Source organism: Cannabis sativa, chromosome 3, assembly GCF_029168945.1.
Source record: "Cannabis sativa cultivar Pink pepper isolate KNU-18-1 chromosome 3, ASM2916894v1, whole genome shotgun sequence".
In the NCBI taxonomy this organism is placed as follows: Eukaryota; Viridiplantae; Streptophyta; class Magnoliopsida; order Rosales; family Cannabaceae; genus Cannabis; species Cannabis sativa.
Window position 1 is genome coordinate 20,180,317 of NC_083603.1, and position 72,089 is coordinate 20,252,405.

At 36.5% G+C, this 72,089-nt stretch overlaps 4 protein-coding genes across 4 annotated transcripts; 2 read left to right on the plus strand and 2 right to left on the minus strand.

Annotated features, from left to right (window-relative positions):
• Nucleotides 1-25,084: 25,084 nt before the first annotated feature.
• Nucleotides 25,085-27,927, minus strand: LOC115708684 (uncharacterized). The gene is made up of 4 exons (XM_030636668.2): nucleotides 27,770-27,927; nucleotides 26,925-27,095; nucleotides 25,723-25,801; nucleotides 25,085-25,313 (listed from the first exon to the last, which is right to left on the minus strand). The coding sequence occupies exons 2-4, from the start codon at nucleotides 27,074-27,076 to the stop codon at nucleotides 25,245-25,247; spliced, it is 300 nt and encodes a 99-aa protein (XP_030492528.1). The 5' UTR covers nucleotides 27,077-27,095; nucleotides 27,770-27,927; the 3' UTR covers nucleotides 25,085-25,244.
• Nucleotides 27,928-31,953: 4,026 nt separating this feature from the next.
• On the plus strand, nucleotides 31,954-44,402 carry LOC115710945 (uncharacterized). The gene is made up of 2 exons (XM_030639293.2): nucleotides 31,954-33,052; nucleotides 44,359-44,402. Exons 1-2 carry the CDS (start codon nucleotides 31,954-31,956, stop codon nucleotides 44,400-44,402), a joined length of 1,143 nt encoding a protein of 380 aa, XP_030495153.2.
• Nucleotides 44,403-57,057: 12,655 nt separating this feature from the next.
• On the plus strand, nucleotides 57,058-59,290 carry LOC115709602 (transcription initiation factor TFIID subunit 8). The gene has a single exon (XM_061111739.1). The coding sequence runs from the start codon at nucleotides 57,896-57,898 to the stop codon at nucleotides 59,030-59,032; it is 1,137 nt and encodes a 378-aa protein (XP_060967722.1). The 5' UTR covers nucleotides 57,058-57,895; the 3' UTR covers nucleotides 59,033-59,290.
• Nucleotides 59,291-64,225: 4,935 nt separating this feature from the next.
• On the minus strand, nucleotides 64,226-66,469 carry LOC115711633 (membrane magnesium transporter). The gene is made up of 4 exons (XM_030640009.2): nucleotides 66,233-66,469; nucleotides 66,021-66,073; nucleotides 65,800-65,900; nucleotides 64,226-64,625 (listed from the first exon to the last, which is right to left on the minus strand). Exons 1-4 carry the CDS (start codon nucleotides 66,303-66,305, stop codon nucleotides 64,532-64,534), a joined length of 321 nt encoding a protein of 106 aa, XP_030495869.1. The 5' UTR covers nucleotides 66,306-66,469; the 3' UTR covers nucleotides 64,226-64,531.
• Nucleotides 66,470-72,089: the final 5,620 nt, after the last annotated feature.

The following is a 72,089-nucleotide window of genomic DNA, read 5'->3' on the forward strand; positions in this document are numbered from 1 at the left end:
ATAAAATCTTCATCCCAAGTACCATCACCCAATTTCAAATCTGCCACCCGAAGTTGCTTTGGTAAGGGCGGCTTATCTTAGATCTTAAAAGTGACCGACCGAGATAGCCATGGATCCTCCATAATTCGAATATTACTCCCATCTCTAACCCTCCATTGATAGCCCTTTAGAATTAGTTTCTTGCCCCACATTAAACTCCGCCATACAAAAGAAGCATGTGTGCCACAGTTTGCTTCCAAAACCGACTTATTAGGAAAATATGAGGCTTTAAGAACACAGCTACAAAGAGCAGTAGGGTATCGTATACAACGCCAAATTTGCTTTACCAACGATGCCTGATTGAACATTCCCAAATCCCGAAAGCCCATTCCTCCTTTATCTTTTGGCTTGCATAGTTGTTCCTATTTACACTAATGAATTTTCTTATCTTTTTTAGAAGACCCCCACTAAAACCTTGCTCCCATTCTATGAAAGTTAGAGATTGTTCCCTTAGTTAGCCTGAAACAGCTCATAGTGTACGTCGGCATCGCTTGAACAATCGCCTCCTTGCCCACCATAGAGAACATTGATGCTTTCCACTCCTTCATCTTCGCCCACACCTTATTCTTTATCATGTCACTCAGCTCCTTTTTATTTCGTCCCACAAAAGATGGAAGACCCAAGTACTTTCCATGTGAAGCAACCTGTCGTACCCCCATAAATTCAGCAAGCTGACTTCGATCTTCCGCATCAATATTCTTGCCAAAACAAACTTCAGACTTGCCATAATTCACAACCTGGCCCAAAGCAATCATGTAATTATCCAGTAAATCCCAGAATCGTTGACACCCTTCCATTGTGGCATCAAAGAAAACAAAGCTATCATCAGCAAAAAAACAGATGCGACACAAAAATATCATTTCTTCCAAACCTAATACCTTGCATCATACCCTGACGTTCCTTAGCTTGAATTAAACAAGAGAATGCCTCCGCACAGTAAAAGAATAGGAATGGAGATAAAGGATCTCATTATCTTAATCCACGTTCCGGCCGCACTCTCCCCCGCACTTCCCCATTAATAAGAAACGCAAAACTAACCGATGTAACACACCTCATAATTTTTTCCACCCATTCTCTTTGGCATCCCAGCCGAATCATCATCATCTCTTAAAATTTCCACTCCACCCCATCATACGCCTTTGCCATATCCAATTTTAGAGCCATCTTCCTTCCATTTTTGGAACCGGTTTTTCCTCATGCAATGTAGGCCTTCATACCCAATAATAGCATTATCATGTATCAATCTTCCTTTCACAAAAGCACTTTGTGTATCAGAGATCACCCCATCCAAAGAAATTCTTAACCGATTAGCTAGGCATTTTGAAATTATCTTGTAGATAACATTGCAAAGACTAATTGGTCGGAATTCCTCTACTCATTTGGGCTTATCAACTTTAGGAATCAAAGCAATAATAGTGTCATTTAAGCAACTAAAATCATCCCCTTCATTAAGACATCGAAGACACACCACAACTACCTCATCTTTGAGAGTGTTCCAGAATTTCTAATAAAATAGTGCCGATAATCCATCAATCCCAGGTGCTTAAGTCAGATTCATTTCTTTTACGACTTGCACAATGTCCTCCTCCTCAAATTCGACTAACAATAATTCATTCATCTCACTAGTTACTTTCGGTTGCACAGCTGCCAAAACATGATGGATACTAACATCACTAACCGATGTAGCTTGAAAGGGAGTAGAAAAGTATCCCTCAACCATTTGCACAACAAAATTTGTATCACTTTGCCATACCCCCACATTATCAAGCAAGCCTTTTATTTCATTTTTTTCCTCCTCCTCGAAGCCTTATGGTGAAAATATTATGTATTTGTATCCCCCCATTTTAACCACAAAGCTCTACTCCTTTGTCACCAATATTGCTCATCCTTTTCCAAGGCCCCATTCAATTGTTTTTCCACTCTTTGGACATCAGCCCATGTACCCAATTCTTGCTGAGATGACAATTCAGCCAGAGTTATTTTAAGCTTCCCAATCTTTTCATTCAACAACTTCTTCTTCTTCTTATTCCATTCTTTCAAAGTTCTCCCAATTTGAAGTGTTTTCCTCTTTAAACCCCTAAATGACCACCAAAAGTACCATCTTGCCATTCTTTGAGGACTATATCTTTACATCATCATCATCACACCATGCCTCCTCAAAATGGAATCTAGTTTTCCTTTTGGTTTGACCACAGCGATCACGTTCCACAGCTACTAGTAAGTCAACAAGGAGAGGCCTATGATCCGATTCCCACCAATCCAAAACTTGGATATCCGCTCCCTCAAAACATCTCAACCATTCCTCATTGCATAAACCCCTATCCAATCTTTCCATAATTTGATTAGATTCATGCTCATTACACCAAGTAAGCTCCATTTTCATCGAGCAAAAATCTATCAACCCACAATCATCAATGACTTCCTTAAAATCTTCCATTGCAGCAGCATCTCGTGTCCTTCCCCCTACCTTTTCTACAAGACTAACAATTTCGTTGAAATCACCAATACATAGCCACACTCCATGTACTCTAGCTTTTATATTTCGTAATAACTCCCAAGAAAATTTCCTCTGAGCTGCCTCTAGATGTCCATAGAAACAAGTCAACGTCCATGGCATAAAATCTTTTCTTGCAACTTCCACAAGGATATGACCAGGGGAGCTTGAATCAACCCGAATGTTGATATCATCTTTCCACAACAATAATAATCCACCACTAAGACCAATTCTGTCAACTGACCAAAAATTCACTCCAACCCGCAACACCGAACAAAGTCTTTCTGCTTGAACTCTAGTTAGTTTACTCTCTTCTAAAAAGATGATACTCGGGTCATGGTCCCAAATATGGGATTTCAGAGCACGTAATGTCCAAGGGTTCCCAATTCCTTGGACATTCTAACTTAAGAGTTTCATTGTGCTCGGCGGCCTTGCGTAGCAAGGCTCGCCGCTTCAAATTCAGTATCATGACATGATAAATCAATTACTTTAGAAATACTCACCTCTGCAGATGTGATATCAGTGTCTTGTGCCTCATTGTCATTCACTGTAGCTGCTCCAAAGACAAAAGGTCCTTCTTGGGAACAACCAACTGTCGAAAAACCAACATTCCTCCCCACCATCGGCTCCATTGAAGTATGACCCATCTCAGCATTTTGTCGATTAACATGTCGTGGCCGATTTTTGATAGAGATTTTCTTTCACTGACCATGAGAAACACCTTTCTCTCCTTTATTCTCCACTGAAGTGACAAAACTCAACACAGTCGACCCTTCTTCAAGATACAAATTTAAAGGACAGCTAGGAATTCTTTTACCTTTATTCTTCTTCCCACTCTCCCCATCATTATCAGTAACTACATTGTTGGAAATATTTTACCGGGTTCTAGATTTACTAACAAGTACGTTTCATTAACATCCTAATATGAATTCTAAAATAATGAAATAAACACATATAAAGCTTAGGAAATCTTACATTGGGTGCAGCGGAATATAATGACTCCTTCCGTTCAGATCTCTAGCCCTTGATTTCTTTCTGTAGTAGAGCATTATCAAGATCTGAACCTGGATCTCTTTCTCTCCTTCTTGAGCCCGATTCTCCTTCTTGTTGATTGGATTCTTCACAGTCTTACACACTATGATTGAGATACCACTTGATGTGTGTGGGCACTCACTCTATCACTCAAGGCTGAATAATATGAATAAGAAAAGAGAGGAAGAGGGTGGCTGCTAGGGTATAGGTAGAAGGCTTAGAATTTTTTCTCTGAAGGAAGGAGATGCATCCTCTTTTTCCTGAAGCCATCACTACCTATTTATAGGTAACCAACTAGGTTTAGGTTAGAATTATTTGGCATTAAAATAATAGAAAAATAAATAGTAAAATTCACACTAAGTGGCCGGCCATAGAATGTGGATTGGGCCCCACTTTGTAATTTTGTCATTTTGTCATTTTTCCATTCCATTTTCTCAAAAATGCCAATTTTCCAATTTAACCACTTAAACGCCAATTCCAACTATTTAATAACTAAAATTAATTATTAAATAATATTTTCATTTAATATATTTATTAATTATACATATAAAGTCTCTTAATTAATAAATAAAACCTAGAATCTCTTTTCTTCACAATTTTGCCCTTGCTTAGTAAAAATTCATAAACTAGACATAGTCTAATTTTAGAATTATCATTGATTAATTAAAATCAATTAACTGAGTCTTACAAGCAGTATGGTCTCAACTAGTATGGGGACCATGGGCCTATATAACCGAGCTTCCAATAAGCAGATAAAGAATTTACCAAGTAAATCCACAGACTTATTAATTCCGTGTTGCATCCACGCATAGAACTTAGAATTGCACTCTCAGTCATATAGAACACTCTATATGTTCCACGATATAGATACGCTATAAATTATCCATTGTTATAATCCCAATAATCAATGATCCTCTATCGATGATCTACATTGCATAGGGATAAAATTACCGTTACACCCTTTCAATGTATATTATCCTTAAAACACTTGCCACCTATAAATGATATTTTAGTGAAATAACATAGTTACTAAAATGAACGTTCTACCATTTATCTCTATTTAGCAAGCTCAAAGGAAATCATCGTTTCACTTCTAAATACCTATAGAAGCTATAGATTCAATATCTATGATTAGCGCTCCCACTCAATTGCACTATCATGTTCCCAAAATATACGTATCACCCTGACCCAAAAGTAGGCTTAACTAACAAATCAAAGAACATGTATAATACTCTTGAGATCGAACCTAAACATAATAGGATTAAGATCATTTGATCTAGGATCAACTAGGTGATATTGAATTGAATAGATATTACGGTAAATTTAACATATCTAATCAAAGTTCAATATCAGTCCCTTTCAATGTATACTCCATACATCCGATACTGGTAAACTTTGCCAATGCCCTGGAAAAGACATAACACTTATCCAAGGTGTAAGCATACCTATCGCTGATTACCATGCCAGTCTAAATCCAGTGAACTGTCAAATCATGGAATTAAACTTTCGAACATATAAACATGATTATATTCCACTGTGCTGACAACACTATAATCATAAACAAATACATATGTTCTGGACTTAATAGAATTTATACATTAAATATAATCATGAAATAAATCATGCTAACCATGCAAAATAAAATGTTATTTCTGATCCTTATTAATTAGTAAATCTGATTATATTGAAATGGGTTTTATTTAGGACACAACCCAACATACATACCCAGCTCCCCCTTTACGTTTTTTTAGATCCCCTTCTCCCTCATCCTCACCATCAATCTCCCTACCTCCTTTACGAGATGTAGATTGACATATCCCATATCCCACTTCACCTCCAGCTGTTCGGCTGTGTATGGCTTCACCAATATTAATCACATTTTCTTTAGCATTTGAAACTTAGGCCTCCAAATCAACACATGTCTTTATTGGGAAGTCTCGTGGGCCTAAAAAATTATCTAGCCCGGTGATGTTTTTACCATCATGTACAACTTCAACTTCCTTCCCACCAATTTCGGGGAAAACTGCCCCACTAACTGTCAACAACTCACTCCCTTGTTCGTGAGAAACCACCACCGCACCCCTGGAACTCCTAAACTTTGGCTGAGTGACGGTGGCAGCCTCCCTCTCCTTCAAACTATAGTCCGACCCTCTCTTCTTTTTAGCTTCATTCATCACCTTAATGGCATTTTGTTTATGAGCAACTATGCAATTAGGGGTTGGATGTTCATCTTTTAGACAATATCCATATTTCAACACCTTGTGTCCTTCCCCAATGTCCTCCATTAACGGTGCCTCCTTCCAGTCAACCTGTTCATGGCCCCAAAAACCACAATTAAAGCATAGCATTGGCAAACGTTCGAATTTCAATTGAACCCAACTTTTAGTCCCCCTGCTGGGACAAATCTTCCCACAAATACACATTTGTTAAGAGGAAATCCAATCTTAACTCGAACATAACCATTCATAAACTCCTGTTGTGGATCACTCCATTTAATCTCCAGAACATCACCCGCGAGTTGTGCCAATCGTCTAACATTATTCAAAGTAAAAGATTTGAGAACAAAGCCTTTCATTTTCACCTAACAAATTACCCTGTTCAGCCCCGCATCTTGCCATCGATCAGACAATGGCCATTCTTCCAACAACAAAATTCCCCCATTAAACAACCATGGATGTTTCTCCAGTATTAAACATGCATCCTCTTTCGTATCAAATGAAATTCAGACATAGATAGACATATCTACTTCCTCTATAATTTTAACCCTCCATTCCCCAATGTTTTTCCATGTCCTTGAGAAAATAGAGTGGAAAAACTTGCCATTCATTGGTTTTTTTGAAATCACCTTGCCAACAACCGTCTTCTCCACAAACACCTTCGCCTCCTCTTCATTCACCTCCCATTCATCCTTAGTTTCAACCGCCAGCTGGCTTGCCATATTCACAATTTCCTCTACTGCGTCGTCTGTAGTACCACTCACCATCAAAAGCAACACAATAAGCATATCAAACATTATCACAGGGTCCCAAAGACCATAAAAACTCAAAGTCCCAGAGAGACCATTCAATATTTTTAATAATGTATTATAAACAAAATTGAATGTAAGTGTAAGACTATTGAAAAATAAAATGTTCATTTGAATGTAAGAGCAGTGAAAATGATATGGAAAAATAAATTGGAAATAGTTATTTAGGTATGAAAAAATTGAGGAAAAGAAATTAATTTTTATATGTAGTAATAATATGGGAAAAAATAAGGATTTTTAGTTTTTAATGTGTGTAATTCGGCTAGGAGGTTACACAAATAACAGCTCTCTTCTCTTTCTGTAGGGATGGAGAGGTGGCGTGTGCTGGTTTGTTGATGGAGTTGATGGGATGAGACCATAGGGACACGTGGCAGGAACTGACTGGAGGCAAGTGGTGTTGGGTTTTGTGCCCTAAATAAAACCCATTACAATCTGATTAGTTATCAATATAAGAAATTTGAAGTGATTTATGTTTGCATGAATTTTACATGCTTATGGTTTAATATGTTTATTATATTTATGCACAAAATTCTGTTAAGTCCAGAACATATATTTATTCGCAATAACGATATTGTCAACACAGTGGAATGTGATTGTGATTATATGATTCAAAAGACTAAGTCCCTGTTTAATCAGTGTTTTGGATTTACACTGATGTGATAATCAGCGATGATGTGTACTTACACTTGGAGTAAGTGTTATGTTCTTTCCAGAACATTGGTAAAGTATACTAGTTTCGAATGTATGGAGTATACATTGGACTGGACCGATATTGAACTTAGTTAAGATATTATAAACTTACCGTTGTATCTTTCCAAGTCAATATCAGTAGTTGATCTTAGATTAAAAAAATCTAAATCTTGATATGCTTAGGCTCAACTCAGGAGTGCTATTCATGTTCTTTGATTTATTAGTTAAGCCTACTTTTGGGTCAGGGTGATACGTCTATTTTGGGAACATGATAGTATGATTGAGTGGGAGTGCTGAACATAAATATGGAATCTATAGCTTCTACTGGTGTATAGAAGTCAAGTGATGATTCCCTTCGAGCGTAGCTAAATAGAAGTAAATGGATGAGCTCTTGTTTCAGTGACTAATTCATAGATCACTAAAACATCATTTACAGGTAGCTAAGTGTTTTAAGGGGCCAAATACATTGAGGGGTGAAAACGGTAAATTATCCCATCTCGATGTAAATCATCTATCTAGAGGATCTTTGATCACATTAAGATGATAACAATGGTTAAATGAGATAGCATGTCTGTATCGTGAAACATATAAAATGCTCTATATAAGTCTGAGAGTGCAATTCTAAGTTCTAAGAGTGGATTCAACGAGGAATTAATAAGTAGGCATTTACTTAGTAAATTTGGTTCACTTATTGGAAGCTCAGCATATATATCCATGGTCCCCATTCTAGTTGAGACTATACTGCTTGTAAGACTTAATAATTGATTTGTAATTAATCAATTATAATTTTAAAGTTAGACTATGTCTAATTTGTGAATTTTCACTAAGCAGGGGCGAAATTGTAAAGAAAAGAGATTCTAGGTTTATTTATTAATTAAGAGACTCTATATGTCTAATTAATAATTATATTAAATGACAATATTATTTAATAATCTATTTTAGCTATTAAATAATTAGTTTTAGCATTTAAATGGTTAGAATTGGAAAATTGACGTTTTTGAGAAAATAGAAATAAAAATTGTGAAAACTACAAAATCCAAGTAAGGCCCATTAACACTTATGGCCGGCCACTTGGTTAGTGTTTTCCAATTAATATTTTCATTATTTTAATGCCAAATAAATACTAACCTAAACCTAGTAGTTGCCTATAAAGTGATGGCTCAGTCAAAAATAAGTTTTTCAAGCTTTTTTGTCAGAAAATCAAAGTTTGCCTTTTTCAGAAAAACTGAGCCTTCCACTTGTCTCTCTATAGCCGACCCTATCTCTCTCTATTTTCCTCTTCAAAATTTCGAACCCTTAGTGATAGAGTAGTGCCCACACACAGCAAGTGGTACCTCGATCATAGATTGGAAGACTGTGAAGGATCACACACAAAGAGAAGGACATTCGGGCTCAAATCTTGATAATACTCTGCGACAGAAAGGATACAAGGGTTAGAGATCTGAGTGGAAGGAGACATTATTCCGCTGCCACCAATGTAAGGTTTTCTTAACTTTATATCTGTTTAATTATCGTTTTAGAAAGTTCATATTTAGGGTGTTAAACAACATACTTGTGAGTAGATCTAAGATCCTGGTAAAATAAATATCCAACAAGTGGACACACGAGCTCACACTCCTTTGGTCAGGGTTGTGGCTCACACTCCCTTCAAGGTCGTTTGAATATCATGTTGATGGTCTGGATGGGGAGCACAATATGACTGAGAGTGGACTTGGCTTGCTCTAGTTCTGTAAAATTTTAAAAATTAGGGTAAATAGTGGCATAAGTAACCAAAATTTTAGGTTTGTAAGTGTTGACCGAGGTTTTCGGCAACCAATAAAATAATATAAGATTAGAGAACTGTAAGAAATTAAGAGAAGGATTTTTACGTGGTTGGGGCGTTAATGAGCCTTAGTCCACGAGTCGGTGTATTTATGAGTGTATTAAATACAGAGAATGTTCTTGGTGAGTATTTACTCTTTTTGCTCTTATGCAATCCCGAATTCTCGACCTCATTTAATGAGCTTTGAGGGGGTATTTATAGTGTTTTTGGTGGGATGATTCCTAGGATTATTGTACATGTGTCTCTGTTAATATCCATAAGGTTGGGTATTCCCAATGAATATACCATGGGTAATGCATGGTCAAATCCCTAGGTGCTGTAGGGCTTTCATGTGGAATGTCCTTATTGTCTTTTGACTGACGTGACTCTTCACAATGTAGCCGTCAATAGACTAAAATGATCATTACTTCGCAGGTGCAGATTGGGGGTTGTGCCGTCAGACTTTATTGCGTGTAACAATCCCAACACGTTTCCTCCCATGCAGCATTAAATGCAAAATGACTGCTCAGGGGAAGCCTGACGCCTCGCGGAGATGCTTTGATGTTACTTAGGCTTCCGGGAGCATAGGGGGCTCCGTATGCCTTCTCCGGGAGGCACGTCCCGGATGCTGCCTTCTTCCATAAAGACTTAGCAAATAATTCAAGTATTAGGATGTTTTGATCCACGTGTCCCTGTCCGGTTGGTCCACGTATATTGGGCAAAATCAGGGGCAACATTTACCCCCCAAGCCTTGTTTATTTGAAAAATAAAATCAAGGCTTGTTCATGTGCCTCCGGTTGACTCCTCGGTTTCCTGGCACGTGCTTTGGGCGCGTGAAGGTGCATTTAATGATCGCCATTAATGCAACGATTCACTTTTTGTAGGCGTTGATTCGTTTCATGCCCCTTGATTGATACGAGGCATTAATGGTGTCAGACGGATACTCAAATGTTTCCACCGCCTTAATTACGAATCCATCCACCCGTTGATTCTTGGGAATTCAAATCGTGCGCCTTTCCAGCCGTTCGATTGGTAGGTGATTGCGCCTGTTCCTCATGCACTTTGGCCTATAAAAGCCACCACCTTTCCTTCATTTGGTTACTTTCCTTTTTTCGCCAACTTTCTTCGAGTTTTCCAAAGAGAAAGAAATCCTCAAACCAGAAAACCTTCAAACACTTTATAGATTTCTTTGCTAACCTTTGCTCATCACTGTCAGTTTACATTTCTTTGTGTGATCAACAGCAAACCCCCAGTTCCAACACTTCATGTAAGTTTTTCGCATCCCTTACTTTACTGTTGTGTTCATGGCATGCTTTACTATTTACTTGTTTTTCTGGGTTTAGCGTTTGAAGTTTCTGGGAATGTTTCATCCTGAGTTTTTACGTAATACGTCTAGATTTCCCTTCTCTGATGTTAGGGTCACTCTTTTTACACATTATCGTTATTTTTTTATGAGGGCTCACTCATTTTCTGTGTGTGATGGCCTTCAAGGGCATAGAGAAGACTTTGTTTTTCTCGATTTTCTGCCCTTCCTCTTTCTTTTTCTTTTATGCGCACTGTCACTATCTGTGAGACTTTTGCACCCGAATTTTGTCCAGGGAATCTTTCTTAGGTTTTCTTGTTGACAAATGTCCGGAGGGGGCCTCTTTCCAGTGGTTAGGGGACCCCCATTCCCTTTTTTGATTTAGGGTTTGGTAGGGGGCCTAATTGATGGAATTTTAACCCTTTTTTAGAATCAAAAATGTCTGCATCCGGTTCAAAGTCTTCCAAGATGGGGGGGTAAGCGTCTGGCCACCCTGGAAGAGGTCATGATGGGTCACGTTGCCCAGGAGGGGTACAAACCGCGTGCTACGGGATGGGAAGCGGCCGAGCTTCACTCCACTCTCACTTGCCCTCACCAGTTGGAGAACATTGTGGAGGTGGCTGGAATTAAGCCCGCAACGTCCGGGACGTACCACCGGCCGCCCCGAGATGTGGAGACGCCTAACCATAATTACGGAGGCTTCGGGGCTTGGAGCCAGACGCATCTGATGTCCGGGGCCATGCTTCCCCTTCAAGATTATTTTATTAACTTTCTTGTATTTTTCGGCCTTGCGCCATACCAACTAATTCCCCAAGCCTACCGCCTACTTTCAGGCTTATTTATTTTTTACTCTGCCCGGGGATGGGGCTCTCCCAGTCCGGCGGAGATTTTGTATTTCTACGAACTTGTTTCTGTCCCCAAAAAGGGGGACAAACTAAAAGACGGTTTTTATGGCTTCCGGGCCCACCCTTCGAATGATGGCGTGGTCCCTTACAATCGGCAAACCCATGTCAAGGAATATCGCCATCGCTTTTTCTTCTCCTCCGGGTTCCGAGCTGTGGAGCACCCGGAGCTCCTTACGGAGTGGGTCAGGATCCCTCCGTACGAAAGGAACGCGCCTACTCAGATCTTCCTTCAGCGGGCCTAGGTCTTCGCGACTTATGATAGGGCTGACCTCGATGTCGGGGGCTTGGTTACGACGGAGAACTGCCGGAAGGCCAAGCTAATCCTGCCGCACCAGTCAGTGGAGGACTCTAACCTTTCCAAGGTCCTCTGCCCGAACGTGAGGGTCCCGACCGCAGAGAAAACCTTCCGAGATGAGATTATTGCCATCGCAGAGAAGAAGTACCAGGAGTATGTCTACCGGAAGGCCCAGGAGAAGGCTTATACCAAGGCCCAGGCGGCTTCCGGGAGGCCCCTTCGCGTTGGGAGCCCGGTCGAGAGGAAAAGCCAAACGGGTGTCGGGAGGTCCCTTCGCATTGGAAGCCCGGTTGAGAAGAGGGCTCCCAGGCCAAGGCCTACGGTCCAGGTGCTGAATACAGGGGCTCCTGACGCCAGTACTTTCGGCTCCGGTAAGTTACCTTAGCAATACATTACGTCCCTTCTGTTAGCGAATATGCTAGCCTTAGGCCTGTAGGGTTCGATGAACGTCTCCTTAGGTTTAGGATGCCCTCAACCCGGTGGGGAGTTCATGCCAAGGACTATTATTTTTCCAACTTAGGAGATTTCCTAGGTCGGTCCCGGATGGGTTCTGGACCTCCGGAGCCCGTTCCCTTAGACCCTTCGGCCTATCTTTCTTCTAGCTGGTTCCGGCCCTCGGACAGCTATCCCGGGGATGATGCAGCCAGCATTAAGATTCAGAATTTTGCTAGGGCTGAATTAGAGAGCCAGGGTAGGACTAGCTTGATTGCTTTTTTAAGTGTTTTATTGCTTTCACAGATTCTGACACTTGCCTCTTTTCTTTTGTTGTAGCAGCTAACTCCATGGATGCAATCTTGGCCGAGCTTGCCGGAGCTCACACTCCCGACGCTCCCTTTCCTCTAACTTCTTCCCAAGTGGCCACTTGCATGAAAGCTTCTTCCAGTCCCCCTCCAGACACTATTGACTTAGTGGATGAGGAGGAGGCGCTTCCTGAGGAAGCTAAAGAAGGTCAAGAAGAGCAATGGGCTCTTCCTGAGGAAGTTGAAGAAGGTGAAGAAGAGCAAGAGGTTGCTCAGATTTGCAAGCGTAAGGGCAAGATGGTAGCCGAGGAGGTGCCTAAACGGCAGCGGAGAGTGGACACTCCGGCTCCTGGCCCTGATCCTGGGATCCCTTCCGAGGCTGAGGAATATACAGTGCCTCCCAACATAGTGTTGACTCCGGTTCCCGGAGATGAGGCGAGGCAGGAGCTCCGGATAGCCAAGCATAACTACGCCATGGACGAGTACTCCCGGGGGCATGCCGATGTGGAGGCCTTGAGGAGGGTTTTGCGAGATGAAATGCAAAATACCCTTAATGATCAGAACTACCAGAACAAGTGGGATCTAAACTTGGACCCCCTGTCGGACTGGTTCAATCGTTTACTCGGGCCCACCTTGGCTCCTTTTGCTGCGGAGATGACCGGCGAGTTTGTGTCTCAGCTAACCCGGTGCGCGCCTAAGCGGTTCGCTGCTTGTGCATCCTTGAACTCCGTCTTTCAAGTTCAGGATCTCAGCCACTCCTTGACTGTGGTATGTATTTCGTAGTTTACTTTTTTCCTCATTATTTTTCTTAAGGACTTTCCTCACTCTTGCATCCTTTTCCAGCTTGCTGCAGAGGTCGGTCGCCTTTCCAAGAACCTAATCAACCATGGCTTCGTCTTGTCCGAATTTGGGGGCATAGACGAAGTCATAAAGACCCTGCAGGATCTGTCTGCTGAAAGGCGGACGTTCCAAGAGGATGCTGAGCGGCGGGAGGCCCTTACCAAGGCCAAGTTCGAGGAAGAGGTCAGGCGGAGGGAAGCCCATGCGAAGGCGATGATCCGGGAGGAGACCCTTCGGAGGGACAAGCTGGAGGCCAAGCACCGGGAGGAGCTGAGGGCGGAGGGCGAGGCTATTGCCAAGGCCAAACGCAAGCTCCGGGAGGCTAGGGAAGCCTTAGATGAAATGGCCGCCAAGGTGAAGTCCTTAGAGGAAGTGCACCAGGCGGACTTGGAGTCTAGGGCAAACTTGGTCGTGGAGCTGAAGGAGCTCAAGGACTTTAAAGACCAAGCCTTGAAGAAGGCTAAGCGAGATGAGCTCCTTTCTCCTGTCTCTTGAAGCCGATGCATTAAGCGCTTCGACAATGGCGTTTACATGGCTTGTCAACAAATGGCCAGAATATCAAGCTTGACTTCTACCCCAAACCCCCGGAGATGATTGCAAAATTCTGGGAGAAGAAGAAGAAGCTTGACGCCATGCTGGAGGCGCGCATTGGTCCTCGCCTTCCTCCTCGAATTGACTAGGTCGTTATGAATTCAACCCAGATTTTTCATATCTCTTTTTTTTATTTAAAGCCAATTCTCTTATATTTAACACAATCTTTATTTACAGCTGTTTTATATTCTTAGGGGAAACAATGGTTAAGGCCTGTCCCGGGGCCCTTTGTATATATTTATAATTATTTTTTGACCTGCCCTTAGGGCTATGATATTTTTTTATATATATATATATATATGATCTTATTTGATGCACATATCTTTCTTTTGGACCTGCCCTTTGGGTCAGGATATTTATATATATGCTTTTTTCTTTTTTGCACATACTTTTTTTTTTGAACCTGCCCTTAGGGTCAGGATGTTTTACTTGGCCTGTTTTTTGTCTGTCCGTGTGGTGTGCCTTAGTACCCCCCTGAGTGGCATAGAAACTTTGTTTTTAAGACACTCAGGTTTATTAAAATACATAGGCTGCATACACTTTTAGACGGTACAAACCCTTTAAACAAAGCCTAAGTTACACTTTTTGGGCTATTGGTAATATTTTCTGAGGTGATCGGCGTTCCAGGCCCTTGGCACAATGGTTCCGTCCATCCTTTTTAGCTAATAAGTGTCTGAACCGATTTCTTCCTCGATTTCATATGGTCCTTCCCAATTTGGCGCAAGTACCCCCACTCCGGGTTCTTGGGTAGCTGGGAAGACTCTTCTTAGGACCATATCCCCATAGCAAATTTTCTGTTTTTAACTTTAGAGTTAAAATATTTGGTCACCTTCTTTTGATAAGCTGCCATCTGTATTTGTGACTCGTCCCGGAGCTCTTCAACTTGATCCAGAGCTTCTTGAAGTAAAGCTTGATTTGTAACTGGATTGTAAGTCGTTCTCCTGTGGGACGGGAATAACGTTTCTACCGGGACCATCGCTTCACAACCGTACGCCATTGAGAAAGGCGAGTGGCCGGTCGTGGTTCTGGGGGTCGTCCGGTAGGCCCACAACACTCTTGGCAACTCTTCGGGCCAGTTGTTTTTGCAGGCCAGTAGCTTTTTCTTCAGGGTAACCTTTAGGATTTTATTGACTGCTTCTGCTTGTCCATTTGTTTGCGGCCTTGCCACCGCAGAGAAGCTTTTTACTACTCCGTGTTGGTTGCAGAAGTCAATAAATTCTTTGCAATCAAATTGCTTTCCATTGTCAGAGACTATTTTGTGAGGTAACCATATCGACACACTATGTTTTTGATAACAAAGTCTAATGCTTTTTTAGCAGTTATAGTCTTCATAGGCTCAGCCTCCGTCCATTTGGTGAAGTAGTCTACTGCTACTATTGCATACTTTACTCCTCCCTTTCCTGTTGGCAGGGACCCAATAAGATCTATTCCCCAAACCGCGAAGGGTCAGGGACTAGTCATCAGGGTAATCTCATTGGGAGGAGCTCTCAGTATGTTCGCGAACCTTTGGCACGAATCACATTTTTGGACGTAGTCTATGCAATCTTTTTTCATTGTTGGCCAAAAGTATCCCTGTCTCAATATTTTCTTTGAGAGACTGGGTCCTCCTGTATGATCTCCACAGAACCCTTCGTGGACCTCTAGCATAATTTGTCTAGCTTCAGGGTCCGATACACACCTTAAATAAGGCATGCTGAGTCCTCTTCGATAGAGAATTTGATCCATCATTACATAACGATGAGCCTGATACTGAATCTTTCGAGACAGTGCCCTTTCTTGGGGCAACTCACCTTTCGTTATGTATTCTATGATGGGGACCATCCAGCTAGGTTCTTGCCCAACCGTTATTATGGCCTCTTTTACTTTGATGCTTGGCTCTGCCAAACGTTCCACTGGTACTACCCCGAGCCCTTCGATTTCATTATCTGAAGCTAACTTAGCCAGACAGTCCGCGTGAGTGTTCTTTTCCCGGGGGATTCTTTCTACTTTGTAGTCCGTGAACTCGTGGAGCAGCTCCCGGACTATTGTTACATATGCGGCCATTCGCTTGCCGCGTGTTTGGTACTCTCTCGATATCTGATTTACAACCAGCTGGGAGTCGCTGTAGACTTCTACTCTTTTGGCCCCTATGGTCTTTGCTAGTCTCAGCCCTGCTACCAAGGCTTAATATTCGGCCTCGTTGTTTGAAGCTAAGAAGTCGAACTGTAGGGCTGCCTGGAGTCGAAGTCCGGTCGGGGATATCATCGCAACCCCCGCTCCGGATCCATTTTCATTGGAGGCTCCGTCCACAAACACTCTCCATGTGGGGATCGATGGTATCGGCGCATTCGCAGTTGCATCGGCTTCATTGCATTCGGTGATGAAGTCTGCCAAGGCTTGGCCTTTTATGGAGATGCGGGGAACCTAGCGTAAGTCGAACTGACTTAATTCCATTGCCCATTTGAGGAGCCTTCCGGATGCTTCTGGCTTTTGGAGGACTTGCCGGAGTGGGTGGTTGGTCAGTATCTTGATCGGGTGTGCTTGGAAATATGGCCTTAATTTTCTTGAGGCCATTAGGAGGCAGAAAACCAGTTTTTCGATGATGGGGTACCGTGTCTCCGCTCCTATCATGCGCTTGCTGACTGTTGGGTTTTATGCCCTAAATAAAACTCTTTACAATCTGATTAGTTATCAATATAAGAAATTAGAAATGATTGATGTTTGCATGAATTTGACATGCTAATGGTTTAATATGTTTAATATGTCTATTACATTCATACACACAAAATCAGTTAAATCCAGATCATATGTTTATTCACAATTACAGTATCGTCAACACAATGGAATGTGATTGTGATCATATGAATCAAAAGTGTTGGTCCCTGTTTCATCAGTGTTATTGGATTTACACTAATGTGATAATCAGCGATGATGTGTACTTACACTTGGAGTAAGTGTTATGTTCTTTCCAGGACATTAGTAAAGTATACTAGTTTCGAATGTATGGAGTATACATTGGACTGGACCGATATTGCAACTAAGTTAAGATATTACAAACTTACCGTTATACATATCTTTCCAAGTCAATATCAGTAGTTGATCTTAAGATTAAAAGAATCTAAATCCTGATATGCTTAGGCTCAACTCAGGAGTGCTATTCATGTTCTTTGATTTATTAGTTAAGCCTACTTTTAGGTCAGGGTGATACGTATATTTTGGGAACATGATAGTATGATTGAGTGGGAGTGCTGAACATAAATATGGAATCTATAGCTTCTACTGGTGTATAGAAGTCAAGTGATGATTCCCTTCGAGCTTAGCAAATAGAAGTAAATGGATGAGCTCTTGTTTAATTGACTAATTATTAGATCACTAAACACCATTTACAGGTAGCTAAGTGTTTTAAGGGGCAAAATACATTGAGGGGTGAGAACGGTAAAGAAATCCCATCTCGGTGTAAATCATCTATATAGAGGATCTTTAAATCACAATAAGATTATAACAATGGTTAAATGAGATAGTATATTGATATCGTGAAACATACAATATGCTCTATATAAGTCTGAGAGTGCAATTCTAAGTTCTAAGAGTGGATTCAACGAAGAATTAATAAGTAGGAATTTACTTGGTAAATTTGGTTCACTTATTGGAAGCTCAGCATATAGATCCATGGTCCCCATTCTAGTTCAGAACATTCTGCTTGTAAGACTCATTAATTGATTCGTGATTGATCAATTATAATTCTAAAGTTAGACTATGTCTAATTTTATGAATTTTCACTAAGCAGGGGTGAAATTGTAAAGAAAAGAGTTTTCTAGGTTTATTTATTTATTAATGGACTTTATATGTCTAATTAATAATTAAATTAAATGACAATATTATTTAATAATCTATTTTAGTTATTAAATAATTAGTTTTGGCATTTAAAAGGTTAGAATTGGAAAATTGGCGTTTTTGAGAAAATAGAGATAAAATTTGATAAAACTGCAAAATCAAGTGAGGCCCATTAAACACCATATGGCCGGCCACTTAGATGAAGTTTTTCAAATTAATATTTTATTATTTTAATGCCAAATAATTCTAAACCTAGACCTAGTAGTTGCCTATAAATAGAAAGTGATGGCTCAGTCAAAACACAAGTTTTTCAGATCATCTTTCTGACAGAAATTTCTCTCTTCAGAAAACTGAGCCTTCCCCACTTTCTATACTTAGGCTGAAACCTCTCTCTCTCTCTTTTCTCCTTCATCTTTTTCGTGACCCTAGTGAAAGAGTAAGTGCCCACACACAGCAAGCAGTAACTCAATCATAGATTGGAAGACTGTGAAGGATCAAACTTGAAGAAGAAGGACATTCGGGCTCAGATCTTGATTATACTCTGCTACATAAAGGATTCAAGGGTTAGAGATCTGAGTGGAAGGAGACATTAATTCCGCTGCATCAATGTAAGGTTTTCTTAACTTTATATGTGTTTAATTTATCGTTTTAGAAAGTTCATATTTAGGATGTTAATAAACATACTTGTGAGTAGATCTAAGATCCTGGTAAAATAATTTCCAACACTGACATAGTACACGGGATGCTGAGTTTTCTCTTCTTCCCGGACTAGGGCAGCGCTGACCGCGTGCTCAGAGACAGCCAAATATAGGAATAGGCCCTCTCCAAGAACGGGTTTTGATAGGATCGGAGGCTTGGCCATGTGTTCTTTCAACTTTTTGAATGCCTCCTCGCACTCGTCCGACCATTCGAACTTTTGGCACTTCTTCAATATGTTGAAGAAGGGGATGCACTTGTCTGTAGACCGGGAGATAAAACGGCTCAGGGCAGCAACCTTTCCGGTTAGGCTCTGCACGTCTTTATGTTTCTTGGGGGACGGCATGCTCAGGAGAGCTTGGATTTTTTCTGGGTTTGCCTCAATCCCCCTCTGGCTGACGATGAAGCCCAGGAACTTTCCTGATTTGACCCCAAAGGTGCATTTCTTTGGGTTGAGCTTCATGTCGTATCTCTGGACTACCTCAAAACACTCTTCTAAGTCGTCTGCATGGCTATTGCATGCTTTTGACTTGACGAGCATATCGTCCACGTACACTTCCATGTTTCGCCCTAAGAGGCCTTTGAACATCCGATTGACCATTCTTTGGTAGGTCGCTCCGGTGTTCTTCAGTCCGAAAGGCATGACCAGGTAGCATTATACCCCTTTATCGGTCCTGAAGCTAGTGCACTCTTGGTCCGCCGTGTGCATCTTTATTTGGTTGTATCCGGCATAGGCGTCCATGAAGGACAGTAGTTCGAATCCGGAAGTGGCATCTACCATTTGGTCGATCCTGGGCAGCGGGAAGCAGTCCTTCGGACAAGCTTTGTTTAGATCGGTGAAATCTATACAAACTCACCAAGTCCCGTTCTGCTTGGACACCAGGACCGGATTGGCTAGCCATTCCGGGTAGTACACGTCGCGGATCATGTTGTTTGTCAAAAGCTTGTCCACCTCTTTCTCTAGGGCCTCGGCCTTTACTGAATCGAGGGGGCGTCGCTTTTGTTGGACTGGCGGCATGTTCGGGTTGACGTTGAGGACGTGGGTGATGACATGGGGACTTATGCCGGTCATGTCCTCTTGGCGCCATGCAAAAATGTCGATGGCGCCCTTCAGTGTTTTTATTATTTTTTCTTTTTCCTCCGGATCTAGGCTCTTTCCCAATCGAAGTACTTTGGTGGAGTCGAGGTCGCACACTGATATCTCCTCGACATCCTCCATTGGTTCTACAATTTTTTCGGACCCCACTCGGGGATCCAACTCATCTTCTTCATCCATTTCTGGCTCAATGGTTTCCCGGACCATCAGTACGGGCAGGTGGGTTGCAACGTTGTAACATTGCCTTGCCTCCCCCTGATTTCCTCTCACCGTCCCTATTACAACTTCCTGGGTAGGGAACTTTAAGCACAGGTGCCAAATGGATGTGACTGCGCCAAAATCTACCAGGGCCGGTCGGCCGAGGATCGCGTTGTAAGCAGTCGAGCAGTCCACCACCACGAAAGTGCAGTATTTGAACGTGCTTTGGGGGGTGTCCGGGCACAAGGTGTTGGGAAGTCTCACTTTTCCCATTGGGATAAGCGTCGTTCCGTTAAATCTTGTGAGTTGGGAACCGCTGGGTGAGAGGTCTCGGTCCGTCAGGCCTATTGCAGTGAAGGCCTCCTTGAAGAGTAGATTCACGGAACTTCCATTGTCAATCAAGACTCTGGCCACCACTTTATTGGCGATGGGGGTCTCGATGACCAACGGATCGTGGTGAGGGAAGCGCACCGTCTTCGCGTCTTCTTCCGTGAACGTGATGGGTTGATCCATCAGCTGGGGCCTTTGAGCTGGGAGTTGAGTAACCTCCCAAACCTCATTGTCTTTTACGACCCCCGCGTACCGCTTCAATTCTTTGCGGGTGGTTCCTCCAATATGGGGTCCTCCTGAGATCATGGCCACTCTCCCATTGGGTTTGGGTGGCAGACCGGGGATGTGTTGGGCATCTCCGGCGGGAGCAACTGGAGCCAACATTCCTGCTGCACCCCCTGGTGCTCCCTGCGGTACAACCCCTGTCGCCTGACTCGGATTAAGGTGAGGCAGCCGATTCTTGATCCACTCATAGAGGTGCCCCAATCGGATTAGGTTTTCAATCTCATCCTTGAGATTTTTGCATTCATTGGTGTTGTGCCCAATGTCGTTGTGGTACTCGCATCTTTTGTTGGGATCCCTCCGGGAGCTGTCTTTGTACAAAGGAGGTGGTCTCCGGTAGTGCGTATTTTGCCTAGTAGCAAAGTACACACGCTCTTGGGAGTCTGTCAGCTCCGTGTACTGGGTGTACTGTGGAGCGTACCCCCTCTTTTGGCGTTTCTCCTCCGTCCGGGTGCTGCCTTTGGAGGATCGTTTACTCCTTGAGCCCTGGGAAGGGCCTGCTAGGCTAGCGGTTGGAGCGGAGTGCGAGGGAGCTTGTCCATTTATCCCTGAGGGATTTCCAAAATGAGATGATGCGGGGGCCAAAGCCTGGCCCTGACTGTATCCGGGAGTGGCAGAGAATTTTATGCCGCTCATTGGTGGAGCCGCGGTCGGGACAATACCCGACAGCGGGGCTCCGGGCATATACCCTGCTATCCCGGTGGGATAGTATCCTCCATAGGCCACTATTTGGGCCTCTTCAAGGTTGATGTACTTTTGGACTCTTTTCTGGAAGTCCTGAAGGCTGGCAGCTCCTTCCTGTTGTAGTTCATTCCAGAATGGAGTCCCTGTACGGATGCCTGCCTGGAGAAGGGTGAGTTGTTGTCCGTCATCAACTTTCTTGGTCTTCGAGGCTTCCTCTCGGAACCTCTTTATATAGCTTTTCAAGGTCTCTGTGGAAGCTGCTTGATGTTAGTCAAGGCGCTGACCTCCAGGTTGACCTTCCTTGCGGCGACAAACTGTCTCCAGAAGTTGGTCTGTAACTTGTTCCAACAGCCCACGGATCCTGGTTCCAATTTCTTGAACCATTTCTCCGCGGACCCACTTAGAGTAAGCGGGAAGCACAGACATTTTGCGTCATTGCTGACTCTCATGACCGTCATGACACGATTAAACCGTGACAGGTGGTCGCTTGGATCGGAGTTCCCGGTATAAGCTGCCATTTCGGGCATCTTAAAGTTCTTAGGGAGCTCTGCTTCCAGGATGTGCTTAGCACATGGCTCCCAGTCCTCACAGTCTGAGTCGGAGTCGTCCCCTTTCTGTCTATGGGAGACTCGGGCGATATCTTTTCGGAGTGTGGCGAGTTCCACCATGATTCCTTCATTTAAAGATCCCGTGGAGACCGCGGGCCCGTATTTCTTTTGGTCAAGGTGATCCCGGAGGTCACCTTGATTCCCATTGATTTGATTTCTCAAATCAATGGGAGGACATCTCTGTCCTCTTCTTCCTCTACCTCCGGGCTCCTGGTGCACGGAAACGCTTTTTTAGTCCTCTCGATCCTGAGGGCCAAGACTCCCTTTTTGGAGTTTGCCCCTCTGCGGACCTTTCGCGGATCCTGCGCCTTTTTCTTTCTCCCAGGGGTAGAGGTAGGATTTTTCTTTTGGTTCCCTTCAGCGGGATACCTTATAAGGCTAGGCTCCCTAGTCTTTTGCTGTTGGGTACTAGGCGAGGATTCCTCTGGTTCCTTGCCAAGTCCAGCAGTCATTGCCTTGGGATGCACGTGGATGCCAGCCGCCTCCATGGCTTTTTGCATGGCTAGCATTACCTATTGCATTTTTTGGTTTTGTGCTTTTTGGGCTTCGATCTCAGCTTCGTGATCGATAGCTTTTTGCCTTAGAAGCACCAACTCTGAGTAGCTACCTTCATCGTAGGCATACTCGTCGAAGTTTCTCTCGTAGTCATCATCAGGAATTCCTTCTTCTTCCTCGGAGCCCTCAGCCGCTCTTGAGGCTACGTCTTCCTCATTTGGATCTTGAGCGTCTTCTAGGGGGAGAGGTTGACGAGTGCTTCTAGTCTCCACCATTGTTGTGATGTAAAGTATATTTGCAGAAGCTTTCTTCAGCTCTCAATGAAAGCACCAAAATGTTGACCGAAGTTTTCGGCAACCAATAAAATAATATAAGATTAGAGAACTGTAAGAAATTAAGAGAAGGATTTTTACGTGGTTGGGGCGTTAATGAGCCTTAGTCCACGAGTCAGTGTATTTATGAGTGTATTAAATACAGAGAATGTTCTTGGTGAGTATTTACTCTTTTTGCTCTTATGCAATCTCAAATTCTCGACCTCATTTAATGAGCTTTGAGGGGGTATTTATAGTGTTTTTGGTGGGATGATTCCCAGGATTATTGTACATGTGTCTCTGTAAATATCCATAAAGTTGGGTATTCCCAATGAATATACCATGGGTAATGCATGGTCAAATCCCTAGGTGATGTAGGGCTTTAATGTGGAATGTCCTTATTGTCTTTTGACTGACGTGACTCTTCACAGTGTAGCCGTCAATAGACTTAAATGATCATTACTTCGCAAGTACAGATTGGGGGTTGTGCCGTCAGACTTTATTGCGTGTAACAGTCCCAACATGTTTCCTCCCATGCGGCATTTAATGCGAAATGACTGCTCAGGGGAAGCCTGACGCCTCGCGGAGATGCTTTGATGTTACTTAGGCTTCCGGGAGCATAGGGGGCTCCGTATGCCTTCTCCGGGAGGCACGTCCCGGATGCTGCCTTCTTTCATAAAGACTTAGCAAATAATTCAAGTATTAGGATGTTTTGATCCACGTGTCCCTGTCCGGTTGGTCCACGTATATTGGGCAAAATTAGGGGCAACAGTAAGCGACATAAATCTAATGATTTTTTTAGTGGCATAGTACCCAATGTTTATAAAACTAAACTGTAATTTTCTTCCAGTTTCATCATTACAGACTCTGTAATTGTCTTAAACAGGACACATATAAGACCTAAATTTTAGATTATTTGGTTTGGACGAAAAATATGTAGTATCAGTTACTTCTAAAAATTTTTTTAATAAATTTAAACCGGAGCCTGTACTGACGAAAATAGAGAAAAATTACAATTTTACAAACATTGGGTACTTATGCCACTAAAAAAAATCATTGGGTTTATGCCGCTTACAAACACAAAACTTTGGGTACTTATGCCACTATTTACCCTAAAAATTATGTTTCTCTCCCATTTCTCCAAGTTTTCTTCAATATTATCCTAAACTTTATGTGACACACACCTAAACTTACATAAAATTAATTAGTGAATTAAAAATAAAATAACACATAACATATTTAAATAAAAATAACTATAAAAACACACCTTAAACTATAAAATTACAATAAAACTAATAAATTTAAAATAATTAAAAACTTACTAAATTAATTAAAATTTAAGAAATAAACCATTTTTAGCTTACAAAATATAGTAAAATAACTCTAATTTCTAATAAAGGCATCTATGTTTACTGCATTTTAAAAGAATTATAACTGGTCTATAGGGGTATCCCACCCATTTCATAAAATATTATAAATAATTTATAATATCAAAAATAAAATTTAAATATTCAGTTGCATGTATTTTCTTTTTCTTTTTCTTTTTTTTTTTTTTCACGCGTGCACATAAATATTTGAACCTTTCGATTTCGACAATATTAATTATTCTAAATTGTTTGAAAATAAGTGGAATATCTGCAACTATAACTATAATATAGACAGTTATATGTGAAAATTAAATTATAATTTCTTTTAGGCTAGTTAGGAATTTTACTCCCCGAACTTTGACATGTACCAAATCATGCCCCCTAAACTTTTAAGGTCGATAAAAATGCCTCCTAAACTATTGAGATTGTTGGATTTAAGGACTTTTGTCTAATTTTAGTAAAAAAAGTCTAACATGGATGAAAGTTCAGGGGGTATGATTTAGTATATATCAAAGTTCGAGGGACATGATTTAGTAGATATCAAAATCTGAGGAGCATGATTTAGTACATAAACAATCACTGAAATAGTAAAATTGAATGAAATTAAATAAAAGTCCTTAAATCTAACAATCTCAATAGTTCAGAGGAAATTTTTAACGGCTAAAAAAGTTCAAAATGCATGATTTAGTACATGTTAAAGTTTGGGGGGTAAAAATCCTAATTAGTCTTTCTTTAAAGTGCTATTTTTTAATAAAAAAAAAAACATGTGGCAAAAGTTATATTACTTTAGAATTTTTCTATATATAGAAAATGTTTCAATAGTTATATCAAATATAAAACTGCCAATAATTATTACATTAAATTAACATTTGGTTAGAGATAATGAAATAGAACAAAATGAAAAAGAATTAATTTTCATTCCATTTTTTAGTTTGATTGCATTTTAATTTTAGTAGAATGTCTATTTTATTTTGAAATAGAAGAAAAATTCATTCCATTGCAAGATAAGAAAATTTTAATAATTTTTATTGTTTTTTCTTATACATTTTAAATTTTATTTCATTTAAACATTACCTAAAAACAACCTAAAAGAAAATGTACTTAGAAAAAAAAATACTTCATGTGACAATATCAAAACATGCCTTGGCAAAGATAAAATGCCAAAAAATAAAATAAAAACCAAGTCCAACTTACAATAATAATACAAATAAAACTGCCATGTAAAGAACTAAACATAAATGAGAATGTATTTATCGTAAGGAAAATTAATTAGTAAGAGTAAAGATTTAATATTATTGTTGCAAATATTCTTCACTTTTATTCCATGTAAAACATAATATTTGTAATAATAGACACTAAAAAAAATATACTTTTGTATATGTAATTCTTGCTAAAGCAAGTGAATTGCTATGTCATTTTCAAAATGCTTATTTATGATTAAGAAGCATATTATCAAGGGACAAAGTAAAGATTATGCTATTAAAGTTCAATGCTTTCGCAAGAAAGTTAACATATATAGTCATAACAAAAGCCATAAGAATCTCATTGGTCTAAAAGTTCATGACCAAAAGATGGAAGTTCATGCCTATATATATAGAGACAAAGAAAACTAGGGGAAATAAACAGGCCAGTTGGCATAATAAGAATCTCTGTGGTCCTTATCCATGTACTCGTTCCACTGCAACAACAACAATGTCAACATGTATCAACTCCCATACGAGAACAGAAAGAGGACAATTTGTTATATCAAAATCATAGGTCAGATGATTTGATATTGCAATAGTTATTGACATGAAACTATTAGGATGCATGAAACATAATGTAAATTCAGTATCAAAGGTAGAAGGGGTTAGAGAAGAAATGAACAATCCAAGAGTGTATAACATAAAACTCTTTTTTTTTTTTTGGAATGAACGTAACACAAAGAGGTTTCTGGCAGTTTGAAATTTTTAAGGGGCGCTTTTGCAATGTGATAAAAATTATTTTTCCGAAACACTATTAAATTCAGCACAAGAAAAAGGACTACAAAATTGGCAAACCAGTCTCCATTTTATGAAAGGATAGCAGCTGTTAATGTTGAGTCTTACCTTAAACTTGTAAGGCTGCCCTTTCTTCATTGCTTTCTTCCAGTGATATTGTTCAAACAACATGGCTTTGTCGTGCCAGCTGCAAGAATTTCAGATTGTCAGACAGTTGGCATACTAAATAATCCAAGCAAGGAAGCAAAGTCATACCTACAAACACACTGAAATTGAACACCAACTATCAAAGGTTTCAGACAAATGAAGAAAGAGAAAATGAAATGAAACATGCTTTGATCAAAACCAGAGACATTCTTATGCCCATCCAGTGAGAAACATAATGGGAGAATCATAGAATGTAGAGAAACATGAAGGGAGAAAGGACAGGAGAGTTTCAAACAATGACCGAGTTTACCATGTGAATCACACAAATGAAGGATACCAAAACAAAACACTAACACATGAGGGGTAGCCATAGCTCATACAGTTAGACAACGTGGATTGTGTAAAACACTCAATAAATGGTAAAATAGAAATAGTTTAACTTAAGGGCACTAGAGAGTGTGAATGATTTTTTAAAGAGAAATGCTTAAGTGTACCACTGCTGGTGTAATTAAGTATCGGTTCTACATTTTCATTTAAATAATTACTATGCAACATTACAACCACTCACTCGCAAGATGTCACCTTGTGATAGTAGGTGCCGGGTGGTTTTGGGAAAGTGTAAAGGACTTTCTAGAATGACTATATTTAAATAGTGTAAAAAAACAGGATGAAGCTTATAATTTGTATGAATTAGAATTAGGACTTAGGTGGGTCTCTCCAATATCATCATTTGTATCATGTTCTTTGTATAGTTATTACTGCTTTTGCAGAGAAAGTTTATTTACTGTACTCTTCTATTTTGTGAACTTGTGTGACAGTAATGCTCTCAAGGTCCTAACAGTTTGCTCTCACAAAGTCTGAAATTCAAGTCTCTCTTGAGTAGCTACATAACAATTGCTGTAGTTTTCAGCATGGTTAATCATATAGCGTTAGTGAAGGAACAAAAATATAACAATGAATGTCGTTCAGATACAGAAATCTTTTCATCCGGCTATACCATATAGCAGCAGCACAGTTTATCATAAAACCAAACTGAAAGATTGAACCAATAACAAAATTTAATTGGCTAGTTCAAGTACATGATCACCGCCATTCAGTTACACAAAAATTCACCTACAATATACATCTTAGACAAATTGGAATGGAAGACTGGGAATGCTTACTTGAACTGGTTAGAGAGTTGCCACATGTAAGGATTGAACCAGGTGAGAGCTGAAAAGGTAGCTGATCCAATCCATATGTTCCAGAAGCGGTCTGGATCAGCATGCGGGACACCGGGGTCACCTCTATACGCATTGCCAAAATACTTCTCCATTTCCCTCTTTGCTTACCTCCTGTTCAACAAATTGAAACGGATAAGCTAAAACATAATAAACGTATGCCAAATCCTTAACATATCTAATTATGAAGTCCCCATTTAATTCATATATTTTCATTTGCTATTTTCTCTACTTTTCATTTTAAAAATTAATACCAAACACTCTTTTATTTTTCATTCAAAGACATAATGTTCTACAGTTATGGAAAGCAGGATAAGTGAATCTCTCACTACATGTATAGAGATTAGAACAAGCCAAAAGAAAAAATACAGTAATACACAATCACTCTGATAAAAGCATTATCTTTAAAAACCATGGCTTATTGAGAGCTGTAATTTCTTCTTCATCAAATCTCAAATTAAGTGCAATTTAAACTAATATACTTACGACCAGTAATACACAAATACAAGCTATAAACAACTTTTCAAATGGGTGAAATCATTTGCTTAAACAGAAGAAAACAATCCAAACGAGTTTGATAGATAAGTAAGAGCAATGAATACCCAATTACCATAATCAAAATCAGTTTCCATATAATGTTAGACAAAGCATTTGCACACTGGAAACTTCTACCTTTGTTATGAAATACCCAAAATAAAACAATGAATCAAACACAAATTGGAATTGAAAAATGATAAGAAAAGAAACCCAGAAAGAAAAAAGAAAAAAGAAAAGGGAAAGGGTTTTACCTTGAGAGAGTTTGTGATTTGGGTGGGACTGTCTCTCGACGGAGTCTAGGCAGCTCTCTAGCCGGCCGGACTGGTAGGATAGGAGTTTGCAAAGACGCTCACAATAGGATAATATATTGCGATAATTACTATTTTATCCTTCTATTTTTCTTTGTATTTTGGTTTTATTTTTATTTTGAAATAATTTTTTGTATTTTGGTTTATTCTTGATTTTTGAAATGATAATTTTTTTTAGATAATTGTGACAAAACAAATAAAAAATTAAATGATATATAAATATATATATTTTTTAATTGGAACCAAGAGACAATATATTGGACAAGAAAATAGAAATATTGTTCTTGTATTTTTTTTTTACATAAAGAAATAATTATATAAAAGTTTCTTAATAAAATTTGTCAATAAAAAAAAATATTTTTAAAGCAACATTCAATCAAACAATCAAACCATAGTTCATATCTAAAATAATTAAAATTATTTTTAAAAATCAATAAAAATTCAAAAGTTATTTTCTCAATCTTTCCACTCACAAAAATAATGAACACTTAGGGTTTGTTTGGAAACAATTTAGTAGTTACTAAACAGTGTAAAGGTGGTACTTACATTGTATTCTAAAATACAATGTGTATTTGAATATTAAATAGTAATTACATGTGAATTTCAATTGTCATGTCTTTGTAACTACTATACAGTGTAATGGTAGTAATTACACTACATAGTAATTACATTGTATTTTAAAATACAAAGTGTATTTAAATATCAAGTGGTAATTACATGTAAATTTTTAATTGTCACGTCTTTGTAATTACTATGCAGTGTAAGGAAAGTAATTACACTACATAGTAATTACATTGTATTTGAAAACACAAGATGTATTTAGATGTTAAGTGGTAATTACATGTGAATTTCAATTGTCGTGTCTTTATAATTAATATGCAATGTAAGGGTAGTAATTACACTACATAGTAATTACATTATATTTTAAAATACAATATTTATTTAGATGTTAAGTGGTAATTACATGTGAATTTCAATTTTCATGTTTGGCAAGACAGTTGGTAATTACACAATAAATCCATACTCTCTAATATTTAAATATAATAATCATTATCATTTTGTAATAAATATTTCAAATAAATTTTATCTATTAATAATATTTAAAATAAATAAAAATCTCTTCATAAAATAAACTCAAATTTCATAACAATTTTGCAACAAATATTTAAAACTCAAATTTCAAATCTCTTCAACAAATATATAGAACGCAAGAGCAATTAGATAGTCTTAACTGATAAAAATTATTTAAATAATCTTTCTTAATTAAGATCATTTAATTGTTCTTGCATTCCATATATCTTGAGTTATTCCATTTTGTGTATAGTTTTCAAGTTTGAGTATTTGTCATTTTTATATTGATTAAAGTTTAATAATAAAATAAATTTAAGCATTTCATCAATCAAAATTTATGCTAAATCATGAATAAATCTATTAAATTTCTAATTTAAAAGAGAACTCGAAAACTAATGTTAGTTTTTTTTTTTTTTATGTATAAACAATACAAGAAAAAACACACTAAAAATATTATAAAATAGCACATGCAAATAAAATTATGTATATGAGAAAATAAAATAAAAATGAAGGACTACATTAAATCAAATAAGTATTATATTTGTTATACCCAAAATTCGGCTACCATCTCAGTGGAGGACACGTGTCAAGATAAAAGGAATACGGATCGACGATGTCACTTTTTATGAAATAAATCATTAATTGCGTAAATAGCAGAGTATATTCACAACTCGCTGACTGTAAAATTTTATGCGAGGAAAAGATATACAAACTGTTGCTTAGTATATTAACGAGAAACCATATGTCGTTAGCGAGGCATCAAGTATGTTACATCTAGGAAGACGAAAGCGACGCATATCGACTGCGGAAACACTTAGTGTATAACGTACAAACAAAGTATAATAGTCGGGTTGGCATGAGACCCGATAAGTGAGGTGCCTATCTCGCTATGGGAAGGTTCATTCCTGTAACTTTCCCCAGTTAACTTCAGACATCTTCTCAGTGAGGCTTACAATCCTGACGAGTCAGAAGCTAACATTCAAATGAGCCTCAAAGAACTCTTTGTTAATAAGAATTGCGATCGTCACAAATGAAGCGTTAAACTTTCAAGCAAAGAAGCGACAAGACGTACATTGTCAATCTCAAAAGGATAAGGAAAAAGGCTCCAGCTGGCTACTACGGTCACTGGAACCAAGATCTTGTCGAGACATCCTCGGACGTACACAATTAATGACGTATTAAAACACACGATCACTTTGACCCAGTAAAAGAGGGAAAATCACAGCTATATGATTTTCAAATAATAATCGTATTTACATTACGTGATATGTAATCAAACCCCATGATTTTAGGGGATAATTGTTGTAAATAGATTACAGTCAACTTTGTAATTAACTGCCTACTATGTAATTATAAATAGTGGCAAGTAAGATCCAAAAAGGGACGAAAAAATCATACAAGAAAGGCCCTGAGAAAACTATCAAAAATCTGAATAAGATTGACTCGTGGACTATGCAGAACTTTAACTGCAAAACTATGTAAGAAATCCTATGTGTTCATACTTTTTATTTTACAGCCTTTATTTTTTCTGTGTGAGATCGTCACTATTAGGCTCAAATTTGGTTAACGAAAATCTGCGTTAACAGTTTGGTGCTTTCATTGAGAGCCTTTCTGAAAAAGCTCAGAAAAAAACCCTCATTTCTTTTGAAGAAAAATCACCTCCTTCATGGCTGAAAATCCAAAAAATGTTAATACCCCACATGAGGAAAGCCATCATCGTCCTGGGAAAGAGCCCATGGGATCCAGAAGATCTACCAACCGGTAGTCCAGACGGACCACCTGTTCCAGGAGGACTCAGACTGAGGGTGGCCCCACCACTCGGGCCACACGTTCCCGAAGGACCCAACCTGACGTTGGTCCTAGTACGCGAACAACACGCTCGAGGAGAACTCAGCGTGGGAGTGACCAGAACCCTAGGACGAGGGATGCAAAGCCCAATCGTGGAGGTACCCAGCCTATGGGAGAAAGTACTTATGAAATGGAAAACTACCGCCTAAGACGCCGTCTGGAAGAGGCGCAGCGGCGGAACGCTAAATTAGAACGTGATGCAGCCACGGCCAGGGCGGCACAGGGGACAAATGCTCAAAATTAACCTGAACTTGGAGTGAGAAAACCGCAAGGCAGGCCTCGTGGCTCACAAACTAGGAGACAGAAAAATGCCCAGGAAGAACAACCCAGGGAAAATGAGATGCCCCCTGAAAATCAGAATGATCAGCTAGAAACCCTCTCACCGAAATGAGAATGGGAGGCAACTGAAAAACTGATGAACAAGAAATTCCTCATGACAATGAGGAGGATCTTGGGACTCAACTTGGAGAACATAGGTCACCTGCGAGAAATCACCAGCGTTCTTCCCGAACCCATAAAAGCGAGGGCTTGTACAGACCCTAATGGGGGAAATACGACAAACCAAACTCAGGGGGAAAGAACAGAGCGTGAAGAAGCAAGTTTGACCTCAAAACGGTCAAGGACCCACAGTCGATCAACTTGAAGAGGAGAGAGTACTCAACGAGCTAATGATCGAGAAAACATGGGAACCAGTAAATCCGTAAGTCACTCAAAGACGAGGTCCATGAGCAGGACGAAGTCTATGAGTAGGACGCAATCTGTGAGTAAGACGAGGACTGTCAGCAATTACTCCCAACCGAATTTGTAAGAGCACTTGAATCGAAAGAAACCTGACCTTCGCCAACAACTTGGTCCAAAGCAAGAGGATGTCATCTAATTGCGAATAGACGAGTTGGAGGATAAGTTCAGGAGATATCAAGTGGGGGAACTAGGGAGACAATCTGGATACGACTCAAACGAGGAGCTTGAGCCGTATCACCCAGATATTATGAATACCCCTTTTTCTTCGGGATTCAAAAACCCCGCATGTCTCGTCGTATGACGAAACCACTGATCTGATCTCGCATTTGAACAACTTCAATACAATAATGCGAGAGAGTAATGTGACGAATAATTTACGTTGTATCTTGTTCCCCACCTTGCTTATTGGAGCCGCAAGCAGCTGGTTTAACAAGTTTACTCACCATTCAATAACTTCCTGGGAGTAGATGTCCAGGGATTTTAAGAAACAGTTCCAGGTTGCTAGGGATAGACGACCCAAAGTGACCTCGCTAACCAATATAAAGCAACAACCCAGCGAGACACTTAAGGCGTACTTAAGTCGTTTTAGCACGGCTGCAGCTAGGGTTATGAATTTGGATGATAATACACAACTTACAGCCCTACAGGCAGGGATCTCTACGAATCCATCAATCACTGAGGGCGAGTTGTGGGACGACTTACAGGGTCGTCCAGTAAGAAACATCACTGAGTTCAACGAAAGGGCTCAGGTATTCGTTCGAAAACAAGAAGTCCGAAAAGAAATGAATTTTTTGAAAACAGGCTCGAGAGACAAACCCAGAAACGTTTCGACAAGTAGTGTTTCAATAAGAATCGATAACTTGGGGGCTTCTGGCTCAAAGAGAAAGGACAGTTCCAAGGAACCGTCAAAGGATAAAAAGAAACAAAAGAAGCACGATAAGTACGTGCCAGTGTATACTATTAATGTGGAGCTTAATGAAACTTGGGAGAATATTTACCTCGCACATGAGCAAAAGGTTGCCTTCGGCAAGCCTGAGCCCATGAGGAATGCGAGGAGCAAAAGAGATCCTAACAGGTATTGTAAATTCCACAAGGATATTGGGCACACGATCGACAAATGTCACCAATTGAAAGATGAGATAGAAAGTCTCATCGCTCGAGGCCATTTTAAACAGTACGTGAAAAGGCAGGGCCACGAATACAACCAGCCCAGTCTGCCCAATAACCCAAACAACCAGGGGTTACAACCTCTTCCCGTGGAAGGGGAGGACATCCTGGTTATTTCGGGAGGGCCACATATCGCAGGGGAAAGCAATAACGCCCAGAAAAGATATGTGAAAGAGATAAAGAACGAGCAGTCGGTATTTGCCCCAGAACCTTCCAAGAAGGTGAACTCAGAGGAACCTCCAATTATATTCACGGAGGAATACGAGAAAAACGTGAGATATCCTCACATTGATCCATTGGTGATTACCATTCAACTCACCAATAAAAGGATCAAGAGGGTGTTGATAGACAACAGGAGCTCAGTAAATATTCTTTATAAGGAAACACTGAGGAATATGGGTGAGCATTTAGCCCAATGGGCCGACCAAACCGGCCAACCCAATCCAAAAATGGGTCGAGCATGCTCTCTTTTAGTGGGCCGAAATTCTGTTGGGTTGAAAAACTTACAACCCGTTATTATTGGGTTGATCACAGGTTGGAAGTTTTCTAACCCATTCAACCCAACCCGGGCCGGCCCAATAAGATATATTAAAAAAAAATTAATATACATTATTTTTAAGTTTTAACAATCATACCCATTAGTATTTAGTCCCTCATTTTCTCCTTAGTCCAAACCCTAGAAGTGCAGCCACACACTATTTTTGAAATTGAAAAACCCTAAAAGAAGCAAATAGTCCACTCCCAGGTCTCCCAGCTGCGCCGCCCCGTGTTCTTCCCTCTATCTCTGATTACTCCGTTTATTAGGCTGTAGCTGTTGGGTTTTATGCCCTAAATAAAACTCATTTCATATAATCAGATTTACTTATTAATAAAGATCAGAAATAACATTTTATGTTGCATGGTTCACATGATTTATTTCATGATTATATGTGTATATAATGTATGAATTCTTTTTAAGTCCAGAACATATGAGTTGGTTAAAGATTATAGTGTTGTCAGCACAGTGGAATATAATCTTTATTATATGTTCAAAAGTTGATTCCCTGATTTGTCAGAACACTGGATTTAGACTGACATGGTATAATCAGCGATAGGTATTCTTACACCTTGGAAAAGTGTTATGTCCTTTCCAGGACATTGGCAAAGTTTACCAGTATCGGATGCATGGAGTATGCATTGGAATGGACCGATATTGAACTTTGAATTAGATTTTGAAACTTACCGTAAATATCTATTCAATTCAATATCACCTGTTGATCCTAGATCACATGATCGAAATCCTGATATGGTTAGGCTCAATTTCTAGAGTGTTACTCGTGTTCTTTGATTTGTTAGTTAAGCCTACTTTTGGGTCAGGGTGATACTTACATTTTGGGAACACGGTAGTGCAATTGAGTGGGGGAGCGCTAACATAAATATGGAATCTATAGCTTCTATTTGGCAAATAGAAGTAAAGGATGATTTCCTTCGAGCTTAACCAAACGAAGATAAATGGTGGAGATCTCATTTCACTTAGGTGAAATATCATTTATACAGGGTTAAGTGTTTTAAGGATAAAATACATTGTAGGGTGTTACGATAATTTAATCCTGTACAGTGTAAATCATCTATATAGAGGATCATTGATCACATTAGGGTTATAACAATGGATAACTAATGACGTGTCTATATCGTGGAACATATAGAGCGTTTCTATATGACTGAGAGTGCAATTCCAAGTTCTAAGTGTGGATTCAATGAGGAATTAATAAGTTAGGGAATTTACTTGGTAAATTCGGTTCGACTTATTGGAAGCTCGGTTATATAGACCCATGGTCCCCATACTAGTTGAGGCCATACTGCTTGTAAGACTCAGTTAATTGATTTTAATTAATCAATTATAATTCTAAAAGTTAGACTATGTCTACTTTATGAATTCTCACAGTTTAAGGATGAAATCGTAAATAAAAGGGTTTCTAGGTTTAATTATTAATTAAGAGACTTTGTATGTCTAATTAATAATTATTTTAAATGAAAATATTATTTAATAATCTATTTTAGTTATTAAATAATTAGTTTTGGCATTTAAATGATTAGAATTGGAAAAATGGCATTTTTGGAGAAATTGAAATAAAATTGAGGAAACTGCAAAATCCAAGTGAGGCCCATTTCCCTCTATGGCCGAGCACTCCTTTGTGTTTCCCAATAATTATTTTTATTTTTTAATTGCCATGTAATTGCTAATCAAAGCCTAGCTATAATAGGAAAGTGGTGGATCACACTAAATAAGGCAGTTAATTGATTACACAGTAATTAAGGAAACTGTTTTATTTAGAAAGTTGTGCTCTCCCTTTTCCCTATATAAAGGAACCTTGCTCTCTTCTCTTAGATGGAGGAAAAGCCACAAAATTAAGAGAGAAAAGAGAGAGAATTTTCGAAATCCTTGTGAGATGAGTAGTGCCCACACACATCAAGTGGTATCTCAATCATAGTATGGAAGACTATGGAATTTCTGCATCAAAGAAGGAGAAAAGAAGATCCAGGTTCAGATCTTGGTGATGCTCTGCTACAGAAAGGAATCAAGGGCTAGAGATCTGAACGGAAGGAGTCATATTATTCTGTTGCACCCACTGTAAGGTTTTCTAACTTTATATGTGTTTATTTTCATTGTTTTAGAATTCATATTAGGTTGTTAATCCAACATACTTGTTAGTAAATCTAGATCCTGGTAAAATAATTTCCAACAACTGGCACCAGAGCCATGGTAATGATTTACTTTCATGTAATATGAATTAAAACGATGATTGCATGTTTCTGTGTTGATTTGGATGGTTTCATGTTGGTTTATGTGCTTATGTGATGAATGTTTATGTTGTACGAAATTTTTCCATGAAATATAATTTTTCAATTTTTTAAAATATTTTATTTGGATTCCTTGTGAAAAATTAAGCAATTTTGTTTTTTACGGAACTCGATTCCGATAAAAATTGAGAAAGTTATGAATTTTGGAAAATCGGGATTTCGGGTATGCAAGGGTGCTCAATCGTGAGCACCAGGCACTCGGATCTGACTCCCATCCGCGCGCGTCCCTCGGTCGATCACCCTGCAGCTGACCGAGTTTTCTCGGTCAGGCACCCTGCAGGCGCCGAGCTTCCTCGGCGTGAGCACCCCATCCGCGCGCGTGTGAGGCTGCTGGCAGCCTCCTGGGCTGCTGCATGCAGCCAGTTTCCCAAATTGCGGATTTTTGGGATTTTTTCCCAAAAATCCAATTTTTTCATGGGTTTGTTTCCCAAAAAATTCATTTTTCCTTTTTTAAATATTTCTAAATTGAAATGTTTCCAATTTTAAATATTTTCAATTTGGAATTTTTTCCAATTTTAAATATTTCTATTTTGGATTGTTTCCAATTTTTAAATATTTCCTATTATGGTCAGATTTAAAAATTTGTTAAGTTCTTTAATATTTATTTATTATTTAATTATAAGATTAGATATTTTGATATTTAAGATATTTTAAATTAAAAGATAACTTTGTCTTTTTATTTAAAATATTATATTAAAATTATCTTATATGGTAAATTAAATAATTAATAAATTTGAAATTAACATAGATATTTTTATAGATATACTTACCATAATATTTTTTTCAAATTCAAAAATTTGTTATTTTGTTAAATATTTGATTATTTATAAATTATAAGTTTAAAAACGATATTTTTTTTCTATAAATATATATATAGATCATTTTTTTCCTTATTAGAAATTTATAAATCATATCTTAAATATTTAAATAACATAGATATTTTTGTAGAGATTTGAATATTGCTTAATTTGAGATATTTTGACATATAATTATGGTAATTATTATTTAACCAAATCTATTTTAAAATTGGTTTATTTTATTAAATTATAAGATCTGAAAGTGATATTGGAGATTCTTTCCTTTCAAATCATTGATCTTATTAGATATTTAATTTGATTCAAATAAACCTATATATTTTAAAATTAGTTTCCTTTATTTGGTTAGTTTAAGAATAATAATTTAATTATATTAATATCTTGATTCACATCTGTTACATGGAAAATGTTTGTTTGTTTATATTGTTTATTCAAAACTTTTTAACAAACCTATTATTTATCTGATCTAAATTTCTATGATTAACTTGTTGACAGATCATGATCCATTGATCTGATTTTAATCATAGTTCAATTGACGATAGATCTTATAAATAATTTGTAACAGGTAAATTTTGTACTTCTTTCATCTGTGTAAACCTAGTAACATGATAGGGCCCATCCAAATCTTTTGACCTGTGTGAGCCTATATGTTTGCTTTTGGGCTTAGATACATATAGGGAGCCCATTTAAGTTTTTACTAAGTAAATGGACTAGGTTGCTAAAATAAATTTTGACATAAGAAAATTTATTTAGGCCCAATTAGATTTGGGCTTATTCAATGAATAACAATTGTTTATTTTAAGGTTAAATTCCTCTCTTTTGGGCCTTGTGTGAGAGTTGGGGGCCATAGAAGTGGGTACGACATACTGAACCCAGCTCCCCCTCACATGAACTACCCCAATTGTGAAGGCCCATTTGCCTTATTTAAATAATTGTATTAGGTTAATTATATTAGTCTAACCTAATTAAAATTGAATTAGCAACATAATTAACTTTTAAAATATATGAAATTTATTTTTCATTGTAATATTTTAAAGTTAATTTTAGAAAAACACTTAGTCAATGATATATTCTAAACAGTTATTTCTAATACTAGTTATTATTTCTAATATTAAATAGGAAAATATCATAGATTGTGAAATTAATTGTTTCCTAATTAATTTTGGTACAATCTAAGTTTAGTATATTTTCCTAGTATTAAACTAGAATTAATAATTAAGTTTCCTCTTTACTTAATTATTTATTTCTTGAATTTAATACATTTAATTAAATTGAAAATTTCAATATCTAAGTTGATTTTCATCATGATACTTTAATATTGTTATTTTCATGTTATTTAATTAAAGTTGAAAATTATTTTAAGTTTGGAATCTTATTTCAGAATAACTTAAGTTTGAATAATTTTCAGAATATATTTTATTTTATTTTATTAATCATTTCCCAAAATTTCGAAATTGCATCACCTTGATGCAGAAATTTCAAATTTTATTTGAAAAATAGATTAAAGTTGAAAATTATATATTTAATTTTGGACCAACTTAAATCAGTGACTTTTTCATTTGATGGTTAATTAAAATAAATGAACTAAAATATATAATAATTAGAAATTGAATTAATTAGTCTATGAAAAGTCTAGATAGTTATTATCTGTTTTGCTTGAAGTATTTTTCTAGTGTATTTAATTAAATAGAAAATTAATATTTAAGTTGATTTTTTAATCATGATACTTAAATATTTGAAATTTTTCTTAGATATTTAATTAAATAGGAAAATTATATTTTTTGTTGAAAATTAATTTTTTAATTAATTTTGGGACAACATAAAATTAGAGTAATTTTCCAGGATTTATTTTTATTTTATTTTAAAGCATTTTTCGAAATGCAATATATATTTATTAAAAAATTAAATTTGAGTTGTAAATTAATTTTGAAACAACTGAAATTGAATAATTTTCTAAATATTTATGGAAATTATTACTAAGATGGAAATAATTCACGTTATTTATCTATCTAAGTATAATTTATAAATATTAAATTAAAATTTATATTTGGAATTTTTCATTCTAAATTGAAAATTTTAATTAAATAAATATATATTTAAAATAAATGGATTAAAATAAATATTAGAAGAAAATACAAACCTTCATTAAATAATGAGCTTTATTATAAGGATATTCGATCTCCATTGTTGGTTTTACATAGCTATTGTTTTAGTGAGTAATCCTCCCTAATGGAGGAACGTTCATTAGCAAGTTAGCACCGTTTAATCTCGAAAGATAAGTAATCTTGTAAGTTTTTTATATAGTTTATGATCACCCTAATGGTGGCGACTGTATAAGACTTGCAAGAATATGAAACAATGGTGAAAGCTCATAAGATAGAATAGCCTTGACTCTCGCCTAAACGGGACAACGCGGATTCACATCTTGATCGAATAAAAGGTTGCTAGAATGTTGATCATTTTAGATGAGCTGACAACTCTATTCAATGAATGGTAGCTTTGACTCTCGCCTAAACGGGACACTGATATCAGTTTGTTGAAAACCTTGGAAATTATTTAGGATTGTATGTTTTAGTATTTTCACTTGTCATTCCTACTTGCTATGTGCTTCATAATTTTTGAATTGTGTATGAATTTGTATTGAACCATGTTTTTTTCTGTTATTAAATTGTAGTTTAATTTCGAATCTTCATTGTTGGTCTAACTTGATTTGTTTTTCTAATGAGATAAATCCCTAATGGATTTTCACCATTAGACTAACATAATAGTGTTAGATCTCGAAAGATAAATATTGTATGTGCAACATCTAGCTGTTCATCAATTGATGACACCTTAGACTAATGTTTTACAATATGAAACAAGAAGATTGTATAAATAAGATTACTTTGACTCTCGCTAATCGGAGCATCGTTGGATTCTTATTTAAAACAAAATTATCCTAATTCCTCTTAGCTTATTCATTTCGAATTAGCTTAATGACATATCATTGGATGAATGGTCTATAAATCATATAAAGTCTTATTTTCTCTTAAGAAATTAGATGACGCATATGATTATATTCCCGAAATTCTATCCCAAAATGATATAAATCCTCAATCTTAGAAATCTCCTACTTGTATAGGCAAATCATAGAGTTAGATTAGTAGTGGTGGTCCAAGAGAGAATTAATAATTATACAGTTACACTTTCACAAGTGTTTCATAACCATTTTCTATCAATGGATTCAAACTGTATGAGTTTAGTATTCTGTGACCAGAATCCACTTGCACTATTCTAAGAACTCTTTGATGTTGATGTAACTTAAGTCATCAAAAGATACAACCACATATTTTATAAATCTATGGCATTTGTATCTTGTTCATAGTGGTTTTGACAAGATCTTCTCTGCAAAGAGTTAATATGCCTATATCCACTGAAAGAAATTTCATCTCATTCGCAGATGGATGTACATTCAGGGGTGGATATGAGTTTTCGTTGTATTCTTAAAACGATCACTCTAGATTTTACATTATGCAAAAGAAATTTGAAATGTTTGAAAAATTTCATGAATTTCTAGCAATGGTGAAGGTAAGTGGTTAAAGATCTTGCGAACTGATAGGGGTGGAGAAAAAGTTAGTAGATATGCAGTTCAAAGATCATTAATTTGATTTTTGAATTATATCCAAACTTACCTCCCCAGAAATTCGAGTTGGATATTGATGATTAGTTACTAGTCGTTGCCTAAATCCTTCTATGGTAATAAAATTTCAGAATGATGCAATGGTTGTATACTTAATGTAAATCATTACTAGATTCATGGATGACCTAATCTAAATCTTAAGAAAAGCTAGAACTGCTAACCCTGGTTTGCATGTTTGTTAGCTATTCTAAGTGATTAGGGGTGGAGCATCCCATAGTCATTAGATAAGAAAGTGTTTGTTTAAACAAATACTGCTTTTCTAAGAAAATGACTAAGTCTGAAAATAAAGTAGCAAATAAAGGAGATATTTTTTTTGATTCCATAAGTGTTCTATCATCTTATTTTACAAGATGATCCCACTGCCTTTGTTGTCTTAACACAACTGAAGAGGTCTATACCATTTAGTTTTCTTAGACATAGTTCACGGTACCTTGTCGTAGTGGGAGAGTTTCTAGGAACTCACTCTTCTCATGACTTGGAAGACACTAGTGATTAAAATCCATTGTGAGTTTAAACAAGTAATGGATTGTCAAGATAAGAAACTAAGAAGAAAGCCAATAGAACTATGGTTTGATCCATTCACATGGAGTAACCTAAATTTTTCTATTACAAGGACATGAAAGGAAATTTTCGTTAATAAGTATATTCAATGGACTTAACAAAACTTCCTGTTCCTAGTATTATAGGTTTGAGTTTATATGAACCTATGGCTTGTGGTATACCTGGTAATTACTTACTCTAATGCAAGCATGAGATGCCGATGCATTTTCTTTCCAATGGAAATCTATAGAAGCTTCACAACTTCTTAGAGATAGATTTTATTTATCTAAGGAAAAGTCTCAACTATTCCAGAGAAGATAAAGCCATGAAAGAATTTCTTAAATCAACAGTGAGAGGTCTCATATATGCTTTAGTATGCCTTAGACCAGACACCTGCTGTTGAGTGGGAGTAATGAGTAAGTATCAGATTAATCCAGGAGAGGAACATTGGAAGACAATCAAGTAAATTTTTCAGATTAAGAAGAGGAACTATATGTTAGTCAATAAGGGTGGTTTTGAAACTCTTAGACTACACCACATCAGATTTCAAGACTTGCCTTTGTGCTAGAAAGTCTGCTGATGAGATGGTGATTACTTTGGGGGTGGAGTAGTGATTTTGGAGAAGTGTAAAAACCTATCTGAAATTTCTTGGTCTACCAGAGAGAGACTGAATGTTAAAAGTTGCAGGAAAGATACTTATTCAGTCTAAGGAAAGTTCTATACATTTGTGGCAGTGTTCCAACTTGCCTTAACTACTAGGGTTACTTCCTGTATAACAAAAGAGTAGTTGCCCAAAAGTATAGAATCCAGTATCCCAAATGAGTAGACATATAGAGAGGAATTTCACATTATCAAGGATTTTGTGATTAAGGAAGAGTAATGGTGGAGAAGAGGTTGTGTTTAATTCAACCTGTCAGATCCCATTACGAGGAGTATACTACTATTACACTTGATTGGTATATCAAGGTGTTAATGATTATTTGAAATGCACTTTTTGTTTTATATTAGTGCAAGTGGGAGTTTGTTGGGTTTTATGCCCTAAATAAAACTCATTTCATATAATCAGATTTACTTATTAATAAAGATCAGAAATAACATTTTATGTTGCATGGTTCACATGATTTATTTCATGATTATATGTGTATATAATGTATGAATTCTTTTTAAGTCCAGAACATATGAGTTGGTTAAAGATTATAGTGTTGTCGGCACGGTGGAATATAATCTTTATTATATGTTCAAAAGTTGATTCCCCGATTTGTCGAACACCGGATTTAGATCGACATGGTATAATCGGCGATAGGTATTCTTACACCTTGGAAAAGTGTTATGTCCTTTCCGGGACATTGGCAAAGTTTACCGGATCGGATGCATGGAGTATGCATTGGAATGGACCGATATTGAACTTTGAATTAGATTTTGAAACTTACCGTAAATATCTATTCAATTCAATATCACCTGTTGATCCTAGATCACATGATCGAAATCCTGATATGGTTAGGCTCAATTTCAAGAGTGTTACTCGTGTTCTTTGATTTGTTAGTTAAGCCTACTTTTGGGTCAGGGTGATACTTACATTTTGGGAACACGGTAGTGCAATTGAGTGGGGGAGCGCTAACATAAATATGGAATCTATAGCTTCTATTTGGCAAATAGAAGTAAAGGATGATTTCCTTCGAGCTTAACCAAACGAAGATAAATGGTGGAGATCTCATTTCACTTAGGTGAAATATCATTTATACAGGGTTAAGTGTTTTAAGGATAAAATACATTGTAGGGTGTTACGGTAATTTAATCCTGTACAGTGTAAATCATCTATATAGAGGATCATTGATCACATTAGGGTTATAACAATGGATAACTAATGACGTGTCTATATCGTGGAACATATAGAGCGTTTCTATATGACTGAGAGTACAATTCCAAGTTCTAAGTGTGGATTCAAAGAGGAATTAATAAGTTAGGGAATTTACTTGGTAAATTCGGTTCGACTTATTGGAAGCTCGGTTATATAGACCCATGGTCCCCATACTAGTTGAGGCCATACTGCTTGTAAGACTCAGTTAATTGATTTTAATTAATCAATTATAATTCTAAAAGTTAGACTATGTCTACTTTATGAATTCTCACAGTTTAAGGATGAAATCGTAAATAAAAGGGTTTCTAGGTTTAATTATTAATTAAGAGACTTTGAATGTCTAATTAATAATTATTTTAAATGACAATATTATTTAATAATCTATTTTAGTTATTAAATAATTAGTTTTGGCATTTAAATGATTAGAATTGGAAAAATGGCATTTTTGGAGAAATTGAAATAAAATTGAGGAAACTGCAAAATCCAAGTGAGGCCCATTTCCCTCTATGGCCGAGCACTCCTTTGTGTTTCCCAATTATTATTTTTATTTTTTAATTGCCATGTAATTGCTAATCAAAGCCTAGCTATAATAGGAAAGTGGTGGATCACACTAAATAAGGCAGTTAATTGATTACACAGTAATTAAGGAAACTGTTTTATTTGGAAAGTTGTGCTCTCCCTTTTCCCTATATAAAGGAACCTTGCTCTCTTCTCTTAGATGGAGGAAAAGCCACGAAATTAAGAGAGAAAAGAGAGAGAATTTTCGAAATCCTTGTGAGATGAGTAGTGCCCACACACATCAAGTGGTATCTCAATCATAGTATGGAAGACTATGGAATTTCTGCATCAAAGAAGGAGAAAAGAAGATCCAGGTTCAGATCTTGGTGATGCTCTGCTACAGAAAGGAATCAAGGGCTAGAGATCTGAACGGAAGGAGTCATATTATTCCGCTGCACCCACTGTAAGGTTTTCTAACTTTATATGTGTTTATTTTCATTGTTTTAGAATTCATATTAGGTTGTTAATCCAACATACTTGTTAGTAAATCTAGATCCTGGTAAAATAATTTCCAACAGTAGCACAGGTCGTCGGTGCCTATTCTTGTAAAGTTCTCCATTTTTTTTTCTTTTTCCTTTGATAGAAGTAAAAACTTGGAGGAAAGAATATCAATATCTGAATTTCATTTTGGTTTTCCTCTTTTTCTTTTGGCTCGGTGGAAAAAAACTCAGTTCGTCGTCAGATTTCTTTGCTCAGGTCTTCGTCACCGCCGCCGTCAAGTGTCATAGCTCACTATTCAGGTCTAAATCTCAACATCTCAGTTTGTTTTCTTGTATAATCTGATTTGGTCTTTGTGTTGTTTATTTGTGATAAAAAAAATATTTACTAAAAGAAAACTATTGTGAGCTCGTTAATTTGTGGTGTTGTTAATTGTTACTTAATCCTAATGCTTATGATCAAAAAGAAGTGAATCTGTTAAATTTTTTTATATGAATAATAATAATAATAATAATTTTATTTGTTACTGCATGTGATCAATCATAATCTGATCTGGTCTTTGTAATGTTTGTTTGTGTTAAAAAAATACTAATTTTTATTATGGTCTATATATTTTTTTGGTGTATATAAACATGGGATATGTTTGTATGTTATATTGTTTATTTTTTTTCTTTTTCAGATTGGACTCAAAGAATGAAAGTTGGAACTACCAAGTACCAATGAAAGAAGATAAGCTCTATAGTTATTTTTATTTGATTTAGCAATTTTGTTTATTCTTTGATTTGATTAACATATTATTTGTATTTTTTGTGTGTGATTAGTTCTGACTTTGTTTATTAATTTTTTGGTGTCTAATTATGTTTAAGTTATTTTGTTGTTTTTTTTTCCTTTTATTAGTTATAGACTTATAGATGATATATAGTAGTTTTATATAGATTGTCCATAAATTTGAATAATTTTCTGTTTTGAATTGTAGGTAATGAACTTGAGGACAAGGAATTACCGAAAGAGAAGACTTGAAATTCTTGATTGATGACAATAGAAATACTAGATGTTATTTTACTCATCTTTGGAGTCATTATGACACTATCTAGTTGATCTAGTAGGTAATTTATTAAGGAAAATTTTATAGTTTTAAGCCATAATTTCGGATGACTGTAATAAGTTTTGAATGACTTTACCTTATGTTTGAACTTTCTATGAACTTGTGTTCATATGCAGATTTAAATTTTGTAATTTTTTATAATTGTGAAAATTAGTAAGGGTTGTAACCCAACCCAAACCAACCCAACCCATGATGACTTGGGTTGGGTTGGGTTATACATAAAACTTAAAATGAATGGGTTAGAATATCATAGGCCGATCTTATTGGGTTGGCCCACAAAAATAGCCTCAACCCGGCCAATGCAACCCATGCACAACCCTACTGAGGAAGATGGGGCTCGAAAAAGCTAAATTGAGGCCTTGTATGGTAAATCTTTGCAGCTTCACTAGAGATAGTATTGTCAGTCTTGGCATAATCGAGCTCGCACTAACCTTGGGCGAGGAACCCCTATCTGCCACTGTTATGCAAGACTTCTTAGTTGTCGACCTGTCATTGGCTTACAACATATTATTGGGTCGTCCAACACTGATCGGACTAGGGGCAATTAGTTCGATCAAACACCTATCCTTGAAGTTTTAAACACCAGAAGGTGTAGGAGTGGTGCGAGGCAACCAGATGCTGGCTCGCAATTGCTATCGCATAGAGTTACAGCATAGGAAAGTCGGTCATTGATTGATGGCGATCTTGGCAGAAGACAGTGAAAAGAAGGATGAAGATCTTGACCCCCGAGTTCAAGATGAAAGAAACTTATTGAAACCAATTGAAGAATTGGAAGAGGTTATTCTCGACCTAAGAAATCCCACAAAGTGTGTATACATTGGGAAGAACCTGGACGAGCAACTCAAATAGCAGCTAATAAGTTTCCTAAGGGCGAACCAGTATCAATTTGCCTGGAGCCATGGAGATATGATAGGGATCGACCCTAACATTATATGCCATCATTTAAATATAAATCCAAACTACCCAGCGAAGAGACATAAATGGAGACCATTGGATTTCGAGAGGCAAGGGGCACTAAAACAGGAAGTGGACAAGTTGTTAGTCAATGACTTTATACGCGAGGTGTTTTATCCCTTGTGGATAACCAATCCTGTTCTCGTCCCAAAGCCTAACGGAACTTGGAGAACTTGTATTGATTTTTCTGATCTGAATAAGGCGTGCCCAAAATATTGTTTTCCACTACCCCGGATCGACCAGTTAATGGATGCAACTGCTGGACACAAGCTTATGTCATTTATGGATGCATATTCTGGATATAACCAGGTAAAAATGCATGTCCCAGATCAGGAGCATACGAGCTTCGTAACCAACATGGGACTCTATTGCTATCAAGTCATGTCGTTTGGGCTGAAGAATGCTGGGGCAACATATCAGCGATTCGTGAACAAAATGTTCGCAAACCAGATCGGGCGGAACATGGAAGTCTATGTCGATGTTATGTTGGTAAAATCAATAAAAAGTGGGGATCATACCACAGACCTCGCAGAATGCTTCAAAATATTAAAGAAGTATAACATGAAGTTAAACCCAAAAAAATGTTCCTTTGGAGTCTCTTCAGGAAAGTTTTTGGGATTCATAGTTAACGCGAGGGGTATCAAAGCAAATCTCGAAAAAATCAAGGCATTAATAGATATGACATCACCGACAAAGCCTAAGGAAGTACAAGCCTTGATAGGAAGGATGGCTACACTTAACAGATTCATTTCGAAATCAATTGATAAGTGTGTACCGCTCTTCAATGTATTGCGAGGCAACAAGAAGTTCGAATGGACAAAAGAGTGTGAAGAGGCCTTCCAAAACATAAAATGGCATCTAGCGATGCCTCTAATTTTGGCAAAACCAATAACTGGAGAGACGCTATTTCTCTATTTGGCTATCTCGAAAGATGCAATTAGTGCAGCTATAGTGCGAAAAGAGGGTAAGCACCAGCAACCTATTTACTACGTAAAAGTAAAAGGTTACTAGGGGCAGAATCTAGATATCTCCCTCTAGAAAAACTCACTTTGTGCCTAGTCCACGCGTCTCGTAAGCTACGGCCGTACTTCCAGGCACATCCCATAAAAGTGTTAACCCATCAGCCCTTGAGAAAAGTTTTATCAAAACCAGATGCTTTTGGAAGATTGATAAAATGATCAATTGAACTGGGGCAGTTCGACATAACATACCACCCTCGAACATCCATCAAGGGTCAAGCCTTGGCCGACTTCTTGATAGAAGGTGTAACTCCAGAAGAAATTTTGCCTACTCAACGAGATGCGGAAACCTAGAAGTTATACGTGGATGGTGCATCCAACGAGCAGGGTTCGGGTGCAGGGGTAATATTAATATCACCAGAAGACTTTAAGTTTCACTATGTTGGGTTTTATGCCCTAAATAAAACTCTATTTCAATGTAATCCAGATTATTCAATATCAATAAAGTAACAGAAGTATTTTTCATTCATTTGTGTATGTTTTGGTTCACCTTATCAATTGTTTGTCTATTTGATTTATAAATTCATTCAAACCCTTTTCACATACTTGATTATGTTTATTGTGTTGTCAACACAGTGGAAAGTAAACATGATTATGTGAATAAAGGATTCCTAGATTTATCAGAACACTGGGTTTCACTGATATGACAATCTACAACAGAGTTTACTTGCATTTGGAGAAATGCTATGTTCTTTCCAGAACATTGGTTAAAGTAAAGCTCATGTTGGATGCATGTAAAGCTCAGGTTGGAATGGACCGATATTGAACTTTGAAATAGATTTATAAAACTTACCGTAATATTTATTCAATTCAATATCACTAAGTTGATCCTAGATCAAATGATCTAAATCCTGATATGGTTAGGTTCAATCTCAAGAGTATTATTCGTGTTCTTTGATTTTTTACTTAAGCCTACTTTTCGGTCAGGGTGATACGTACATTTTGGGAACACGGTAGTGCGATTGAGTGGGAGCGCTAACATAAACATGGAATCTATAGCTTCTATCTGGCAAATAGTAAGCAAATGATGATTTCCTTCGAGCTTAACCAAACGAAGATAAATGGTGGAGTACTCATTTCACTTAGCTGAAATATCATTTATACAGGGTTAAGTGTTTTAAGGATAAAACACATTGTAGGGTGTTACGGTAATTAAGTCCCTTTACAATGTAAATCATCCATATAGAGGATCATTGATGAAATTAGGATTATAACAATGAATAACTAATGATGTGTCTATATGGTGGAACATATAGAGCATTCTATATACTGAGAGTGCAATTCTAAGTTCTATGCGTGGATTCAACGAAGAATTAATAAGTCAGTGAATTTAAGTAGTAAATTCTTGATCTGCTTATTGGAAGCTCGGATATATAGACCCATGGTCCCCCACTAGTTGAGACAATATTACTTGTAAGACTCATTTAATTGATTTTAATTAATCAATTATAATTCTCAAGTTAGAATGTGTCTATTTGAGAATTTATCACTTATTAAGGGCAAAACAATAAATAGAGATTTTGAAGGGCATATTTATTAATTGGGAAACTTTAATTAGTTTTATTATTAATAAATAAATGACAATATATTATTTGATAATTAATTTTAATTATTAAATAATTAGATTTGACATTTATGTGGTTGAACAAAGGAATTGACAGTTTTTGACAAAATAGGAAACTAGCAATGTAGGAAAAGGAAAGTTGGAAAAGTGACAAGCCTTGTTTTCACAATGCCTAGGCCGACCACTTTGCATCCCTTTTCACATTGATTTTTCAATTTTTTAATGCCAAGTAATTCAACCATAGCCCTAGGTGGTCTTCTATAAATAGAAGGTAAAGGCTTCAGTTTTTTGTAACACTTTGACAGAATTTTCTCTCACACAAAAACTCTCTTCAAGCCACCACCCTCTCTCTCTCTACCTTCTCTGTTTTCAAAATTCTATGAGTGATAGAGTAGTGCCTACACACATCAAGTAATACCTCAATCATAGTGAGGAAGGCTGTGTAGAATTTAGATTCAACAAAGAAGGACATTCGGGCTCAGATCTTGATTATACTCTGCGACAGAAAGGAATCAAGGGTTAGAGATCTGAGTGGGAGGAGACATATATTCCGCTGCACCCAATGTAAGATTTCTCTTACTTTTATGTGTTTAATTTTCCATCGTTTTAGAAGTTCATATTTAGGTTGTTAAATCAACATACTTGTGAGTAAATCTAAGATCCTGGTAAAATAATTCCAACAACTGGTACCAAGGATAACAAAGTATTTGTTTCTACAAATGCTAATTTTCTTGAAGATAACTATATGAAAGACAACAAACCGAAAAGTGAAGTTGTATTAGAGGAAATGCTTACAGATACTATTCCTTCAAATGTTCCATCCTCTTCTACTCAAGAAGAGGACCATCCCACTCCCTCAGTTATAGCAACTGAGAAAACTACTACCAAAGCTCCTGTTCAGAAGGTCACCGCTCCTCGTCGTAGTGGGAGGGTTTCTACAAAACCATCTCGTTATGGCTTGGATGGTGAAATCAATATGGTTGTTGGTGACGGTATTGATGACGACCCATTAACCTATAAACAGGCAATGGCAAGTCCGCAACGGAAGCGATGGTCAGCCGGCATGGATTCAGAAATAGATTCCATGAAAAAGAACAAAGTCTGGGAATATGTAGATCCACCCGATGATTATCGTCCAATTGGATGCAAATGGGTCTACAAGAAGAAAAGAGGCACTGGAGGCGAAGTCGAAACTTTCAAAGCTAGACTGGTCGCCAAGGGTTATACCCAAAGAGAAGGTGTGGACTATGAGGAAACTTTTAGTCCGGTTGCCATGCTCAAATCCATCCGAATTCTTCTCTCCATCGCAGCCGCTTTCGATTATGAAATCTGGCAAATGGATGTCATGACAACCTTCCTTAATGGGTTTCTTGAAGAAACCAGAAGGTTATGTTCTTCCTGGGCAGGAAAATAAAGTTTGCAAATTAAATAGGTCCATTTATGGACTTAAGCAAGCTTCTCGCTCATGGAATAAAAGGTTTGATGAGATCATTAAAACCTACGGCTTTCATCAGAATGAAGATGAACCTTGTGTTTACCAACTCAAGGAAGACCAAGTAGTAGTATTCCTGGTCCTTTATGTTGATGACATTTTGATCATTGGCAACAATGTCAAGAAAATGACTCACATCAAGGAATGACTTGACACTTAATTCGACATGAAAGACTTGGGTGAGGTAGCCTATGTTCTCGGTATTCAGATTATCAGAAACCGGAAGAACAGATCACTTGCTCTCTCTCAAACAACTTACATTGACAAAGTTTTAGAGAGATACTCCATGACTAAAACCAATGGGGCGAATATGCCTTCTAGATATGGTATTCGTCTATCTAAGGAACAGTGTCCTACTGATCCACAAGAGATAGAAGACATGGCAAAAGTTCCTTATGCTTCTGCAGTTGGAAGTCTAATGTATGCAATGTTATGCACTAGACCTGACATCTGCTATGCAGTTGGAATCGTGAGCAGGTATCAGTCAAATCCAAGACAGGAACATTGGAATGTTGTTAAGTATATTTTGAAATACTTAAAGAGTACAAGGAATTATGTATTAGTCTACAAGGGTGGTGCTTTAAATCCCATAGGCTATACAGACTCAGATTTCCAGGCATGTCTTGAAGACAGGAAATCTACATCTGGGATGGTGTTTACTCTTGGGGGTGGAGCAGTGGTTTGGAGAAGTGCGAAACAAACCGCGATTTCAGATTCTACCATGGAGGCAGAATACATAGCTGCGGCCGAAGCAGCTAAAGAGGTTGTCTGGCTTAGAAAGTTCTTCACCAGTCTTGGTGTAGTAATTGGAATGGAAAAGCCTCTAGTCCTGCTTTGTGATAACAATGGAGCTATAGCCAACAGTAAGAAACCTCAGATCCACAAGAGAAGTAAGCATATAGAAAGAACATATCATATTATCAGAGAATATGTGGCAAGAGGGGATGTACTGGTGGAGAAAGTGGACACACAGGACAACTTAGCTGATCCATTCACCAAAGTCTTAGCAGTGACTGCATTCGAAAAGCACTGTCAGAATTTAGGGTTAATTGAAATGTACTGATTAGTTTTATATTAGTGCAAGTGGGAATTTGTTGGGTTTTATGCCCTAAATAAAACTCTATTTCAATGTAATCCAGATTATTCAATATCAATAAAGTAACAGAAGTATTTTTCATTCATTTGTGTATGTTTTGGTTCACCTTATCAATTGTTTGTCTATTTGATTTATAAATTCATTCAAACCCTTTTCACATACTTGATTATGTTTATTGTGTTGTCAACACAGTGGAAAGTAAACATGATTATGTGAATAAAGGATTCCTAGATTTATCAGAACACTGGGTTTCACTGATATGACAATCTACAACAAAGTTTACTTGCATTTGGAGAAATGCTATGTTCTTTCCAGAACATTGGTTAAAGTAAAGCTCAGGTTGGATGCATGGAGTATGCATTGGAATGGACCGATATTGAACTTTGAAATAGATTTATAAAACTTACCGTAATATCTATTCGATTCAATATCACTAAGTTGATCCTAGATCAAATGATCTAAATCCTGATATGGTTAGGTTCAATCTCAAGAGTATTATTCGTGTTCTTTGATTTTTTTAGTTAAACCTACTTTTGGGTCAGGGTAATACGTACATTTTGGGAACACGGTAGTGCAATTGAGTGGGAGCGCTAACATAAACATGGAATGTATAGCTTCTATCTGGCGAATAGTAAGCAAAGGATGATTTCCTTCGAGCTTAACCAAACGAAGATAAATGGTGGAGTACTCATTTCACTTAGCTGAAATATCATTTATACAGGGTTAAGTGTTTTAAGGATAAAATACATTGTAGGGTGTTACGGTAATTAAGTCCCTTTACAATGTAAATCATCCATATAGAGGATCATTGATGAAATTAGGATTATAACAATGGATAACTAATGATGTGTCTATATGGTGGAACATATAGAGCATTCTATATACTGAGAGTGCAATTCTAAGTTCTATGCGTGGATTCAACGAAGAATTAATAAGTCAGTGAATTTAAGTAGTAAATTCTTGATCTGCTTATTGGAAGCTCGGATATATAGACTCATGGTCCCCCACTAGTTGAGACAATATTACTTGTAAGACTCATTTAATTGATTTTAATTAATCAATTATAATTCTCAAGTTAGACTGTGTCTATTTGAGAATTTATCACTTATTAAGGGCAAAACAGTAAATAGAGATTTTGAAGGGCATATTTATTAATTGGGAAACTTTAATTAGTTTTATTATTAATAAATAAATGACAATATATTATTTGATAATTAATTTTAATTATTAAATAATTAGATTTGACATTTATGTGGTTGAACAAAGGAATTGGCAGTTTTTGACAAAATAGGAAACTAGCAATGTAGGAAAAGGAAAGTTGGAAAAGTGGCAAGCCTTGTTTCCACAATGCCTAGGCCGGCCACTTTGCTTCCCTTTTCACATTGATTTTTCAATTTTTTAATGCCAAGTAATTCAACCATAGCCCTAGGTGGTCTTCTATAAATAGAAGGTAAAGGCTTCAGTTTTTTGTAACACTTTGACAGAATTTTCTCTCACACAAAAACTCTCTTCAAGCCGCCACCCTCTCTCTCTCTCTACCTTATCTGTTTTCAAAATTCTATGAGTGATAGAGTAGTGCCCACACACATCAAGTAATACCTCAATCATAGTGAGGAAGGCTGTGTAGAATTCAGATTCAACAAAGAAGGACATTCGGGCTCAGATCTTGATTATACTCTGCGACAGAAAGGAATCAAAGGTTAGAGATCTGAGTGGGAGGAGACATATATTCCGCTGCACCCAATGTAAGATTTCTCTTACTTTTGTATGTTTAATTTTCTATCGTTTTAGAAGTTCATATTTAGGTTGTTAAATCAACATACTTGTGAGTAAATCTAAGATCCTGGTAAAATAATTCCAACACACTATGCTTTGAGATTTTAGTTTGACGCATCAAATAACGAGGCTGAGTATGAAGCCTTGATTGCTGGCTTAAGGATAGCCGAAGCATTGAAAGTCAAACACCTCATTTGCCATAGTGATTCGTAGCTGATTGTAAACAAGGTCCTCGGGGAATACCAGGCCAAAGGTTTAAAAATGGCAAAGTATTTAGAGAAGGTTCGGAAGAACTTGGAAAGATTCGATTACTTTAAGATCGAACAAATTCTAAGAGAACAGAACTCCAACATCGATGCCTTAGCAAAGTTGGCCTCGCAGAACGACTTGGATGAATTGAACTTGGTTCCAGTGGAGGTGCTAAGCAAGCCGAGCATATGTGAAACGGAAGACGTCGAGATGATAGACAATTCTCCTACATGAATGACTCCTCTTATCAATTACTTACTCGATGAACAACTTCCAAATGACAAAAATGAGGCGCGAAAACTATTATATTCGGTGCCTCGCTACATAATAATTGAAGGCAAACTTTATAGAAGAGGGTATTCGATGACTCTACTTCGATGTGTCCTCCCTACCGAAGCAAATGAAATCATCAGAGAAATCCATGAAGGCTTTTGTGGGGATCATGCAGGTTGGCAAAGTCTATCCAAAAAGATCATTAGACGAGGATATTACTGGCCAACGATCAATAAGGACACCCATGAGTTTGTCAAGAAATGTGATAAGTGTTGGAAATATTTTACCAGGATCTAGATTTACTACTATGTATGTTTCATTAACATCCTAATATGAATTCTAAAACAATGAAATAAACACATATAAAGTTTAGGAAACCTTACATTGGGTGCAGCGGAATATAATGACTCCTTCCGTTCAGATCTCTAGCCCTTGATTCCTTTCTGTAGCAGGACATAATCAAGATATGAACCTGGATCTCTTTCTCTCCTTCCTTTGATGCTGATTCTCCTTCTTGTTGTTTGGAATCTCCTACAGTCTTACACACTATGATTGAGATACCACTTGATGTGTGTGGGCACTCACTCATTCACTAATGGCTGAAAAATATTTGTGAAGATAGGCTATATTGTTTTCGAAATTGAAGAAGAAAGAAGAAGGAAGAGGTCTCATCAAAAGCTAGGTTGTTAGCTTTGGAGGCATTAGTTGGATAATGAGACCATAACCTTCCTTTTATACTATTCTTCAATAGGGTTAGGGTTGAATTAAATGGATTAAAAAAGAATAAAATATTGGGCAAAAATACCTCTTGGCCGTATACAATAAGTGAACCAATTTCTAGTTACAATTTTGCCACTTTATTTCAACTACTTATTCTTCTTTTCAATAATACCATATTTTTCCAATTCAAACTTATAAATGCCAAAACTATTTATTTAATAATTAAAATAATTATCAAATAAAATTGTCATTTATAATATTTATTAATTAGACTCCATAAAGTCTCTTAATTAACAAATAAACCCCAAAACACTATTTCTTCACAATCAAGCCATAATATAGTGAAAATTCATAAACTAGATATAGTCTAATTTTAGAATTATAATTGATTAATCAAAATCAATTAACCGAGTCTTACAAGCAGTATGGTCTCAACTAGTATGGGGATCATGGGCCTATATTTCCGAGCTTCCAATAAGTCGAACCGAATTTACCAAGTAAATTTCCTAACTTATTAATTCCTTATTGAATCCACACTTAGAACTTGGAATTGCACTCTCAGTCATATAGAACGCTCTATATGTTCCACGATATAGATACGTCATTAGTTATCCATTGTTATAATCCTAATTTGATCAATGACCCTCTAATAGATGATCTACATTGAATAGGAACTTAATTACCATTACACCTTCAATGTATTTTATCCTTAAAACACTTAGCTCCGTATAAATGATATTTCAGCGAAGTGAAATGAGATCTCCACCATTTATTTCTGTTTAGCCAAGCTCGAAGGATATCATCGTTTCACTTCTAAATTCTTATAGTAGTTATAGACTCCATATTGATGTTAGCGCTCCCACTCAATTATACTATCATGTTCCCAAAATGTACGTATCACCCTGACCCAAAAGTAGGCTTAACTAACAAATCAAAGAACATGTATAATACTCTTGAGATCAAACCTAAACATATCAGGATTAAGATCATTTGATCTAGGATCAACGGGTGATATTGAATTGAATAAATATTACGGTAAATTTTAATATATCTTATCAAAGTTCAATATCGGTCCCTTCCGATGTATACTCCATACATCCGATACTGGTAAACTTTGCCAATGCCCTGGAAAGAACATATCACTTATCCAAGGTGTAAGAATACCTATCGCTGATTATACCATGCCAATCTAAATCCAGTGTTCTGACAAATCAGGGAATAAACTTTCGAACATATAATCAAGATTATATTCCACTGTGCTGACAACACTATAATCATTAACAAATTCACATGTTCTGGACTTAAATAGAATTCATACATTATATACATATAATCATGAAATAAATCATGTGAACCATGCAACATTAAATGTTATTTCTGATCTTTATTAATAAGTAAATTTGATTATATTGAAATGAGTTTTATTTAGGGCACAACCCAACAATAAGTGTCAAAAGTTTTCACATATATCCCGCGTGCCGCCAACAGAACTAAGAATGATGACCTAGCCCTACCCATTCGCTATATGGGGAATTGACTTAATTGGGGCTTTACCCACTGGGCGAGGAGGAGCTAAGTATGCGGTAGTAGCAGTCGACTTCTTCACTAAATGGACGGAGGCCGAGCCCCTTGTTTCCATAACCTGCAAGAAAGTCATCGACTTTGTCATCAAGAACATTGTTTGTAGGTTTGGAATTCCCATGAAGATAGTATCCGATAATGGAACTCAATTTGATAGCGACTTGTTCACTGAATTCTACGAGAGAAACAAATAAACTGATTTACATATTTTTTACTAAAATTATCTATAATATAATATATAAATTATGTTTAATAGTTAAACTATTTTACATTTAAAGTTTGTATTTTATAGTGTTTAATTTAAAATTTAGAATTTATAATTGATAATTTTGATTGCGTTTGAATATTGAAGTTGAAATTTAAAATTTACATATGAGTATATTTTTTATTTTATTTTTTAAAAAATATTATTTATTCAATTTATATTTATTTTTTAATATTAATTTAAACTATAATTCTTTTAATCTTTAAATGTGTATACTATACATTTTTTTTATTCAAATCAATTATTTGAACATCAAAAACTAACAATAATAAAAAAAATAAAAAATAAAAATCGATTTAAACAGGTTAACCTAACCAAACTGACAAAAATTATTGGGCAGGTTACACTTTTTATATTTTTTCATTGGACGAGTTATAATTAGATATTTACAATCCGATATTTATATTGAGTTGGTAAAAATACACTGTAACCCCACCAAACCGACTTATATACACTCTTAGAAAGTAAAATTTTAGTAACACATTTTAAAAAATAAAGTAATAAAGATATAGCTATATAAATATTTTCACTTCAAAGGTATCACATTGCTACTTATTATGTACTTAACAATTTTAAAATATGATAACTAGCCTGAAAAGTTAATTATTGTCTAAAACAATTTTAAATAAATATTTTATCTTACCTTAAACTTTTAATGCAACATAACATTTTGTTTACCAAATTAAGATAATTATTCTTTTCAAAAAAAAAAAAAAAATTAAGATAATTATTGTAATTTTCTTAACACGAGACATAATTAAATACTCTCATGATTTTATGGAAGCTACTCCAATATTAAGCATCCATTTATAGAAATTTTATTGTAAATGGATTCACATCCATAAGTTTAATTATGATTAATTTCATAATTAGAAACATAGTCACAAAGTTGAATATAACATATGTAATTTGACGATTAAATTATTATGTTTTATAAAAATATAATTATGTTAGTATACTTTTCTTCAATAATGTAAATTTTTTGAGAGAAAGTGTTTTTTTTTTTTTGTAAGGTTGAGAGAAAATATTTTTAGTTACATATTCATTGCGAAATTCTACATTTTGTTTTAAAATGATTATTATATATACACATAAAAAGCAAAACTATTTTTTTTTTAAAATAAAAAAAGAAAAATTAGTTGATTTTTTTTATTTGTTTTACAATCATATACACATATTTAAATTATTATGCCAATATTTTCACTTTTTTTTTTTTTTTTGAAAGGGTGTAGTTTTAAACATTAATATCCATCCTTTTTAGGGTCATGCTAAAAAATTAGTACATGATTTTTTTTTTTATAAATAGAATTAATTAGTACATGATCAAACCAAAAGAAGTAAGATGTAATCTCTTCCCGGCTGGTGCATGCATGTAAAAAAAAAATGTAATCTCTTGCCTCTTTCACAAAAATAAATAAATAAAATAAAATAAAATAAAATAAAATAGATGTCATCTATGTTGTAATTATTCCTATTTTGTAAGAACATTGAGATCTTCCCTTAAAAAATTGAGATTCCTTTCCTTTCTTAAAAAGAAGGAATAATATTGAGATGAGGAGGCCCATTAAGGAAAAACAAGCCCAAACTAAGCGAGTAGAGTTGATGTAGTAATCGAGCGAGTGGGGGTACAATGGCGCCGGTTCTCATTGGTGGAAGCCGTTTAGTGAGCTGTATAAAACTAGATCCCAAAACGACCACACCTCTCTCCATTTCTCACCTCTCCACTCACTCAACTCAACTCGCTCTTCAAATTTTCGTTTTCTTCCTCTTCTTCTTCTTCGTTTTTAGGGTCTTACCAGGGTTTTATATGATCGAATTTTAAATATTTTTTTTAATTTAAAATTGCTTAATTTTTCTTTGTTCAATTCTCAATTTCGAATCACATGTTTCGGTTCAAAATTCAAAAACCCTAGTCAGCTCTCCGTTTTCTAGGGTTGTCGATTTTTTCTGCAGTTTAATTCCAATTGTACTCTATTCTTGTACGCTGAAGTTCGTTAATTCTGGTAAGACTCTCGAAATTCTGCTTTCTTTCTTTCGTTCTTCCCATTTTTGGATCTTTCGGCTTTCTTTCTTTCTTTCTTTCTCTGTCTCTGTGCTTCGTATATACCCAGAACAGGGATTTTATTTATTGCAACGGGAAGATTTTGAATTTTCCTGTTCTTTGGCTTGGGAAGACACCTGGGTCGGTGGACATTTTCGACTCTTTCAACTGCTCTAGATCTTACTGTATTTGTTGGTTTGGATATTCAAAGTGGGGGATTTTAGATTCTTGTACTTTCTGTTTGCGAATTAGTCAACTCGAGCTGAATTACTAGAAGGATACCTGGGTCAGTGGAGATTTTGGGTTTCATGAGCTGTGTTATGATACATTGCGAAGAGCTCGAGTAAATGGGTTTAATTATGTTGGCCCAAGAAAAAGATGAATGATATGAAGGATTTGAATATGAACCATGGAGATGTGGATGGTACGAGAGTGAATGAACAAGGAGGAGCTGCGCCAAGAAGACCTGGAGCTGACGATTTCGGCCGTGCGGTATCTAAGATTGTAGTTGCTCAGATATGTGAAAACGTGGGGTTTCAGAGCTCCAAGGAGTCTGCTTTGGATGCTCTTGCTGATATAGCTATCAGATACCTATGTGACTTGGGAAAGATGGCGTACTTTTATGCTAACTTAACTGGAAGAACAGAGTGCAATGTGTTTGATATTATTAGAGCTCTGGAAGTTTTGGAAGCATCACAAGGTTTTGTAGGGGCTTCGGATGTTAGCCATTGTTTAGCAAGTTCAGGAGTGGTAAAGGACATTGCTGATTATGTGAGCTCAGCTGAGGAGATTCCTTTTGCTCGGCCGGTGCCACGGTTTCCGGTGCTGAAGAATCGGAGATTAATTCCAAGTTTTGCACAAATGGGTGAGAACCCACCTGGCCATCACATACCATCTTGGTTGCCTGCTTTCCCTGATCCTCACACTTATATTCACACCCCCATGTGGGATGAGAAGAATGCGGATCCTCGTGCTCATAAGATTGAACATGCTAGGCAGAGGAGAAAGGCTGAAAGGTCTTTGTTGAGTTTGCAGCAGCGTTTAGTCTGTAATGGCTCCTTGGGCACTTCTGCTTCTCTCTCATTACCTAGTGCTGAAAATGGATTGCAGCAGGTTGAAAGAAACCCTTTTCTTGAACCACCTATGAATTCAGGGGAGATAGATGTTTCTCCGGTTGTCTGTCCAGAGAAGCTTTCAGACAAGAAGGGAAACCATCCTTCTGTTCTAGAGGCATTTGCACCGGCCATTGAAGCTGTAAAGAGTGGGTTTTCAGACGATGGAGAAGATGAGAGAAAAATTCTTCCTGATCCTAATGTGAGGTCTGCTGTTCATTTCAAGTTCAGAACGGCCAAGAAGTACTTTGGTGAATCTTTGGATTTGAACCTTCAGAAGAAGGGTGTTGGCAGACCTGCGTACTGGTTTGGGAGGGACGATGAGAGGGATGATAAGAAGAGGAGGGCTGAGTATATTCTTAGGCAATCTATGGAAAATCCACAGGAACTCAACCAATTGTAGATTAATCTTGTTGATTGGCTTTTTTCATGGGCATTCTGTTTCTTAGAAGTTGGTATTAGAATTGGGATCTAGGATGTCATAAGTGGATATACTGTTATCGATAATTCTGTAGTGCCTTACTTACTTGTAGTCCCATTCTAACAATTTTTTTTAGGTAATGTGAATTAATTTTTCAACTCCATTTGCGTTTTAATCTGTGAACTATCACTATTTTGCAAATTTGCAATGAAGTTTATGCTGCTTCCATCCTTACAAAAATGTGGTTCCCGTCCCCTCAAGAAATTCTGTAATATTGAAATTGTTAGGTGCTAGTTGTTTTGTGTACTTATTGGCATTCACAGTGGAGAAGATAGACAGTGCTCAGCTGGGAATGGTAAGCCTCCAAAGTTCAAGTTCTTGCTCTTACCAGCCAAGTTTAGTTTGTCTTTTTTATTTCATTTTTATTCTCTGGTTTATCATTCATTCAGTGTTCATTTGTTCATATCTAACAGTTTTAATCTTATTACTGTCAGTCTATCATTCAATGAATCCTGTGAACTTACTCCATGAGCCTTTTTTTATGACAATTCGAATGCTTGATAATCGACGAAGTTTTCTCTGCGATCACTGAAATGTCAACATTTCATTCTTCTAAGGTCTCTCTCTTTTCCCAAAGTTACTTTTATAGAAAATTGCAAGATCGTTATTTGGTAATCATGTTGAAATTCCATTTAATCACACAGGCAACTTTTCTTGTGGTAAAAAAATATCATAAAGTATATATTTTTTAAATGATTATTTTGTTTGTGGGTTGATTTTGCACTTTAAACTTTCATGACAGTATATGTTGGAGTATTCTCTCTGGTTTCATTGCATTGCCATTGTCTAATACTTGAACCGTTAATGACAGGTTCTATTTAATTTTCTAAGCTACTATTTGTGATGAAAGATAAATAAATAAACAGTTAAGTGTTTGATTTAATTTCGATTTCATAACTCACATTTTAGGTTTGGTTTGGTTGCTTCAATGTTGGAAAAAGTGTGAATGCATTTTTTTTTTCTAAAAAAAATACATATTATATATATTTGTTTGATGATTTTGTAGTTTATTAAGAAAATTTCATTCCATTTAACTTGCAATTTTTTTTTTCTAAAAAAAAAATATATATATTATATATATTTGTTTGATGATTTTGTAGTTTATTAAGAAAATTCCATTCCATTTAACTTGCAAGTTGTAAATATTTTGTTGTATTTCATTCCATATATATTTTCATTAGTCAAAAGATGCTTTGTTTTAAGAGCATTGCTATTAGGCACGAGTGACATCTAACATCATCATGCGTGACACCTTAATAATAGTTAGTATATTCTAAAATAGTTATTAACTAAAATATGTGGGGCCTGTAATTTAGTGGCAGCTGTAGCGGTATCACACCTCATGATGGTACTCGATACCACTGGTGTCTTTTAGTGTTTCTTTTAATTTAGAGATGAGGTGACATGTTTTGGGTAGTTATTTCACTATATGTCGTAGACCAATTCATGTCGATCAATTTGAGTTTGTGACAGACGATAGACCAACTGTTTTTCTCAATTAGTTAGGAAGAACAAGAATAAAGAGCTGCGTGACAACTATTCATTGGCTCCGCCAAATGATTTGTTGACTTTTGAGAGGAGATGCTGGCTGTTAGTTTGAGAAGGGGAGTGTGTGTGTTCGTGATGTGCAAAGCTGTTAGGAGGTGAGAGGGGATTGAGAATAAGACTAGTGGGATTAGAAATGCTATGTTGAATTTGGTGTAATTAATCAGATGTTAATACACCAATAAAATAAAGAGAAGGAAATATTTTTGTTGAAGTTTAAGTGGATTAGGACAATTTTTCTTCTAATTTTGCAAATTACGTTAGACAACTGATTTCCTGTCAAAAATGTATGTGTTATAAAAAAGAACCACCCCTGTAGTCTTTTATTGTTTTCATGCATTTGCTAAGCTACCTAAGGTGAGGTTTTTTTTTTTCTCTTTAAAGGAAGCCTAATTTCTTGGCTTTACTTTCCTCAACTGAATTATGTAGACAGGATGTGGTCAACTTAGGGTTTGTTAGGACTTTAATTCAGATTTTTCTTACCCCCTTTGAATTAATTTAAATAATTCATCTAAAATTTCTTGTATTTAAACCTTATGTGTTCCACATCGGCTTGAACTTGCATGAAAATATAGAGTTGCAATGCATTTAGCGGGTAGGTGGAATCAGGATCCATCTTGCAATTTACGGTACACTTTCATTCCCATAATTTTGCAAATTAAAACATGGTGTGGCCTCCTCAACACAAATATTGTGCCTCAGCAGCCTGGTAGTTGTCCTGACTAGTATGTATAGTGCTTTTTAACATTAGACGTTATGTGATCTTTAGTCTGTGCAAGTTACCGCATCTTGTGACTATTTTTGGGATTCTCACATGATGCATTGATAATGTCTTTCTGCACTATTTTTACCTTTGTTTGCTTTGTATTTTTCTTTTCCCAGGTCAGGATTTTTCTATCATCTTGTGAGAATGAAGCACCCTGGTATGAGAGTGAAAGGACAAGGAGGCACTGCACTTGAAGACCTGGGGTTTTAACGATTTTGGCCAAGTGAATTGAAGATTGCGTTGCCTCAGAGATGTAGGAGCATGGGATTTCTGTGTTTTAAGTAAATGCTGTAGATGCTCATGCTGATATAGCTACTCTGTATATCTCTGTAACTAGGAAAGACAGTCACTTTTTAGGCCAGCTTGATTGGAAGTAATCGACTGTGTGCTGTTTTCATCAAAGCTTTGAATGATTTGAAGCTTCACAATGGTTTTCATAGTGGCGGATGTTAGCTGTGTAGCAACTTTTAAGTTTGGGGAACGGTAGAGAAGATTTTTGATTAATGCGGGTTCAAGTGAAGAGATTCATTTGCTCTGGTGGTGAAGAATCAGAGAGTAGTTTTGTACAAGTGAGTGGTCAAGCTGGAAAATCATCATTTAGATTAAAAGAAATTGAAGAAAACAAATTCTTTTTCAGATAACTTAAGCGGGCTACCAGACATGCTTGTTCTGTAATGACTCTTGGAGCAAGACTTCAGTCTACTTTATTGAATGCTGGAAATGATGGAATATGGATCTTCCTTTGGTAGTTTCCAGTGAGACAGAAAAGGGAAACCATACTTCTGTTGAAGAAACACTCACACTGGTCACTGGCCATTGAAGTTGAGGCCTGTGGGTTAGGCAGGTTCTCCATCATGACATAAGTCCTGCTATGTGAAGCTAAGAATGCCTGGAAAATATTTGGATTTGAGCCTTCAGATCTGTGTTGGACCTCGGTTTAGGAAGATGACTGGAAGACTAGGACTAAGTATATTGTTAGGCCATCAATAAACAGGGAACTTCCCCAAATTGTGATATGGGACCTGTAATTGCTTACTTAATAGTCCCAGACACTCCTATCTTTAAGATTAGATACTTATGTAATAGTTGTTTGTGCAAGTTAACGCATCCAAAGAGAAAACAAGAATCTGGTAGTTATATTGGTACTATTTTTGGGTTTTTTACATGATGATGTTGATGGCCCCTTTCTGCTATATTTTTATTATTGTTTGCATTGTAGTTTTCTTTTCTCAGGTCAGGACTTTGCTATCATCATCTTGTGAGAATGAAGAAGCTTCCTGATATGAAAGTGAAAGGCCAAGAAGGTACTTCACCCGGAGTTAACTGTTGAAGATTGCAGTGCCCCATATCTAAAATTGTGGGATTTCTGTTGGCAAATTTTTAATCTAATGTGTTTTATATCTTCATCAACGTTTTGGAAGCATCACAAGGGCCCTCCATAGCGACGGATGTTAGCTATGTAGTAAGTTTGTAGCATTGTGAAGAAGATTGTTGATTAATATGGGTTCCAGCTAAAATGATTTCATTTGCTCTGGTGATGAAGAAACACGGATCAAATCCTAGTTTTGTAAAAGAAAGAAAAAGCCACCATGTACCATTCAGATTAAAAAAAAATGAGGAATAGGTCTGTTCAGAATAGGGGAGTTCATCGAAACCAATTCGTACTATTTCGCTCAGTACATTTGATTTGCACTATTTCGTTATAGTATATCCGATTTGCACTAAGTATGAATTTTATATTTTAGATCTAATTTAATTCGCATAATAATTCAAATTTAATGCAATTCGCATAAGTAGAGATTGGATCGGTTTTATTAGATTGTTACTTTTTAATATTTATTAATTTTTTTTTCACATAACTTATAACAAAATAAAACAAATAATTGTTGTTTTATGTCTCTAACAACAAATTAAAATGTGGAAAACAAAAAGTAAGAATTACAAAAGAAGAAGAAAATAAATTGTATGTATAAAAAAAATATTTAATTTTATTTTAGATTATATTTTCTTTATAAATAAGGATATGATATATTTGATCTAAAGATTTAAAATATATTTGTATATATGGCAAAAAAAAAATATTTGTATATATGTATTACATTTTAAAATTAGTATTTAAAATATTAATGGTATAAATAATTTTTTAAATTATATATAAATATATGAGTATTAGATTAGATATGTTATTTTTTATATGTCAATCAACATCAATGTGCATAATTGCAGATAACCGTACTTTGCAGATTGAATTAAATCATGCAAATTGGATTAGATATTTTATGAACACTCAAAATTCAAATAAATTAAATTGGCTACTAGAAAGAAAAAAGATTGAGCACGGTTGTTCCGTAATGGCTATAGGGGCGTGAATGCTCCTCCTGTTGGTAGTCTCCAGTGAAACAGAAATGGGAAACCATGCTCTCCTAATCAAGAAACATTTACACTCGCCATTAAAGCTCAGATTCCCCAAGTAAATATGTGGGGCTTGTAGTTGCTCACTTAATAGTCCCACACTCCTAATAATTTCACTTGCTCGCTATTTCTAGCATGTTCCTATGTAAAATATGGTTATGGCTCCCATTGGAAAATATGCTATACGAAAATTGCCAGGTGTCCTTTGCAGACAAAATAAAAAGAAGAAAATTGTGTTCTTGTTAAGCTTGTGGCAGTGTAAAAGATTGGGAGATTATTATTTAATGTTGATGGAGTGTGTACATTGGTCCACAAGGTACCAACATTCAATCTTCTTCTCAATGGGATAACTTGTTGTACTAGTTGAATGTAATTGATTTAACAAAGTAATATGGTAAGACATAAAGTGTTTTCTACTTTCATATAGTGTTTGGTTGGTTCAAATTACAAACAAGATTATGGTATAGCTAAAAAATTGATAATATCATTGTATCCTATTCGTAGTTTTACCAGTTCCCCAACAAAATCTAAGTTGCATTACAAGAAAGAAAAAAAACATGAGATAAAGTTGAAAACACATTGAGTTAACCCAAAAATTACTCAACAATATAACAGAAGACAACATTAATGACTTGCTGAATAAACCTAATTTATCTGTGTCGTGCTTCCACCTCCAAGAAGGTATTCTTTGAACAAACTCAATGCTTCAGCTTCAAATCTGTTACTGTAGGAAACACTTTGCCACGGTGGTTGAAGATCATAAAGTCGAGATTTTCTGGTAGAGAAACTATCCTGCATTACAGAATCCACAAATCTGGCTATTTACATATTTGAGCTGTTAACAAATAAAAAATGAAGGAAAGAAAGAAATAAAGAAGTAGAAGATATGGCATAATCGCTACTATTTAACAGAATTGAACTTAGCTCCTATACAAGATGGAGACGGTGACTAATTGTTTTCAAAGCAGCTATTATTTTATAAAAGTTCTGCTCCGAAAGCTCAATTTTGGAATATGCAGTATGGCCAGATCATTCATCTTATTCAAATCTAAACAAGATGATTTACTTTACTTGAGTCTTTGGAAAGAGTTAAACGCATATACAATTAAAGAAGAATTCTAAAACAACAACCTTTGCAGAAGGTATGAAAATGACTTGCATCATTAATATCAATCTAAAATACTCGAAAGACAATGCAATAAATATATCACAATCTGTGGGATTAATTATTAATGCTTAAGTCAAAGGAAAGTAACAAGCAGACTTGAGCAATTAAACCCTAGCATATAGACTAACTTGTTTTTACAGTTCATTTTATTATAATTTTTCAATAACATGGAACATTAAGTCAATCTTTCTGAAGCAACATGGAACATGAAATTAAGTGCAACATAATGCTGGCTTAGAGCCTTCAGAAAAATAATGGTTATGGGAAGGTCAACGATGTTAGACTTCACTAGAATGAGTTGAATTCCCATTTCAAGCATTATAGAGTCATGGTATGTAGGAAAATTCCCTAATTCTTTTTTTCTCTTTTGGAGAACTTCACTATCAAACATTATATTTTAAACCTATATAGAATGATGATTCAAAACAAAACCACAAAAAATAAATAAATCATAAAACACATAACACATACACTTTAAGTCATCAATCTACTTTCAGATTATTCCAAAGTCCAGTACTGGGTATAAATTACCTTAGCGTGTCTCATTCAACTTCAATTTGTCACAGATTTGCAGAGCATAGCCTTAATTTATAGAAGAAATACAAATACACATCCCGTTCAGCTACTTTACAGTCAATCCTCTAACATTGCAACTAAACTAGTGTCTAAAACAAAGTTTTTGACATTCTTGATTCTTATGAAAGTGGTCAATAATTCATTTCATTTCATTCCAACTAAATTTCATTCGTGTGGACATAACGCTAATCTATAAGAATTTAAGAAACAAAGATGTTTTACCTATTTTCTTCAGAGTGAGGGAGTATTGAGAGGAACTTCCCAGGCACAGCAAGCGCTGCCCATAAACACAAGACAAACCCTAGAAGCAATTCAAACAAGACCTGCATCCCCAAAATTCTCAGATTTGTATATATGAATATCATATATTTTTATTAAAATTATCAAATCAAACCCCTTCTCCCCACTCCCTCCCCGCCGCAATTCTAAATAAATAAACTTACATTGATTGGAGGTCCTGAAAATTCTTCCTCCATGATCTTCAACAACTCTCGATCTACAACCAATTTAAGAATTAATCAGAAGCAACCCAATTGTCAGTAAATGTAAAGGAAGTATTACATAGCAAAAAGAAACCCTAATTTTGCTTTTTTAATACTCACTGGATCCAAATACTTATAGATGTATATGTGAATTTATGAAATTCAGAGCTTACAGTGGATCGTTGAATAAGTGGCATGTGCAAGAATTAGAACTCCAAAGACGCCAACCACGAAAGCTGCACCCATTATTGAATTGCCTTTCTTCTTTCCCGATCGCCGGCCGGAGAGAGAACAAAGGGTTGTACTTGCTCTGTTCTGCTCAGCCGAAAGTTCTTGTTGAGTCTTTTACTATTCACAGCCGAGTTATGTATCAACTTATTTTGATTTCAATCGCTCTATACCAATTTATCAAACGTTGTCGTTTCCAAAGTTTTAATTCTAATTAGTAATTTTTTCCACTGAACTTTCACATGCACTAAATCGTGCCCCGAACTATTTTAGCCGTTAAAAATTCCCCCGAACTATTGAGATTGTTAAACTTAAGGGATTTTGTCTAATTTCATTCAATTTTAATGTTTCAGTGATTGTTTATGTACTAAACCATGCTCCACTTTGATATCTACCAAATCATGCCCCTCAAACTTTGATATGTACTAAATCATGCCCATTGAACTTTCATCCAGGTTAAATTTTTTTTACTAAAATTAGACAAAAGTCCTTAAATCTAACAATCTCAATAGTTCGAGGGGGATTTTTAACGGTCAAAAAAGTTCAGGGGGCATGATTTGATACATGTCAAAGTTCGGGAGAAAAAATTACTAATTATCCTTCTATAAAATTAAAGAGAAATGCTAAAAAGTAGCCGTAACACCCTCCTATGTGTTATTTAGTGTCAATATCGTTATTGGTCCAATTAAGTATCGGGTCCCATATAATTTAATATAATGGTTTTTATCGACAGTCAATCGCAAAGCGACATGTCAAGAAGGTACTAGTCACCATTGATGCCTAATAACAATGCTCAAAATTAAACCATACAGTCATTAAATGTTCACTCGTATTGAAGACACTACAATCATACTAGTTAAATTATGAGAAATTTTCATAAATATGAGAATTTTAGTGCCATTATGGCAGAAAAAATAACTCAAAAAAAAATATAGAAAAAATAAATAAATAATGGCAAAAATATGAAAAATCATATAGTATATAAATAGGCTTAACATAAAAAAAACTCATATTTTTCCAAACAAATAAACCAGATTTCCCCTATCCTCTCACCTATTTTCTCTCTGATTTTCTCTCTTAGAATTGCGCGATCATCTCCGATGATTAAACTCTGCAATTCGATCTCAAACTCTAGCATTTCACACAGCAAATCAATCTCACAAACCAGAATATTCATCGACTTCTCAACATATATCAACGATCGACGACAGAGCAGAAGCAACAATCATCATCGCTGATTGTCTTCTCCAGCTTCGGTGAGTTTGTCAATTGATCTGATCCTCTTCCTCGGCTGTGTGAACTTGAAAATCAATGATCATATAATCACATACCAAAAAATAAAAAATCAAACCGAATTATACACAACAACAACTCTTCAACAACAATTCTCAGTATAATCAAAATAGGTATATACACTCAATAATCAAAATTATATATGTTGATAATTATATATGAACATATTATATAAGAATGTATATATCATCTGAAAAATAAATGAAACTCTGCAATTTCAAATACAAATATAAAATAACGAAAAATTTAAATATAAAATAACAAAAAGAAACCAGTTAAATCAAGAGAAAAAGAGTAAGGACAACCTTATATAAAATCTGAAACAAATATGACTTCATATTAAACAGTATTAAAAATCCGATTATAAATAATATTAATGAAATATGAAAAACCGTGTTTTTGCAAATGTCAGTTGTATATAGAAAAATATAAAAACTGTAAACGTTTGCGACGAGGAAAGTAATTCTCGCATAAAGAACCGAACAGAATATAAAATATTTGCAGAAAAATAAATAACTTGACACAAGAGATTTATACGTGGTATCAGTGTTCTCACGAACACTCCTAGTCCACGGGGCCACGCCCAGAGAATGAAATCAATTAATAAAGTATCAAAATTACAAAGACAATTGACTTAAACAAGTTTAGACTCCCTCTAAAGTATTGCCGCAATCCTTTGTAATCCACTTTATGAATCTGACTTCTTGAAACACCTTCAAGCCCGAACTCCCTTCGCCTTTGAAGTGTGAGTGCTTACTTCCTCCCGAAGTAAGGCTTTAGCAAGTCTTCTCCCGAAGACCAAGAGCTTACTTCCTCCCGAAGTAAGGCTTAATCAAGTCTTCTCCCGAAGACCAATCTCTTGTTCAGTCAAGTAGTTCTTCACAACCTCTAGGATAGAGTAAGAACAGAAATAGAACAACTAGAACCTAGGTGAACAACTAGGCTCTCACAAAACAAAGAAACACTCTCTTCTCTCAAAAGATAAATGTAAAAAATGAATAATGGAAGAGGTAATTCGAATGGTTGCTCTCTAGGCTCTATTTATAGACCATAGAAACCAAAGAGGCAACCACAAGTTCGAATTAGCAGCTGTACAAAAACTTTCCAAAAGAAACACGATCTGCTACATCAGATTCGGATGCTGACGAAGCGGATACGCCGTAAACGGGAAACTTACTAAAATCGGGTCCGATCTTCTTTCAATGCTTGATTCCTGCCAAAAACAGATTAGATATTCTGATTGTATCAAGATACAATCGAAATTAATAAGGAAAAGGCAATAAACAAAGTTTCCCTAAAAAAGACAACTTTCCAAAAGAGAATTCCTTCTCTTTTGAGAAGTTTTCAACAAAGGAAAGTTCAGCTGAAAGTGCAACTTTCCAAACAAGGAAAAGGGCAACTACAATCCGAATTTATAAGGTAAGAAATCGAATATGAATGCACACCAATCTTACCATAAATGGGAAAAATTATTTTGTCACCTAACTTGCCAAAAAAGGACTTTACAATCTCCCCCTTTGGCACTTTAGATGAACAAAATAATTTTTTACCATAAAGTACCTGGAGTGCAAAGTTAGCAAGAGCAAACGATACTACTCCCCCTGAGTAACACAATCGAATATCACAATAAAAACAAAGAGCATGCTAACTTTAAACATTAAGAAACATTAAGTTCACAAGTACTAACAAACCACAACTCCCCCTGAAAAAGAGGGTCCAGAGTCGGGCAACAAATCAAAAAATAAATATCTCTCCCCCTTTTTGTTTATCGGAGTGCCAAAGTAAACAAAGAACAAAGAACAAAAAGCAAAGGAAAAAGAACCAAACTAAAACACTTTAAGCTTTGTGAAGTTTAACCAAAGTGGACAGTTGCCTGGACATGTCAAGCTGGACATCAGCCATTGCTTCAAGACGTGTATACACATTCTGAAGTTCAGACTTGACTTCCAGGAGTTCAGCAGTAGCAGAGCCTGAACTTGCACCAGCAGAAGCAGCAGCAGCACCAGCCTTTGGCCGTGTTTGGAACCCACCATCAAAATATTCAGAAGGTTGGAATGTAGGGCCAATGATTGGAGGCTCAAGAGTTTCATGTTCTTGGGCCACATTCTTCTGAGAAGCTAAAACCTTATAGATGAGATTGGGAAATACAAGTTTGAAGGTTGGCTTTTTACCTCTTCGAAAGGAGACAATCTGGTTGAGAATATGAGAGGCTAGATCAATGGAAGTTCCAGAGGTGATGCGGTATAGGAGTGTAGCCACTTCTTGAGACACCACGGTCTTGTTCGAATTTGGAACCCAATTGCTTAGTGCAAACCGCATAAGGGAAGCATGAGCAAAAGTGAGGTGAGTAATTCGAAGGCTCTCCCCTGGTTTCAATTCAGAACGAGCTCCAGTGAGTTCAGAGTGCATCAAGTCACGATCCATGGACATCACAGCATTGGAAACATTCTCAGGCAATTGCAGAGCCTGAGCAATGTCCTTTTCTGAAAATGAGAACCAGTGACCTCTAACATACACTCTTCTATACAGTCTAGAGTTCTCATGAAGGAAATCATCAGTAAGATTAGCATAAAACTCTTTAACAATGTTAGCAATGAATCCAATAAAACCAGTAAGAGTGTGTTCCCATTGATGAAATTGAATGAACTTTACAATACCATATACACGATGGGCATGCAAATCATAATTCCTCTCACATTCAAACTTACGAGTTGCATAAAGATTCCAGTCACGCTCATTGTCTCGATAGTAAAAAGTTGGACAGCCAGAGATAGAGGAAGGGATATTACCAGATGGAGGATCTTCCATGGGCTGCTTGCCTTTGGCGACGACGGAGGCCTTTCTTTGCGAAGCGAGTTTTGAACGAGGAGGTTCTGGCTCGAGTTCTGTGTCTTCACTGTCCTTCTCAGTATGCAGAGATACTGATTTGTCTGAAGAGACTTCCATTGGGTCCTCTTCTTCTGAACTGGAACTTGAGGAAACCGAAGGAGGATTAGTCTTGAGTTTCTTCTTGGCTGGAGGAGCAGTCTTCTCTCGAGATTGAGAGGCTTGAAGTTCTTTCTCAGCCGAGGCTTGCTGGGCTCGAGTTCGAGTAGAAGGGCCTGTTGGAGTGGTGCCAGCCATTGATGCAGCAGGAGGAGGAACAGCCAATGGAGGAGGAGATTCCTTCGAGGATTCAGAAGAGGAAGTCCGGAGTGCGATAGGGCCTTACGGATTTGCGAGCAACTTGCTTGGGTGGACGTTTTGGCTTCACGGCTTGAGATTCACGGCGGGAAGCGATGAATCTCCGTGCTTTGCAACGGCGGGAGGAGGAACGAGGCGGCGGGGGGTGCACTAGAAGGAGTTGGAACGGTTTCTTCTAATTTTTTAGAGTGCCCTAGATTCTTGGTTCTCACCATTTTGAAACTGAAAGAGAAGATGAATAGTGTTTGACAGAGAAACAAGAAAGGGGGTTCGGGTAGGTGGTGAAATAAGTGACAAAATTTGGTTTATATAACCTTGGAATCAAAACAAGAAAAAGGAAACCAATTTTGAAAATTCAAAAGGAAACCGCCAGCCCATGAACCAAAAGAGGAAACCGCCCACTTCTCAACTCCTTTCCCCTTTCTTTTTTTTTTAAAAAAAATAAAAGGAAACTAGAAATACCAACAAATTTTTCCAAAAATGAAGCAATCTTTCAAGAATAAAGACACATTACCATATAAAGATTAATCTTTACTTGGAAAAATATCATAATAAATCAAAGAACGAATGAATGTTGATACTTACCATTTATGCACAAGATTTTCCTTGACCCATGAAGCAAGTCACACGGCTCCCTTTTTTTTTTTTTTTATTTTAAAATAAAACCGAAACTAAAAAATAATGTGTACAGTGAGTATATGTGATTCGAATCAAGCAGAGAAATCAAATATCATTGACAATTGACAAAGTAGATTACATGTTATGCTTTCAAGGAAAATAACTAATTAGAATCTCATGAGATGATCATACTTAATTGATGTTGAGGAAAAAGATATGCATGTTACTGAGAATTGTGAACCAGGATTATTAATTTAATTTTAATAGAGGAGACTTACAGAGTTGAACACACTTGTCAGACATAAGTGTGTGCAGTGAAAATAGGATCATTGTCCTTGGCATGATTTTTCATTTTCGCCTTTTTTCAAATTGATCCCGCAACTGGATGCTTTCACACCATACTGAAGGTAGCCCTTTTCTATGGTAGTGCATCCTCATCATAGTTGCTAATTACAATGTTCCAGCTTACTCATCAGATGGCTTTCACACTTCAGTATGGGTAGCTCTATTCCAGCAAGGGGCCTGACAAGCATGAAACAAAAATTGCTCAACTCTGTATAAGAACATTATTTAATCCCAGACACAAATAAAGAGTAACATGAATCTTTTAACTCAACATCACAAAGTATGATCAGACAGAGATCCTAACTAATTATATTCCAAAAGCATAAACATGATTTGTCAAAAACAATGATAGAAGAATTAGAG

Coding starts and splice junctions, on each gene's coding strand:
- LOC115708684 (XM_030636668.2), bottom strand. CDS start 27,076: ATGGAGAAGTATTTTGGCAATGCGTATAGAGGTGACCCCGGTGTCCCG. Junction 25,802..26,924: donor CAACTCTCTAACCAGTTCAA/GTAAGCATTCCC, acceptor AAATTCTTGCAG/CTGGCACGACAAAGCCATGT. Junction 25,314..25,722: donor GGCAGCCTTACAAGTTTAAG/GTAAGACTCAAC, acceptor TTGTTGTTGCAG/TGGAACGAGTACATGGATAA.
- LOC115710945 (XM_030639293.2), top strand. CDS start 31,954: ATGTCCAGGGATTTTAAGAAACAGTTCCAGGTTGCTAGGGATAGACGA. Junction 33,053..44,358: donor GGAAACACTGAGGAATATGG/GTGAGCATTTAG, acceptor TTTGAATTGTAG/GTAATGAACTTGAGGACAAG.
- LOC115709602 (XM_061111739.1), top strand. CDS start 57,896: ATGAATGATATGAAGGATTTGAATATGAACCATGGAGATGTGGATGGT.
- LOC115711633 (XM_030640009.2), bottom strand. CDS start 66,305: ATGGGTGCAGCTTTCGTGGTTGGCGTCTTTGGAGTTCTAATTCTTGCA. Junction 65,901..66,020: donor TTTCAGGACCTCCAATCAAT/GTAAGTTTATTT, acceptor TTGGGGATGCAG/GTCTTGTTTGAATTGCTTCT. Junction 64,626..65,799: donor CCTCACTCTGAAGAAAATAG/GTAAAACATCTT, acceptor TCTGTAATGCAG/GATAGTTTCTCTACCAGAAA.